This window comes from Aricia agestis, chromosome 1 (assembly GCF_905147365.1).
Source record: "Aricia agestis chromosome 1, ilAriAges1.1, whole genome shotgun sequence".
NCBI classification, from domain to species: domain Eukaryota; kingdom Metazoa; phylum Arthropoda; class Insecta; order Lepidoptera; family Lycaenidae; genus Aricia; species Aricia agestis.
In genome coordinates, this window is record NC_056406.1 from 13,724,325 (window position 1) to 13,796,413 (window position 72,089).

Genomic DNA, 72,089 nt, shown 5'->3' on the forward strand with positions numbered 1-72,089 from the left:
AATACACATCCAAGACCCAGGAACATTGAAAACTTTTTGTTCCGCCTGCGGGACTCGAACCCAGGACCCCCGGGATGAGCGCTGGCCACGCGCAATGCGAATTCATTTTCATCGATATTTTCATGGAAATAAGATATTTTCCCACATCAAAATGTAGCCTATGTCCTTTCTCAGACTCTAGAATAACTGTGTACAAAATTTCATTGCAATCGGTTCAGTAGTTTTGGCGTGAAAGCAAGACAGACAGACAGACAGACAGACAGACAGACAGACAGAGATACTTTCGCATTTATAATATTAGTATGGATAAGCAAGAAGTAATATTTTGGTAGATTTTTCACACAATTATTAACACTTAATACGGTTCCCTTTTTTCTCTCATTAAATATAGCCTATATTCAGCAGAAATAGTGTGGATTAAAAAATATGCATTAATACTTCCATCGTGCATCGGCATCGTGGGTATCGCAGACACAATAGATCTTCAATTGTTATGCTGGCAGCCGGCTGCCGCTATTGGAGATTTATAGTTAAAGAAATTAATTAATTATAATAGTCATTCAAAACTTATTTTAAAAAGTTCTAAAAATATTACTTTCGTAGTCATAACTTTTAAAGCTTTTTTGAAATTAGGATTATAATAATGAAGCACGATAGTCTATATCAAATCAATAAAGCAGCACCCGGCTGTCGCATAACTATTGAAAATCTATTGTGTCTGCGATTCCCACGATCGAGGTAATATTTACGTGGACTCTCCGGGCGAGTCTGTGGCACTGATAATTAAATCTCTCCCCTACCGCACGCACACCCGCGCATCGCGTCTTGACGCCCAGTTCGCAACGTGCAGCAGAAATCGTAATATTTTAATTTCGCCATAACATTAAAACCAAACGTCCAATTTTAATCATTCAAAGACCAAATATTATCTACATTAACTGTACTTAGTGACGAAATAATTTATTTTGATAAAGGTCAATAGCATGATTTAAATAAACGCATTTAAATATAGTCAAAAAAAATGCTAGATTTTTTAATAAAAAAATGGTTATTGTGCCTCACTCAACATAGATAGGTAAAGTGTGTCGCGGACTTTTTTGTAGATATTTAAAAGATCTATAATTACTTAGAACATTTTATGCCTCTATCTTTTATAGTTTAGGCAGCGTACGCAAAATAAGTAACTTTTCTGGTTGATTTTTTAAACCTTGCGTCCGAAAATCCCAAATATCTTACGGAACCTTATATTTTTCCAAAATAAAAATTAGCCTATGTTCAGCAGAAATAATGCAGGATTCCAATGGTAAAAGAATTTTTCAAATCGGTCCAGTAGTTTCGGAGCCTATTCGACTCAAACAAACAAACAAACAAACAAACAAACAAACAAACAAAAAATCAAATCTTTCCTCTTTATAATAGTAGTGTAGATGGCAACAGGTAGGTACTTGAATTGTTCTCAAAGTCCTTAGTTATATGTCTACTTTAATATTTAATTATAATATTAAAATAAAATAAAAAAGCAAGGGGGGCTCCCATACAAAAAACACAAATTTTTGCCTAATTTTACTCTATAATGGTACGGATATAGGTTAAGTTGGGTTTGATAATTTTTTTGTTGTTTTAGTACTAATATCATGTTACTTATCTGATGATTTTATTGATATGTTGTATAATCTAGAATCTAGATTCTAGATATTTCCCGTGCCGCGATAAAATCACGGACAACCGCCAACCGTACACCTTCCTCCAAATTCCAATCCTTCCAATTGTCCTTCTTCATAGTATATTCATATTTATGCTAAATCTCATTAAAATCGGTCCAACCGTCAGTTTAGCAGCCTATTTTCTACAAATAGTAAAGCTTTCCACTTTTAATATTCGTATAGAGTAGGTATCGATTACTTAAACGTATCTTTATTTAAATATACTTATAAGCAAAGATATTGGTGCCTTCTCTACTATGTATTATGTAGAGACACATCCGTGCAAGCTATAAACAAGAATAAAACGTAGAGTTTATAGTTTGCTATCGCAAATTCTTGGACTTTTAATCTCAGTACTAGGTATCGTGTGTTACGACACGATATTACTACATATTAGATTATTTTTTACTTGTGTTTCCCACGGGCATGAAGACTATGAAGTTAGACGCGTAATTAAAGATCGCAGATAAGGAAAGGCCTTGTTAAGGACGAATGCAATGAAGACACTGCTAAGGTATTTGTTGAGTTATTTTTAGATGCTATATATACTTCCGTCATTACAACAACTTTTGCGGCTGTTCTTCATTATGTACAATCCCTCTTCTGTATTAGGTATATCAATAATTTTATAATAGCAGCAAACATAGGCCGAATATAAATATTTCATAATTCTCAGAAAAGTCGCAACTTCTGTCTTTATCACCAATTTTGAGCCAAGAAAACAATAGGTAGGTATGTGACCGCAATTTAAAATGATGATACTCTTTACTACAATAATATGCAAATGAGCCGCGCAATATCGGAGGCTGCATCCGGGCCACGGCAAAGGTAGCGATCGAATTTCTGCGGGGGCGTGCGAATGTCAAGGAACCCTAATGCTACGTCATGCGCACGAGTCGCGAGCGGACGGCGAGCGGGCGGCGCGCGGCCCCGCAGTCGCAGACGACATGGGGGCGCGCGCGCATGCCCGCAGCCTCTCCGCGCTCCTGCTCCTCGCGATCATCGCAAGTGAGTGCAACACGACCTGCCCAAATTTGTCTGTTTGGCTAAATAAAGCTCTAAATTAATTTTAGTTTAAAAAACTTATTTGATATTTAAATTATGCTTATAGATAATTTTACGAAATACGATCTATTTTAAGGTTTTTTGGATTCAAAAACTGTTGAGTCTTCCGTCCTGGCCTTCGAAGGATTGCGGTCTGAATATGTGCGCGTTAAAATTAATCGTTCGCTCGCTCGTTTCAGACGGGGAGGACATCGACTGCCTAAAGGATGGCCTCTACGCCGATTACGACACGGAGTGCCGGGAGTACGTCCGATGCGCTGCGGGAGCGGTGAAGAGGAGGTACACGTGTCCCGCGGGGCGCGCGTTCAGCGAGGTGGCCGGGGCGTGTGTCCCGCAGCGCCGGCAGACGTGCACGAGGCGCGTGTGCGCGGCCGGCGACTCGCTCGCGTACGCCACTCCCGGAACTGCGTGCCGACAGTACTACCGCTGCGACAACGGGACCGTCGTTGACCACGCCTGCCCGCCGGGCCTGTGGTTCGACCTCGAGCGGCAGGCCTGCACCCGCGGAGCGGGGACCTGCTACGAGCCCGTCTGCACCGGCCTGCCCGACGGGGAGTACCCGGACTCGTCGCACGAGTGCCGGCGCCGGCTGCGCTGTCGCGGCGGCGACATCGAGGCCGTGGTAACCTGCGGCGGCGCGTGCTCGATCGGCTGCCCCCCGCCCCGCGCCACCGCCGCTGCGCTGCCCGCCGGCGACGCCGACTTCTGCTCGGACGCGGTATGCTCCTCGCTGTGCCAGCGAAAACCGGACGGGGCCTACGCGGATCGCCAGACGGGGTGCCGGGAGTACTTCGTGTGCGAGGCGGGGCGGGTGGTCAGGCGCGGCGTATGCGAGTTCGGGCTGCTATTCGCAGACAGCGGCTGCGAGCACGCGGCCCGCGCCTCGTGCCCGCCTCCGGCGCGGAGCCCGTGCTTCAACAGGCCGGACGGCCTCCACCGGGACTGGCGGGACTGCTCCTCCTGGATGGAGTGCCGCCGGGAGCGGGTCGTCTCGCGGGGCTCGTGCGTCCGGGGCCAGGTCTTCGACGGGGAGCGGTGCGCGCCCCGCGGCGCCTTCTACTGCCGGGGGCCGGAGTTCGCGGAGTCGTGCGCGGGGATGCCGACAGGCCTGTACCAGGACCTGGAGTCGAACTGCACGCAGTACTATCACTGCGTCGGCGGGCAGCGGACGTCGCTGGCGTGCCCGCGGGGCGAGGTGTACGACGGCGTGCAGTGCGCGCCGGCGCACCAGTACCTGTGTCCGAGCCTGGAGAAGGACTCGTGCTACCGGCGGGCGGACGGGCGCTACCGCACGTCGGACGCGGGCTGCCGCGGCTACTACGTGTGCGCGGGCGGCACGCGCGCGGTGTACGCGTGCCCGGCCGGCAGCGCGTTCGACGGCGACCGCTGCGTGCCCGCGCGCCCGGACGTCTGCCCGCTGGAGGACTACTCCTGTTCCGGCCTCCCCAACGGCTATCACGCCGAGTTGGAGTCCAATTGTCACAGGTACGTTTGTATCTTCGAGATCTAAACTTGAACCGATATCCCTCTCACCAAAATCAGTTGTCACTCCTTTAATCTAAATGGGATTATCAGAACAAAAGTAGTTGAAGGTTTGGTTATGACTGGACCCCACCTTGTAATGACCAAAAACTTAGTTTTTAATTCAATCCAGAGATTTTTCAAAATGACGACAAAACAAAACCAAGTTTCACTGAAGGAAACATTTTCATTTTAAACGATTGGGAATATTACCCAAAGGTCGGTCTATTAGCACATGTAGGAAACTATTTTAATAATAATAATAATATCTATGGACGCTTCACACCACGTCAGTCTGGCCTCGTGCTAAGTACCTGAAAGACTTGTGTTACAAGTACCAGACAACGGAAATATATTTAATACTTTTATACTTACTATACATATATTGAAGATTTTAATTATATCATACACATATTTAATACACATCCAGACCCGGGAACATTGAAAACTTTTTGTTCCGTCGGCGGGATTCGAACCCGCGGCTTGAGCTGCCACACACTCAACCAATTGAGCCACAGAGGTCGTCAGAAGGTTTACTATGTGCTGGTGCTGACGTTTAACATGAAAACATTGCAGTAATATATCCTATTCCTTTCCCACGTCAAAACCGCCATCATCGAAACTCTGCCTTTTATTTTATTTTATTTTATTTTATTTTAAAGAAAAACTTACAGCTAGTACAAAGGTAGAATTCAAATGTAACAATACAAATGCCAATTAAAAAATTTCGCGACTAGGTATTTGTGTAGATTGTACATACATTTGGTTGACGTCAAATTGACGCACTGTGGTGAATATATATAAAAGAATAAAAAAGAAAGACAGCAATAAAAATAATAGCCTATCCTTGGATCTTTTCAGGTACTTCTACTGCTCCGGCGGGGACCGGCTGGCGACGCTGTCGTGCCTCGGGGACAAGATATTCGACGGGCGCGCGTGCGTGGAGCCGACGGAGCACGAGTGCGGCGCGCCGCGGCGGGGCGAGGCGGGCGGGGGGTACTGCGAGCGGGACGGGTTCTTCGCGCAGCGCGGCACCGCCTGCCGGAGCTACTACTTCTGCGTGAGCGGGTCGCGGACGGCGCTGACGTGCCCGGGCGGGCAGCTGTTCAACGGCGCGATCTGCGTGCCGGCCGACCAGTACTCGTGCCCGGGCTGAGCGCCCTCCCGCCCCCCGCCACCCGCCCCCTGACATGCCCGGTCCCGCGCGACACGGCGGAGCCGCGAGAGATACACGGTGTACCTGAATACGCTAAGGCTGAACGCTTCCGAGCCGACGTTGCTCGCCCTGTAAATATGCTCCCCCTAATTTATTGCCTCGGCTAACTTATTGACTTGCTATTGTAGTCCCCGGTCTACCTCGTACTATAATAATAGACTAATTTGTATTCATATTTTTATTGGCATATAAACTTTAAGCAATTTTATAGACATAATCTAGTGAATACGGTGACTATATTTTACAGTGTACTTCGAAAAAACGCAAAAAGCAAGTTCGTGAATAAAAAAATATTTATTTTTATAACGTAATGTTTTATATTGAATATATCTTTGAATCCAAACATACTATAACAAAAGTGTAATGTTTATATTACATAATTACATGCTCCATCGAGCTCCGTCGGCGGGTCGCCGGGTCGGCGGGCCGGCGGGCCGCCCCTCGCGCCCCGCACCGACCCCGACCTACTCCGACACCTCAAACCTCAAACCACCGTACGCTTATAATAACATTACAATAATAATAACTAAAATACGAAAAGCGAAACATTAATACATTTTAATGCTGTTTCATATAAATAATAGTAATCTATCTATGACTCGATAAAATTTTATATAAAAATAATATAAATGGACAAAAAATAGTAAGCAAATACGTAATATTAAAATCTAATTAATAATAAAATTATTTAAACGCTAAACAATTAAATAGACTAACGTTTAGAAGTTTACAAGCGTTTAATTTTAGTATTTGGAGTGACTCAGAGATCAAGATCGCAGACCGAAGATCATACATTACCCTATCAGCTATCTTGATACAATATAATATTTATATTTACGTATAATTTTAATGGCTCAAACCGACACAAAGATTTAAATGTAATAAATATCATTTTACTTAAAGGTATCAATAGTAACTATTTATACCTGTTTGGAGATAAAATTCGATAGGTAATGTTTCCGAAACATTTTTTAAGAAATTATATTTTGAAACAAAACAAGGTCGGAGTCACCTTGTTTGTTGCACTTTTAGATGAGATACGAGCCAAGTATTGCTGTAAGTTATTTAATAATATTGTTTAAATAAAAAGTGATAATTATTAAACATGGACTACTATACACCAATCCGAAAACTATTGTAATTCTATATAATTTATTTTAAATACATATCATAATATTAAGTTGTCTTTTTCAAAATATATCATTATGTTAATACCAATTACTAATTAGTAACATTAATAACAATAAGATTAACAAATAATTTTATAAACACATTTGGACACCAAATACAATAATATAATCAAACGGTTGTTTATGCCCCTTAGATCACTTTAAAATGATTTTATTTCGTTGTAATATACTGAAATGCTAACTATATTCCTTTACTATTGTATACATATTCAAAAAGTAATAACACTAGATCAAAATTTAAGATCACATTTACAGAGTCAAGGGAACGAAACTAACGCCATCTATATTTTCGTGACAAAATGCTAATTGTATTGTTTAATATTTTTCACACAACATCAATATTGAATACGTAATTCACATTCGAAAATACTGCTAGCCATTAAAATGTGACGAGAAAATTGATCTCTCTATAAGTATTATCAAGATTCAGTCTTGTGTTACATAGCTGAATACCAATATGGAAATATAACGATTTACATTACACGACCAGCGACAATGACTAACCTCTAGAACAACTCTTCCGAACACTTCCTAAATAGTCCAAAAGAGATGAGTCGGCCGACCTTCAACAATTTAGACGCTACATCAGAACTGGCCCACACAAAAATTATACTCTACACATTAAGAAACAACAATGTTAAACGAAAATCATAACGATAGATTTCGTTTGGTTTATATTACAATAAACGGCGTACATCAGTACGAAAAGCGCTTACAACCTGATCTTGATCTTATTGTTATCATAATAGAGAAAATTTTCCGACGGTTATTGTTCGCTGGTGCCCGGCTTCGGAGAGGGCGCTAGGAGCATGCTGATATCCCAGACCTGAAAGAAATAATAATATTGAATTAGTTATAGATAAGAAAAAATACATAAAAAAAGGACTTGCACTTTCGGCTGGAAATACTTTCAGTGAATTTCCTAGAAGATACATAATTTAGGCCGGCAGGGATAGGCTTGTTTTCAATTTTTTTTTTCATATTGGTAATGAAAGGCCATCTCAAAAATATAAAAATCGGTGAAAGTCATGACTTTGCTAAAAAATACCTTCCTAAAATGCTCCATACAAAATGACAATGAGCTACGACGTTAAGGCCTTGATAATTTGGCTGTAGCGGTATCGATTTTTCTCAGCAATGACTAAAGCTAAGAAATTAAAGTTCATTGTCAGTATTTATCATGTCTTTGTCTTTAAATTATCCATAGCATAACACGATTGGTCAACTTTTATAACGCACAATGCCTCTCATAGAAAACAAGCAATCTAAAACGTATCCAACAAGTTTTTTACTTTAACGCGGCGCGTCACCTTAAGCTTCGCCAGTTGGTATGCATTGCGGGAGGACTAACTTTGTTGGATAGCTATGTTAAACATTGTGCTTATGGAAGTGGTTTCATTACATTTCGACGACCTCTGTGGCTCAGTGGTGAGCGCGTTGGTAGCTCAAGCCGGGGGTCGCGGGTTCGAATCCCGCCGACGGAACAAAAAGTTTTCAATGTTCCCGGGTCTGGATGTGTATTAAATATGTGTATGATATAATAAAAATCTTAAATATATGTATAGTATAAAAGTATTAAATATATTTCCGTTGTCTGGTACCTGTAACACAAGTCCTTTAGGTACTTAGCACGGGGCCAGACTGACGTGGTGTGAAGCGTCCATAGATATTACAGAAGTTGTTATAAATTGCGTAACTTATCGAATGGTATATCAATATTAAGAAATTTTATTTTTTTAAATTCGACTTGCCTATCCATATTTGAAGGCTCGTAACAAAAAAAAATACAAAAGTTATCAAGCTGAAATTTTGGAAATATTTCTATTTCACCGTTGTATCCTTATTTTATTAAATAAATCTGCAAATATTTGACCTTGGAAACATCCCTATTATAGAAGAAGAGAGTATACGATCGGATTACAGAGACTGTGGCGAAGTTCAATGTCAAACAACATAACATAAAACGTTGTTTATAAGACAGAAGAAATCTTGTTTTCAGCAAGCATCGCTTTTCATCGCCTGTCATTTGTAAAAAAAAACTAATAGTGTCAATAGCTATTAACAAAAGTTGTACCTTTATAACCCTGTCCTTGCCGGCGGTGCACATGCGGCCGGTCGCCTCGTCCACGTACAGCGACGCCACAGCGTGCTTCATATCGTGGAACGACGCCAGAGACTCCCGCCTGAAACATAAGGGGTGTTCCCAGTGTGCCGGAACTTACGATCTGTAGCTCTACCATGAACGCTTAACGGTCTTACCACAAAAGATTAAACATCTGTTGAACAGTTGTTTTGAGACCATTTTGTACAAATTTTTTCTCTAATCAACTGTTCAACGGGTGTTTAAATCTTTTGTAGTAAGACCTATAGTATTTGTCGATACTCGATACCGACTACGTAAACATTTAGTATGGCGATTTTAGTTCCGCAAGTAACCGCTAGAGGAGCTGTAAAATTTGCTATACTAAAAATTTACGGTAGTCGGTATCGAGTATCGATAAATACTATAGCTTTAAACTCATGGTAGAGCTACTGACGTCGGGGTATCCAATCAGATCTTGGCAAATGGTTATTGGCACGGTTATTAGTGAGCTCAGAAAGACACTTTCAAAATCTATGGGCATTTGAAACCCGGAAACTTAAAAAAATATATAAGGGTTCCTTGTAGTTCCTATGCAACCTTAGAATCGAAATAATCGACTACATTGCTGTATGATGTACCCAACACTGTTAAGCCTTACCGTGCCGTACGCGACGAATTTAACGAGTTATGCTCTCTACTACCAATAATAAAAACTAAGTAAACGTAACTCCCATACTTCAACCGTTTTGAATTTGGTTCCTTTTCGCACACTAAAATCAATAACAATAGCAACGAAACACTAACACTCAAATTTACGAAATAAAGCCGTTGACATTAATTGTCACTTCAATATTTACACAAAATTGTGTACCGAATACATACATAAAGTATGCATGCATTCGGGTCACATTTTGTAGACTTGTGGACAAATTTTTTGACAAAGTTACTCTTCCGTACTTTTTATTATTCGTAGACTCTCTATGAATAAATGAGTAATTTAACAAACTCAAAAAAAATGATTTTCAAAGATAATAAATTTAGCAATTTAAATTTTATTTTATTACACGATAAGTCAATGACTTACTTATTGTTGTTATTATTATATCAGCACTTGATATTAGGCTGTAGGCATGCCGAATAGAAAACAGTTTCGTAAGTAATACAGGATCTAATATCATTTGATCATTCCATGAATCGTTACAAGTTGGTTACAAGGAGCGCAGTTAAGGCTAGTTCACATTAGGCCAGTATTTTAGTCTAGTACCGAGTATTTTAGAAGCTAAACGTGTCTGAACACTATTTTTTTAGCATTTTAGTCAAGTAGATTAGTAAGTAATTTACTCGATCCAATCCATTTTATTCTATTTTTTGCGGGCGAGTACCACCTCCCACCACGCGTCCGCGCTACTGGCGCACCGGCTAAGCAAGTCCGACCCTGTCGAATTAGTCGATTTCATTAGTTACCGCAAAAATTATCCAACTTTCGTACATTCTGAAACTTTCGAAGTATTTTTTGGAATCTTCCAATGCTAATTCCTTCAGAAGACAATTAGTAGCTCTCATTTTTGTCGCTTTTATCGATCCATTTTCGTATTCATAGCTTATTTTTATTGATCACACTTTCCTCATCTACCTCTTCTAAAGTCGCCGTCAAGATTAACTTAATCAGATTATTTACTTTATTGCGCTGTAAGATGTTCATCTTGCAAAACACCACACACTTGTGAACTGTACTCGAACGAAGTGCGAACGATTTTCGGACAAAAGCGAGAATTTCAGCTACTAAAATCTCGCTACTTGGCTTAAATACTGGCCTAATGCTAATAAAAAACTAGCCTTTACAGTGAGTCATCATTACTGTCACACCAAGTATGTGATGACGCTAATTGGACAGTAAACTTCAAAAGGTTACATGCGACATTTATTTCGACTAGGTATATTATATTTTTATAGCCTGCTATTTATGCAAATCCTAGTAGAACACTAGTACCCTATTCTAAAATAAGTAACGCCTCCGTGGTCTAGACCACTAGTGGTATAGAACGCGGCTCTTGACTCGGAGGTCGTGGGTTCGCTTCCCGCGTTGGTAACATGTTATTTCCAAGTTTGGTTAGGACGATGCAGGCTGATCACCTGATTGTCTGACCAGGGGCGGATCTACTATATGGCTTTTTGGGCTGCAGCCCAGGGCCCCGCGAATACAGAGGGCCCTCAACCGAACTGAAACTAATTATAGACGATATTTTTTTTTTATTTTTTTTTATTTTTTTATTCTTAACAACTGTTGCTATTTTATATTGCAACAACTTTGCATCTCTACATTTGTATGAATACAATATTTAAATAATTAAAAAAAATACTATCCTAAATTATATTATTACAAACTAATACTAGGTAATACTACACTACACTATTACTTATAACTAATATAGAAACTAATAACTAACACTATAATTTAACAATATTTGAACTCATCCAGGCACGCCTTAACGCAAGACATACTCTACATAGTTATAATATTGCTGCTTTTACTTTTACTGTAATTTCTTTATATAATACAAATTGTACAATTACTAAGTAACACATTACTATACATATTTTATTAAGACAAGGACTGACTGAATATGCCTGCCAATCAACCATCCATTCACCTATTATAGTTATTTACAGTTATAACGCGGGGTTTTAAAAATCGGGTACATCCCTATTGCATCACCAGGATCCATCCCTATAACACCTCCCCTCCCGCGCCTCGAACGCCGCGGACCGCTCCGGCGCCCGCGCGGGGTCCGCTGGCCAGTCAGTGCGATTTTGACAATCAAGCGGCGCGCTGTGAAATTCGCGCCTCTCCGAACACGCGATCCTCCGCGCCTCACTCAAACGGTTATACCAGCGATGTTTATGTTCCCGCTGGCCTCTTGTGATTGCTTATTTTTAATTGTTAACGTAAATGTGCTAATCTTGGTTAATGAATAAACGATTTTCAGTACAGAAGCGTTAAACTGGCGCCCATACTAGTGGCTCGAATCCCGCGGCTCGGACATTTTTACGTACATAATTACGTAAAATCGTGTAGGTAAATACCTAACCCGCTTGTGTGGCAGAAGCACGGACCTCCTACGTGATTATCCGTTCGCGTTTGGTTCGCGTACGATGACGAGAACACGGCAGGACGCGCTCCGGCATCGTCAACAAGATGGCGACGGCACGCCAACCGAGACCGGCGACGAAGACACTACCGGCGAGTTCGGTCGCGCTGAGCAACCTGTGGAAGGAACGAGACAACCGCAGGCACCAGCATACCAACTCCCCGAGCAATTTCTATCTACGCTGGTAGATAGCATCACACGCGCTCAAGCTGAAGCGAACAGAACCCTTATCAGCTCACTGATGACATCCGCCGGAGACTTCAGGGCTTCTACCCCGGTGGCGTCGACGTCATCAGCGTGTGCGCCCGGCGGCAACTTCACGAAGTGCACCGCCAGATTCGACGGGTCATCCCATGACGGCGAAGTATTGGAGGCATTCCTCGACGCCGTCGAGATATTCAAGGACTGCGCAGCCGTCAGCGACGAGCATGCTCTCCGTGGATTACCAATGCTCCTGGAAGGCGACGCAGCGATATGGTGGAGAGGCGTCAAGTCGTCGGTCGCGACGTGGCACGACGCGCTCGCACGACTCCGCGCAATCTACGGCGTCGCTCAACCGGCGTACAAAATATTTAGACAGATTTTCGCGTCCGAACAACAAGATAACGAACGCGCCGAAGTTATGTTGTGTAAAGTGCGCGCTCTATTCGCTAAGTTGCCCTATAAAGTAGACGAAGTTATGCAAGTAGATATGTGTTACGGTTTGTTATGTAATAGACTTAAGAAAAGAGTGCCCCGCGAGTCTGTAAGTAGTTTAGATGAGTTACTGTGTAACACGAGGATCGCGGAGGATAACATGAAGGAATATCAAGTAAGTCCCGATATTATTAAAACACGTAAGTCGTAAACTATACCTACTTCTACTGGCCAGCACCCCGCGCGATCCAATTCGCCTTGCACGAGTATTGTCGCTACGCGTAATAAAAACAGGCCGCGTTGCAGCTATTGTAGAGCTTTCGGTCATATTAGTGATGAGTGTCGTAATCGCGAGAAAACTTCCCAAATAGGTAATAAGGGTAACGACCCCAGTTATAGTTCACCTAAAGTTGTCCGATGTTATGGTTGCGGTAAGACTGGTGTCGTGAGGGCGAAATGTGATGTTTGTAACCCGGGAACGTCGACTTCGATGCCGGCGAAAAAAGAGGGGACGGGGCTCAATAGTGCGACATTTAATTATACCGACTCGAATAGGGATGTTACGTCGAGTCGCGATTTTTGTTATTGTTCCGATAAAGGTAGTGACACACATGTACACTTAGGTAGTACAGTCGCGTGCGAAAATTCATCGCACCCTATGGTGAATATTCGTGTTATGGGTCGTAACGGTGTGGCAATAGTCGACACGGGTGCTACACACTGCATCGCGAGTCCTATGTTGCACCGAATTTTAGTCGACGCGGGAGTACAATTTATCGAATCCCGCCGCGCTGTACGTTTGGCTGACGGGTCTCAGATGTTGCGGGACTTGTTGTCAGCTGAGGTCACAGTCACGATTGAAGGTCATGAGGTAACGAGTGAGTTCCTGGTACTGCCCGGGGACGAGACTAGAACACTATTGGGTGTCGAGTTCTTATCCCGGGCCGGTATGGTACTGGATGTTGCTCGAGGTAAGTGGATGTTCGCGGATGATCCCGAACTTTTGTATGACTTTGTGTATACCTACTCCCTTAGCCCAGCTGACACGGAGCTGTTGCGCGCCGACACCGCGCAGCTCTCGTTGCGCGAAGATGAAGGAACGAAGTTGTCAGTGGAGGAAAGGCGCACTCTCAACGAATTCATCAGTGACAGAACGGCCCAATTTGCGCGCCACGGTCCTGCCACGGAGTTCGCCACCCACCGTATAAAGGTGAGTCCAGACCAGGAGCCCATTGCTAACCCGCCGTACAGGATGTCCCAGAAACGGAAGGAGGCGTTGCAGAGGGAACTAGACAAGTTGTTACGTGACGACGTAATCGAGGAATGCGAGTCTCCTTGGGCCTCGAATGTCGTCCTCGTGGCCAAGAAAGATGGAAGCTTGAGGATGTGTGTGGATTACCGGAGGCTCAACGCGGTAACCGAGCCAGACCGTTATCCACTCCCGCGCATTGAGGACATCCTGCACGCGGCCAAATCCAGTGAATACATGACAACCCTTGACCTGAGGTCAGGGTACCATCAGGTCAGCCTTTGCCCTGAGGATCAGGACAAGTCGGCGTTCACAACACCGCTCGGAACCTTCAGATTCAAACGGATGCCGATGGGCCTACGGAATTCCGGGGCCACTTTTCAAAGGTTGATGGACAGGTTCCGTTCAAACCTGAAGGGAGTAGAACTGCTGTCCTACTTGGATGACCTGGTCCTCCTGTCACCAGGTCCCTTCGAGAGGCACCTGGCGGACCTGAAGGCCGTCTTCGACCGGCTGGCCTTATTTAAGCTACGAGTCAATAGAGACAAGAGTCATTTCGCCCGAGAGTCGGTCAAGTTCCTGGGCCATGTTATCGCACCAGGCGGAATCCAGGTGGATCCGGACAAAACCGCGGCGGTAGATAACATGCTAGTGCCCACAAATGTGAAACACCTCAAGTGTTTTCTGCAAACGTCGAGTTGGTTCCGACGTTTTATACCGAATTACGCAGAGATTGCACGACCCCTCACTAACCTCCTGAAGAAGACGAACGTTTGGCGATGGGACGCCGAGCAACAGGAGGCGTTCGAGCGCATTAAATCTCTCCTCGTATCCGCTCCCATATTGCGTCAGGCAGATGAGGCAAGGCCATTCATTCTCTGCACTGACAGTAGTGGATATCGCCTCGGGGCCGTTCTCATGCAGGGGGAGGGCTCCGATGAGAGGCCGATCGAGTACGCAAGCCGACTTCTCACCAGTGCCGAGAGGAATTACTCGACGACTGAGCGGGAGGCTCTCGCTGTCGTGTGGGCTTTGTGTAAGTTCCGCGGTTATGTGGAAACCGCGAAGGTTATTGTTAGAACGGATCATCAGCCCTTGCGTTGGCTGATGAGTCAGAGGTCACCTAGCGGCCGACTGGCCAGGTGGGCCCTAACTCTGCAAGAGTTCGACCTAAGTATTGAATACACACCCGGACGTTCAAATGTGGTCGCAGACACGCTTTCGCGGCCCGTTTGTTCGCAGGACCAGGTATGCGACATATGTCTCACCGTTGTTGATCTGCCGAAACGGAGCAGTGGTGACGTCCGTGACAATCAACTGATGGACCCAGAGGTTCGCAAGATTATTGAGGACTTGGAGTCCGACGAACCCTCTAGGGGGAGACCATGGTCCGACCGCGGATATACACTTTCCGACGGAATCCTTTATAGGTACAGTTTGGAGTCCGACGACGGAGAAGACGCATGTTTGGTTGTGCCCGAGCACGAACGCAGGCAAGTGATGGCTGACCTCCATGATGCACCTACAGCAGGTCACTTCGGAGTGGAACGCACCTTGAGCCGCGTTCGGTCTCGCTACTATTGGCCTGGCATGCGCACGTTCGTGACTAATTATATTAAAGAATGTGTGCCCTGCCAGAGGTATAAGGCCGACAATCGGAAACCAGCGGGGCTGCTGCAAACCCCTGCCGTATCGAGAAGATTCGAAGTTGTCTCGGTGGACCTATTCGGCCCATTGGTTGAGACCCCAAGAAGAAACAGGTGGATCCTGATCGTGGAGGACGTCTGCTCGCGCTGGGTGGAATTGTTTCCACTCGAGAATGCCACCAGCGTCGAGTGTGCGCAGACGTTAGCCAACGAGGTTTTCCTCAGGTATGGGGTGCCACGCCGCCTCATCAGTGACAACGGCGTGCAATTTGTGAGCGAGGTCATGCAGCAGGTATGTCATGTTTTAGGGATCAGCCAGTCGCTCACGCCATTCTACCATCCGGAGGCCAACCCGATCGAGCGCAAGAACAGGGACCTCAAGGCTCAAATTGCTATTCTTGTGGGCCAGGATCATGACACCTGGGATTTACACCTCGCTGCGGTAAGGTTCGCGATGAATTCCGCCGTTACCAGCAGTACAGGGTACTCGCCGGCGCAATTAACTTTTGGAAGAGAGCTGCGAGCTCCTTATGACTCCGCCACGGACATGAGGGCTATCTTGGAGGTGGATAACTTCGTCCCAGGTATCACTCCCTACTTAAAGAAAATGGCCGCGACCCTGGATGACGCCAGAGACACTCACGAGAGGGCTCAGGCCGTCCAGAAGGATAATGCTGACAAGAAGCGCAGGACGCCTCCAGACTATCAGGTAGGGGATCTTGTCCTTCTGAAGACTCAGGGGCCAAACGATGCAGGGCGCGGACAATCCGCAAAGTTCATACCACGCCGTGACGGCCCATATCAAATCGGTAGTATTACCAGCCCAACAACTTATATGTTGAAGAACGTTCAGACCGGGGGGGACGTGGGTAAATATCACGTTTCGCATCTCACGCCCTTCTCAGGCCAGGTAGAACCTCCCGTCCGGGAGAAACGTAAACGTGGAAGGCCACGTAGATACTTAGATAACTAGCCCAACGGCGAGGCGCCTAGTTAGGCTAGAGGGGGAGGATATAACGCGGGGTTTTAAAAATCGGGTACATCCCTATTGCATCACCAGGATCCATCCCTATAACACCTCCCCTCCCGCGCCTCGAACGCCGCGGACCGCTCCGGCGCCCGCGCGGGGTCCGCTGGCCAGTCAGTGCGATTTTGACAATCAAGCGGCGCGCTGTGAAATTCGCGCCTCTCCGAACACGCGATCCTCCGCGCCTCACTCAAACGGTTATACCAGCGATGTTTATGTTCCCGCTGGCCTCTTGTGATTGCTTATTTTTAATTGTTAACGTAAATGTGCTAATCTTGGTTAATGAATAAACGATTTTCAGTACAGAAGCGTTAAACAGTTTTAATTATGTTTCTAGCGTAATTTAAGAAATCGTTTCTCGTTTTTCCTGAGTTTATAAGCTGTCTTAGATTTGTTTCTTTTACTGCCAGTCCACACAGTATCTCTAGGTCCACCTTTTCTTTGGCATAAAGCGGGCAATCATTCAAAACATGCATGATGGTTTCTTCTGCGTCAGGATCACATCTGCAGCTGGGACTGTTTCTGATTTTGAATCTATGTAGGTAGTGGGCGAGGCCTCCGTGTCCGGTCATAATTTGGCTGAATGTATTGTCTAATTTTATATTTCTTAAGGTTTTATAAGCCTCGTGTATATCAGGAAAGAAAATTTTGGTTATGGCGCCAGTCGAGCTTTGGGTATATTCTAATTGCCACTCTTTAAGTGTGTTTTGTCTGATTAAATATTTGGCCGATTTAACGGGAATTGCGCAGTATCCTGGTAATGTTTCTTTGTTCGTCGCGGATTTTGCAAGATAGTCAGCTCTTTTATTGCCTTCGAGACCTATGTGAGCCTTTATCCAGTAAAATTCAGCATTTTTTCCTTGTGTTTGTACGTCTTTTAGGGTTTTTCTTACGTTAAATGCTACTGGATGCAAATTTTCTGGATCTCTGATGGCTTCGAGAGCAGATTTTGAGTCTGATAGAATGTTTATATGAGTCACTTGTGGCTTTTCTTTTAGAGCTTGCAGGGCCTTCCATACAGCATAAAGTTCCGCTTGGAACACAGAACATTTGTCGCTTAATTTTATCGTCAGACTTTCTTTCTCCTCACCGCTTTCCCACCAAGATAATGCTGCTCCCACTCTTCCCTCTATTTTACTACCGTCTGTGTACACACAAGGACAATTATTTTGTATAGTTTCAAGGTCCTCTGAGTTTGTTATTAAACCAAAATTAATTTCTTCTCTTACAGCTGGGTGCGGAAGATCGAAAAAGTGAGTCAGTTGTTCTACTTCTTCCCCTGGGAATAAATCTGTGGATATTCCATGTTTTATTTTGTATATTTCAGCTACTTCCTTTACTCTCATTGTAAGTGGTAGTATCCCGCTGAGTATAGACGATATTGTCAATAATAAAAATTATCTAGAATAAAAAAAACCGATCATAAGGTTGGCGCATTATCAAAATGCCGTAGACGAACAGTTAATGAATGAGTGCATTCAGTTAAAATCTTACTTACTGCAGTCTAAGACAGAGTCTTACACCTCTTGCAGTGAAATTTTTTGGCTAATTTATGAAAAGAAACTTGTTGATGTTTTCCCAAACTACTATACCATCTTAAAGATTTTTTAACGATCCGATCACTAGCTGTGAAGCAGAGCCATAGAGAAATATAATACACGGGGAGCAGAGCGTTCTTTCTCCCGGATGTCGTATATAGAAAACAAATACAATGTCATCATTAATTATCAGTTCTTTCGATAAATTTTGATTTAACAAAGGACCTACAGTGCATGGCCAAATAAAAGAATTTGCAGTTTGTTTGTTAGTTTGAACGCGCTAATCTCAGGAACTACTGGTCCGATTTGAAAAATTATTTCAATGTTAGATAGCCCATTTATCGAGGAAGGCTATAGGCTATAATTTATCACGCTAGGACTAATAGGAGCGAAGAAATAGAGAAAAGTGTAGAAAAAAACGGGACAAATTATTTGAAATGACTTATTTGAACGCGCTAACCTCAGGAACTACTAGTCCGATTTGAAAAATTCTTTCAGTGTTAGATAGCCTACTTATCGAGAAAGGCTATAGGCTATATTTTATCACGCTAAGACTAATAGGAGCGAAGAAATAGAGGAAAGTGTGGAAAAAACGTGGGAAATTATTTGAAAGACCTTATTTAAACGTACTACAGCAATTTTTATGTTATTTGGCACACATGAAAAATAGACCACGTGAAAGGACATAGATTTCTTTTTCTGCGGAAAAATGTACGGTTTCCGTGACATTCCTAAATTACGCGGGCGAAGCCGCGCGGAACGTCTAGTAGCCCATATAAATAAATTAAATTTTTTTTTCCGGTACTTAACATAATATACCTACATCACTACAGAAAACAGTTTATTGTCAAAATGGCAATTAGTTGAGTAATTAGGTAGGACCCCTAAGCAATATTAGTCCAGGGCCCCACAAATTCAAGATCCGCCCCTGTGTCTGACAAGTAAGATGATCCATGCGTCGGATGGGCATGTAAAAAGTCGGTCCTACGCCTGATCTCGCGCCAGTCGTGTCGGTCGTCTCTCACTGGGTTATGAGTAAAGGAATAGAGAGTGCTCTTGTGTACTGCGCACACACTTGGTCACTATAAAATGACTCCTGCGTAGCTGGCCTGGTTTCAATGAAACCGGCCACCGTCACCGAAACCAGTGTGGGAGCTATTATTATTATTATTCTAAAATAAAGGTTCAGAGATACTTTACTTAACTTCCACTAAAAAGTTCATAAACCATAACTGTCAAAAACAAAGTTTAAAGCTTCTGCATAAATTGTGATTCACACAACCCTTCAACGTGATTATTTTTTTAATACTTCGATGAAATTTTGGTCTTAAAATTTTAAAGGCGTGAATAAAAAATAGGAAATTTGTAAATATCTGGTAATAGACAAAATTCGCAATAAACAAAAATATTGTACGGTAAAGACTATGCCAAAGTATTTTTCAGTACGGAAAACATCTGCGGAAAACATATTATAGGAAAGAAGAAAAAAATAACTTTAGTCTAATTGAAAAAAATTAAAATCTCAGGAACTACTTGAGTTGTAGGAATGAAATAAAGTAAAAAATTTGTGTCTCTTAATGATTAATCTAATAAGCTAGATAGCAAACCCTCGTAATTAATTTAAATAAAATAAATTAGTTTTTAGGGAGTTAAAAAATTAGCAATTTAAAAAGTAATTTTCACAAAAACTAAGTAAAATGCTCACAAGTAGAGTGCTACTCTTGCATTTGAAATATAAGATGCCATCGACTTATTGCAATCATGTCCGATTTTGGGGGTTTCTAAAACACTGTGGAACGACCAAACGCATAGACTTAACTTAAATTTAATAAAGCTTTTGACATAGGCTCCAAACATTTTCTGTCAAAGTCGTCATTCAATAACTATTAATACCTGAAGCGCCCTGTAAACGATCTCTGTTTGACAGACTTGTTTGATGAAATTCACGTTTTCATCGTAGATTGTTTGACAAACTCTTCAAACAAAGCTGTACACTATCAAATTGTTTAACAAACACATAAAACTTGACAAACAATTTGATCGTTTACAGAGCGCTTAAGTAAGTTGTAAAAACTTACGGTTCGTGTCGCAGCGTGTCGTAGCATGTGGTGCAGACGCGCTGAGGGAACTCAAAGCCCATGATTGGCAGCGGCAGGCGGTGCGGCGAGCACGCCCCGCACACCGCCGCGCCGCACCAGCGGCAGTGGTGCTGACGTAGACCTGCAGAGAAGTATTAGTTAGACAACAAATCAGAGACGGCGTACCGTAAGGCGTGGGCGACGTGCGAAAAAAAAAAGGGGCCTCGCACCCTTTGGATTACGAGGATTTTTTAAAGGATTTACGAGTTTCAAATTTTTATAAAAAAAATATACAAAAACACAACAAAGCTCTCTCTTTCGTCATCATTCAGGGGGCCTCGCAAAACATTTATTGCTCACATCAAATTTTGGTCTTGCCCCGCCACTGGCTGTAATGTACAGGGGTTTTTTAGTATAGGGGTGCTTAACTTTACACAATGTAACAAAGAAACTCTAGTTTTACATATTGTTACGTGCTAGGGTTCGAGGATTTGGAGAGAAAGACCTGGTGACTCTCTTGAAGACTTTATTAACACTGCACTAACACTAGGTCACAACACTTAGCACTAAGCCTAAACACTAATCACTAGGTCCAATCACTAAATCACTATCACTGTCCTAGGTCGTAGCCAAGTCGCAGGTTTCACTGGTTCACTCACTATTGATCACTTGTTGTCGCCTCGAAGATCGCTCAGATCGAACTGAATTGCCGGGCCGTCTACCTGCGGCTTTTTACATTGCGAGACGAATTCCAGAAAGTTCCCGATTCACCTAAACAAGTAAACAAGTATGGGAACTTTCTAGGAGGCTCGACCATGTACCACCTAGCGCCATCTAGTTTCGAGTAGGGGATTTATGTGTAGTGTGTCCCCTGATAAGTTTCGCTGGTTTGCCGCTAGATGGCACCACATGTCCGTATACCGTGTCCCGTAACAATATTAACAGTGGCCATACCACATGTCGGTGGTTAGTAAGCTCTATCCGCAGATTTGTGGCAGGGCTTAACCATGGCCTAACCGTTCCAGTGAAGATAAGCTGACAGTCCCCCATTATATAGATAGAACATAATGTAAGCCTGTCACTGTATGCTTTTGCTATTGTCTTTGTAATGGTTGCATTCTTATCAACAGCTGTCCTACTGAGCAGATAAAACTAAGTCAAGGTTACCTAGCTGCTTCTTCTCCATCATAGCGCGAACATTCCATATGAAGGGGGCGCGGCACAGCTGGCAGAGGTCGGCCTCGCGCCACGCCGGCGTCTCGCGCCGCTGCACGCCCATCTCCCACACGCCCAGCGCGCCATCCTCGCCCGCGGACACCAGCCGCGCGCAACCACCCACGTACCACAAACCTGTCACCTTGTTACTGCAATACATAAGATAAGAGAATAAAATATTTTATAACTATGGCTTTTTACTGGAAAACATTAGATGAAGAAGCGGACAAAACATCGTATAAACTATGCTCATATACCATGGCCTCGTCCCCTTGCCTCTGCAACACTTAAGACAGGTAAGTGAAAGAGCAAAAGGTCAAAGTTTTGTTGCTGCAATACATTACTCAGATGCGCCAACAAGAGGACAAAATGTTACATGATTCCATTATTACTGTATACAGTTTGAATGTTTTTATCCAGCCGCAAAAAGTTTACTAAACAGGAGTGTTAAATCAATGTTAAAAACAACAGACTTGAAACTGAATCAAACTTCCATTGGACCTTAAATGTTTTTAGTAACTATGAAGTTGATATATTTATTAATAATAATATATTACACTGGTGCATAATGAAATATAATCAAGCATAATTAAAATGTATACTTTTTCACATAAAACACTATTAGTATACAGTTTTAATCAGTTTTACGAGTTCAAAAGTAGCTAATTGTACAAATTGTTGTTGAGTACAGTATGATAATTTATGCTAATGTCAGTCAATGCTTATCTGTTACCTGTGACCTTGAAGTTCGTATGCTGTGCCCTTTTGACCTCCAATGTCCCAGACAATAATAGTTTGGTCAAATGAACCGCTAAACAACAACTGGGGAAGTGGTGCCCAATTGAGAACACGAACAGACCTAGAATTTATGTCAATTACTTTGTAACTTTACAGGTTATGTTAACATACATTACCTTTTCTTAAGAAAAGGTAATTTTCAAAACAATTTCATATGCACTTTTAAATAAAAAGCCTCAATGACATAATAATCAATACAATTCTCCATAAATGAACATACTTATGAAAAAGTTTAATATTTATTTTTGTTGCAAATAAGGAATTAATTATCTTGTTGCATTTAAAAAATCTTGGGATAAATTAATACCTCGATCGTGGGAATCGCAGACCCAATAGATATTGAATTGTTATGCGTCACCCAGGTGCCGCTAGGGAGTTGATGGGGTAAAAAAGTAGAGTTGCTCACCCTGTGTGTCCCTTCAATGTAGTGACTAGTGTAGCACCATTATTATCTAGCTTTAGCATTGTTATCTGCCCGCTGTAATCTCCAACAAAAGCGTATTTTGACTGCGAGTCAAACCTGATTAAATTGTTGTTTGGAAAAATATTCAATTACAATGTTGTAATTGTCATAATACGAGTATATCTGATGTTAATAATTATTATTTTTAAGAGTGGTTAGGTTCTTAATAACACTTTGTGTTACAATTTTACGATAAAAATTTCTTACAGTGCTATTTACGGTTGTAGCTAGAAATAATAATTTGTCAAAAGGATACTGCAGGGCTGTACACCAAGCTTCAAATGAGTAACCACCAATCCTGCGGCCAGTTTCACTACAATGGTAAGCAAAAAATTTGTCTCTGCTGACCGACAACACCCACTCGCAGCTCAATGAGAACATTACAGCAGTTATCCTTGCTGTGTGGGCTAGGTACTCTCTTGTCTAAAAGCAATGAAGATATTTCAAAAATAATTGACTAATATAATAATAACAAATTTTATTGAATTCCATTTTAGATCGTTATTAAAAATATAATAAATAATATTTACAAAAACCTATATGCGTAACTTACTGGATTTATTCTGTTGCAATCAGCAGCCAGTGTAAATTCAGATATCGTTCCGTTTTCTTGTCCGATGAAGAGTTGGCGAGTTTCAGGTGTGTAGAACATAGATGTACAACCTGATGGCATATATTGGCAAATACTGGGCCAGTACTGGCCCGAGTCTCTCTTCAGCCATACTCTTACTGTTCTAATAAATAAATAATAATTATTATTATCATAAGAATTTAAATTAAAATGGTCAGTTGAAAATTTCTCTCTACAACAAGGGAAGTATAAACAAGAGTCAATAGGATTTTTTTCGATATTTATTAAATAGGACTATTAGAATCGATGAATTGAGGGTAAAATTATGTACATATACGAAAGAAAATGTTCAATTGACATACTTATCGTCGCAAACACTTATAACACCATCCTCCCCAGGAATCACGACAGCAGCGTTTACATCGTCGGTACATCCTTCCAACTTACTAAGTAACGCCGGTTTCTTTGTAGTAGAAAACCTGTCATTAGGTGTCCTGGGTGCAGGCTTTATTTCAGCAGCCATTATTATATTTCAACAGATATTTCTAAGCAAATAAATAAATTCAAGATAAAACCATAAAACTACGAAAAGAAAACGTCATAATATAGATGACATAAGTCTAATTTGACAATTGACGTTTATATTTTGTTTGTGTAGGACAAAGCGCAAATGAAAAACATATAGAATGCCATCATAAAAATTCTATTCTTTTGGAAACCTTATTATAACATTTAAAGGTAAATAAATACGGTAAAGAAATAAGAGAATTTAATGAAGAAAATGAGAATTATTTAATCTAACATATCAAACTACTAGTCATAATAATTTAGAACTTAGAAGTTCCTTTAGTTATCGATTTGGACAGGTATCGATCGATCACGGATCATCGAAGGAACATCACTATTCACTACCATATTATGATTTTACAGAATATAAACTAGATTTTACCATTATGAAGATACAGATGATTTTACCTCCGTAAAGTCAACTCAAAATCACTCTGACATTGGCAACTCACTGAGGCCGCCATAATAAAAGAAGAAGAAGAGTACTGAGTAATTTATGTTCTGTGGCAGGGTTGCCAGATTGGGCGACAAGTAGCCAATTGGGCTATTTTGCGGTCCTCCGCGGCTACAAAAAATTTGGAATGGCGACTTATCGCCTGTTGGGCGACACGGTTTTTTACTTATCGCCTATTGGGCTACTGCCTACTATTGTATTTTCGTGAACGCGGCCATAATATCAACGAACGCAGCGATGCGTTGTCTATGCGCGGCCACTTTCACTCATAATCTGTGGTTCGCCGCGTGGGTGGCTGTTAAATATCATTCTGTTCAGGAGCAGAGAGAGCTCCGGTAGGAGTGTTAGTGTTCTGTGAGAGAGAGGCAGTAGATATCATAGATAATCTATACTAATATTATAAATGCGAAAGTATCTCTGTCTGTCTGTCTGTCTCGCTTTCACGCCAAAACTACCGAACCGATTGTAATGAAATTTTGTATACAGATAGTCTAAAGCCTGAGAAAGGACATAGGCTACTTTTTTACTGGAAAAAAGGGTTGTAAGAGGGTGAAAATAAGAAAATTTGTTCAAATTAAGTTAGTTCCAAAAATTCATACTAGATGGCGCCTTACGTCTCTTACATCGCGCTAACGCTTGCCCAACATCTTTCTATAAGAGGTGGTATCATCGTGAATTTGAGTTTCGATTTTTTTCGATTGTTATTTCTTTTTTACATTATTTAATAAGTCAGTACTTTATATTATATTATATATACAGTGACGTAACCTTAAACCTATCAATGATAAATAGTTTATGGGTAAAGTTGTGTAATTGGAGGGCTAAATAAGCTTTAAAATTTGGCATAATATATTATGAAGTTTAATTAAAAAAAATGAAATATTATGTGCACACTGCACAGCTGTTTTGATATAAGGGGTACCAGGGTTTTTTTTATAAAAGCTTTTGACACCAATTTTGTTGACATCGCGCGCTATAAACTGAAGTCCACGCGGACGAAGTCGCGGGCAACAGCTAGTACATATATATATACTGAGTAGATATGTTGGATCGTAATTTGCTCGACACCATCCAACTTTTTGCAGCAGATGACGATTAATATGCATAAAACATTTTTTATTTGTAAATACATAATTTTAAAATAAATAAGTACTATGAATTATAGATTTTCATTGCTAAATGTCACTTTTATAGTTGGGAAAAAAACCCCAAAAAATAAAAACAACTCGTTACCACTAATGCAAATTTACAAGTATCCAATTAAACCAAGAATCTTATGTTATCTTAATATATATATTTCTTGTGTGCGTGTGTATGTGACTGAACTCCTCCTAAACGACTGGACCAATTTTGATGAAATTTTTTGTGTGTGTTCGTGGAGATTCGAGAATGGTTTAGATTTACAGTTTGGTCTACTGGAAAATGTTTTTTCAATTATTTTTTTATTTATAAGGAGTTGTTGATTTTGGAATGTTTTACATTAGATCCGGCGGACGGCGCTATCATCGCATTCAATATTATTCTATTTCAATTTTAGTTTGTTCTGACAGATGGTGCTACGATTAATTTGAAAAAAATTTTGTTATTCAATTCATGTGCTGATTAAAATATTAAATAAATAACACATAGGCTACAATTTTAAGCGACTTTCAAAATGGGGGAGGTGTTATGTTCGTTTTCTTATATTCAACGATTACTCCGCCGTTTGTTAACCGATTTTCAAAATTTTTCTTTTGGTATATAGGGTATCATCCCAATTTGGTATTATATTCAGAAAAGTGGTGATCTGATGAAGGATCCATAAGTAATCGAGGGAACTCCTCAAAAGTTATAGGGAAACATATGGTGACTTCGGTTTCGTGAGAAGTATTCTAAGCATATGCTACCAACAAGTAAGATTTTGCACCGAGATATACCTGGTATACCGTGGTTCGGAAGGTGCTGAGAGAATTCCTGATTCTTTATAGATACAAGTTTGGGAGTTTCGGCGTTGTTTTAAGAACAGAAAGCATATGCTACTATGCAAATTACATTCTTCATCATCATCATCATCACTACCATATTATACCATTTCATAGTCTTTTAGATCGAGACTCGAGTTTGTCAAGCGATAATTAAAAAAAATCTATATCTACCTAATATTATAAACCTGAAGAGTATGTTTGCTTGAACGCGTCAATCTCAGAAACTACAGGTCCAATTTAAAAACTTATCTCAGTGTTAGATAGATCATTTATCGAGTAAGACTCATCATTTATCGAGAAGGTTATATTATATTATTACTCTAAGACTAATACGACAGAAGAAACTCAGGAAAATGTGGGAAAAACGGGGGAAATATTTTTTATGGGAAAATGTACCAACGGATTCTGTAAAATTTCTAATTTACGCGGGCGAAGCCACGCGGGACATCTAGTATTATATAAGCTTCTTGAATTAAACGAAGCAAGTCTCCTTAAAATATTGATAAAATTACATGTAGGTAAATACATAACTCTAATGTAATAGAACAGTAGCATATAATATTATTCATACGTTTTATTGACATTACGTTTAATTACCGTGTTCCTTTTTTATTGGGCTACTTTGGGCTATCTTTTTATCGCGAAGTGGCGATTTGATCGGTCTTTGATCTGGCAACCCTGTTCTGTGGGATTTTACAAGGTCAATGCTCACGTCAAAAGAGATAAATTTATTTCCATTCTGCATAATTTTCAACTTGATTCATCCAGTTTGTAATAGGGAGAGAAACCTGGAGTGGACTGCTTGTAATTGTAAAGATAGATCAAGATTTTTAAAAGTGCCATGGCTCACGCTCTGAAGAAATTATCTGCTCAAGTAATCAAAAACAACAATCTCGAGTCTATAATCAGCAATGCAGCTGTGAGAACTAATAGGTAAATTACCGGCTTTTTAGTTTGGTTATATAAGTTTTGCCTTACCATATTTTTAATTTTGCCGGCTGTAACAGTATTTTCATATTAAATGTAAGAAATAAAAAATAACACATCAACATGTATTGAAATAAATCTATCTTTCAAGTATTTGTAGTATAAATACTCAACTTTTAGCACTTGGTGGGGAAATGTGCAAATGGGTCCACCAGATGTAATTCTGGGCATTACTGAAGCATACAAAAAGGACTCTCATCCACAAAAAGTCAACCTTGGAGTTGGTGCCTACAGAGATGATGAAGGCAAACCATTTGTGTTGCCATCCGTAAGAAAGGTAATTATCATCACTACATATTATAAAACAAAGTTGCTTTTTTTCCCTCATGGCCCTTTGTTTCCTTTAATCTTTAAAACTACGCAATGGATTGTGATGCGGTTTTCTTTAATAGATAGAGTGATTAAAGAGGAAGGTTTATAAGTATAAAAACATTCATTAAATAGTGGAGAAATACTGATATTTTTGGGGTTTCTAATGTGATGTAAATAATTACATTTTTTTTCCGCTTACATTGCAAACACAGGCTGAACCCTACAAGATTTATGAAAATAAAATTTATTCAAATAATAACTAATTTTCGAAGCGATTTTAACCAATACTGCAATAATCCTTATTCAATTAAATACTTAAAATACATTATTGATTTAATATAGATCTATATGGCCCTTTACAGCATATGATTTGAATAAATATTTTTGAAGATATTATAGATTTTGAAATATCATTAAAAACTGTCGATTTTAATCATTTCTTAGTAATATATTTTATACCCATGCAAAGCTGGGGCGGGTCGCTAGTTAAATATTATATTATATTCACTGATAATTAAAAAAAGGATATTACAGTGTAAACTCTATTTAGCTTGTCTACCATACAATGGTACACTCTACATAGCATCACACCCACTCTCAATAACGTCAGCATTACAACAATTGAAAAATAAAAAGTACCTTTTAAATTACTAAAATTAGTAAAAACTGCACAGCTGTGTACGTTTTTTTGTCGCATTGTTATCCTAGCCCGCAATAAATTCGACTTTTGGCATCATGCACACAGAACTTTCTAAGAAATTAGTCCTTTTGTTTACGAATTGAGATTGATTGCCTATGTAGGTTTTTCTAGAATTTAGTCCCTTACTAATAATAAGGAATCATGGATTATTAATAGCTATTCATTATCATAATATTCTCAGTTTAAATAGTTACATAAACTTTCAAACTGTAAATACGGTTAGTAAAAGAAAATCACTGTATAATGACGAAAAAGTATTGATTTTTCTTCTCTCCATTTAACAACAACTCCATATAACGTCATAAAATGCATGGTCCCTTCAGTGTCGTTATATAGAGTTTACATTGTATATTTTTCTAAAAATTTTTTTAACAGGCTGAAGAAATTCTTCACAAAAAAGGTCTGAACCATGAATATGCCCCTATCAGTGGTGAGGCATCTTACACAGATGCTGTAGCTAAACTTGCTTTTGGAGAAGACAGTCCAGTTATTAAAGAAAAAACCAACTGCACAGTACAAGTAAGTTAATAATAATTGTCTCTACAAAAAATAATATGTTGATGTCTATTGTCTATATTACATACAGTAATTTATATTATAGATACAGTATGTATTTTAATCTCACATTGTAAAAGGTAAACAAACTGCAACAATGTATTTGTGTCCAGAAATAAAATTTTCATTGCTAATCAATTTGCAACTTTATCACCAAGCCAGATAGCCCACTTTAAATTTACTTTTATCTTTAAACAACAACCATTAAATATGTGCTTGTTCAAAGTTATAAATAACTACATATATTAAATGTTTGAAGAAAAACAACTCTAGATAAATAGCCAAAGCATTATAATATTTCTTGAACGATAAAATATTCTATAAAATATTAAATTAATTATTAAAATTGTGTGTTCTAATAATAGACTGAAACTATGGCAATAACTTTTGAGGCACTAATAAAACATATTATTGACTCTTATTAATAAAATAATTTAATTTAAAATGAATAAATTAATATCAATGTTTTCCAGACTCTCTCTGGTACTGGTGCCTTGCGTCTTGGTCTTGAGTTTATCACCAAGCATTATGCCAAAAACAAGGAGGTATGGTTCCCTGCTCCCACCTGGGGAAACCACCCACAAATTTGCAATATGCTTAACCTGCCACATAAGAAATACCGCTACTTTGACTCCAAGACCAACGGATTTGACTTAGAAGGCGCCCTTGAGGACATCTGTGTAAGTATTTTTATTTCATGTTATTTAATACTTTTTCATTAAATTCTTTGTATAATATTCAGGGCGTTTGCTACGTTGAGTGTTTGCCCGGCGCGGCTGCCAGTCAGTGTGCTCGCCATAGTAATCGTGCGACTGTGCGCTGCTCTATGGGTGACATGAAACAAGGACGCCTCGCGGGTAGCCGCGCCGGGCGCACGCTTAACGCAGCGAACGCCCTAAAGTAGACCTATAACAAAATTGATGAGTCGATAATGGATATGTATTGCAGCTATTTTTAAATCTACTTCCAAAAACAAGATGGCAATTCCATTAGAAAGGTATGCTTATAAAATATTAGTTTAACTTTAGATGCCTAATACAATATTTCATGTATCCATACAATATATTAGCATTGTTGAATGGTATCTATTAGTTTCGCTACTGGCTTAGCTTTTTGATATCTTTGTTGATACATAATAATTATTATTGTTCATATTATACCATGAGCAATTTTATGTAGATTGTAATTTGTAGCAAAATAAGACATATTTTAGTAACTTCAAAATGTTGAATAACATAGGCGGAACATGTTAAAATCTAGCTCTGAGCTAATCACAGATGCATCAAAATGTCATTGATAAAATGTGTGTGTAAACTACGTGCTATTTCGTATTCACATAGACGATAACGCGGCCACGACCTCCACGCGTGATCTAATAGATTAGAGTCGCTGGGACGGCATTATGTAATGAACAACAACAGTTACGTTAAGGACCTATACAACAAATAACAATTATCAATTATTATCAATATGTTATGTGGTAAACAGGGGAATATAAAACTTATCAAATATTATTATTTGTTCATTTTTTATCTTTTTTTATGGTCATGTTTCTCCATGTTTCCATTGACATTTAAGACGCTGATAACTGCGAATGACCTTGAGGATTCGCATTACTCGCATCACTCGCATGCGAGAGAGAGAGAGAGAGAGAGAGAGAGCGAGATGTGAAATGTTCACTGGGTAGGATATATTTTCGTTTTGTTAGATGAAAAAATAAATATTATGGGAAATCTAGATTTCAAAACCGAAAATTAAATCTTACAAGCTTTGTATTTTTGTAAAAGGTAGCAAATAAACAAATTTTTAAAGCATAGCTTGTATATTATTTTAGTTTGAACTGTTTAAAGTTCCTGAAAGATGTGACTTTGGTATTTTTTTTTCATCCAGTAGGAGTACATTATTTTATTTAAGTATATAAAATAAAAAAGCTTTTCCTAATCAAAAATAACAAAATATTTTTTTTGTGCCAATCAATGAAATACACATGTCTAGAAAACTGCACAAAGATGTCGAATTGGCAGCTGTCTTCGCCTTAACTGGATAACTGAATTACGATAATGCTCAATGAAGGTTTATATTGTTGATAAAAATTGCAGTAATAAAGTTAGTATATTTTAACGATAACACTATAGTGTTGTCGTCTTATCGTTTTCAGTATGGTTCTAATACATAGCAACAATCTATCAATAGATAACAGGTTAATGATCAGCGTCACCATAAAAAATGAATATAGGTACGCCGTACGCCAAGAATCTGTTAATAAAATTAAGAAAATTTATTGTATGAAAAACATTTTCTTCTCTGTGTGGCCATGAGCATCACCAGTGGGATCAAAATACCATTCAATTACTGAAGGTGTAGTATGGTGGGCAGCCAACAGGCAGATTTGTTAATGCCTTAATTTTTCTTACAGAAAATTCCAGAGGGCTCAATTGTTATGCTCCACGCTTGCGCGCATAACCCTACTGGAGTCGACCCTAAACCCGAAGACTGGGCTAAACTGTCTCAGGTTAGTTTAATATTATATTTAATTATATTATGACAATTATTACACATTGTCCACAACTTTGTTGCTCCGGAATCCGTTAATCACGCAGACACATGGGCGTACCCAGGTTCTAGGCCTCAAATTACCCAGATTCTGGGCCAGGGGGGGCAAACCAGATTTTTTATAGCTTATATTAAGCTAGGTGTTTATAAAGAATAAAAAATTAATAATTTTTAGTTGTAAAAATATTGTATTGCAAACAAATGGCAAAAAATCGTTTTATTATTTTTAATTTTTACAGATGAAAGTACTAGATAATACACTTAGTAGGGACGTCAACATGATCCAGGGGGTAGCAGCTGCCCCTCCTGCCCCCCCCCCCCCCCCCCCCCTCGGTACGCCCATGCGCAGACACCCGACAATTTCCTCTACAGAAACTTCCCTTAACTTTCGCGAGATATCCATTCCAATTAACATCAATAAAACATATTGCAATTTGCAAAATGTGAAGGGTATTTTGCACTACTTATTCTTTTTTCTCCCAACAGGTGATCAGAGAGAAGAAACTTTACCCGTTCTTCGACATGGCGTACCAGGGATTCGCCACCGGCAACGTAGACAACGACGCTTTCGCCGTCCGCCTGTTCGTCAAGGACGGCCACCAGGTCACGCTCGCGCAGAGCTTCGCCAAGAATATGGGTATGAAGGCTCTTCTAGTTGTATTGAAATAGAGGGACAGTATATAATACAGTCAACCTGAACTATGTTGAGCTACGATTTACAAATTACGGCCCAATTTCACCAACGTCTGTTAGTGTTAACAGCTTGTTAAAATGTCATGTCTTCTTTATCATTCATATGAAAAACGAAAGAGGTAACATGATACTAATTCGAGCATTAACTTAACAGTCGTTGGTAAAATTAGATCTTAATCTAATTAAAAAAACAAGGGGTGACAGGCATTTACCAGATAGCATTCTTAACCTAGCATTATTACATTTTCTGAGGTACAAATTACATGATAAGATTAATTAACAAGTTACAAAGACGAAATCAGTTTCTGCGGAAGGGTCCCGCAGGAAATGACAGTGCGGCATATAATAATTAATACTGGTACTTCCATACGAATATATTAGATAACACAGAAATTGTAGAACAGAAACTGGATTTTTGATAAGCTCAGCGATGTGACCTCTAATCTTATGTGTACAGATAGCGGATCTTCGTCATCATAAGCCGTTTTGTTTTGTTTCGATAATGCGATAATAGAAACATACTTTGATAAATAAAATCGGCCAAGTGCGAGTCGGACTCGCGCACGAAGGGTTCCGTACCTTTATGAATGTGTTTTTTGTATGGCAGCCCCCCTTAATTATTTATTTTAATTTTATTTTTTAATATTAAAGTACACATATAATTGAGGATTTTGTGAAAATTTCAAGTGTCTATATGTTGCCAAAAAAAAGATCAAAAAATAACTTTTGTTGTATGGGAGCCCGTCGTAAATATTACCTTTATTTTGTTTTTAGTATTTGTTGCTATAGCGGCACCAGAAATACATAATCTGTGAAAATTTCAGAAGTCTAGCCTGGAGACAGACAGATAGACCGACAGACATCGAAGTCTCAGTAATAGGGTCCCGTTTTTACCCTTTGGGTACGGAACCCTAAAAAATACGGAATGTTTTTCCGGTTTCCATGACCCACTAAAAATCCAAAATGAATACATAGTTTTCCTAATTTTTGCAAAGCAAAAACAGATTTACGACGAGTACCTAAGCTGCGTTCGTGTGCAACACTTATCACGCGAACTATAGTTACAAGAGTCAAGACAAATGCAGCTACTGCACGGTCTCTATTCATGCACTGATTGCCGCAAGTGTAAGAGATTTCGAAGTTGTAAAGTATAGCCAATACAGTATACCTACTTCTTAGAATAATAAATAGTTATTTTCCAAGTTGTAAAGTGTAGCCAATACAGTACCGACCTTTAAGAATAATAAAGCAGACTTGTAAATTTCTTCTTCAGGTCTGTACGGTGAGCGCGCCGGCGCCCTGACGTTCCTGTGCGGCGACGCGGACCACGCCGCCAAAGTGATGTCGCAGGTGAAGATCATGGTGCGCACCATGTACTCCAACCCCCCGCTGTACGGCGCGCGGCTCGTGCAGGAGATACTGCTCAACCCTGAACTGAAGCAGCAGTGGTGAGTATTACAATCCATACTGCTCACACTGTATTTAAAATATTTAAGAATAAAATTGACCTCTTATAAAGACACAGATTATTACAGATTCATCGGAAAACCTCTTGGTAACTCCATAGTTCGTAGTGATATGCTTCATATTCAGTTTACATCGAGTATGCACAATACGATATCGCCCTTAGAGCCAGTCCACACGGCGCGTCGACGCAGCGCTGCCGTTGTGTTGTTTAATGCAGTTTTACATACAAATAACCAAGGTCCGTCCGTCCGTCACGTCCGTCCGTCACGTCCGTCATGTGTGCGCTGCGTCGTCGCAACGCACATGACGGACAGCAGTCCCCGCTCACAAGAGGGGGTGTTGACGCCGTCGCTGCCGTTTGACGCATAGTGTGGCCGGCTATGCGTCAAACGGCAGCGCTGCGCTGACTGGCTGTTAGACTAGGAACATCTGACACTTCATAGTCAATCGCGGTTTATATAGAAAATGTAAAAAAAATTAACAATCAATTCAGACCGCTACTGTCTTGATTCCCTAGTACACCTTAGTATTATAAATTAAATGACGCGTGACGCCCCTAACTCCGTTGCGCCAAAATTCGTTCATTGCGCGGGAACCGTACATTTTTTTCGGAATAAAAAGTATCCTAGGTCCCTTCCCGGGACTCAAAGTATCTCTATACCAATTTCCAGCAAAATCGGTTCAGCGGTTTGGGCTAGGTAACAGACGGACACTTTCGCATTTATAACATTAGTAAGTATGGATACGAAAGTCTGTTATCAGTTATCACTTTCCGCTTAAAACGCCCAATCGATGTTGACCCAAACTTGGAATAGAAAAACTCCCAGAAAAGGTCAAAGGACAACTTTTTTTACGCGGAAAAACTAATATCGGCGCAACGAAGTTGTGGGCTTAGAGTTGTCTAGAGTAAATTGTAACAAAATATTCCGCTAGTTTCAATAAATAACAATTATTTCAATAAGTACGATTTTTTTCCTTTTTAGGGTTCCGTACCCAAAGGGTAAAAATGGGACCATATTACTGAGACTTCGATGTCTGTCCAGCTGTCTGTCTGTCTGTCTCCAGGCTGTATCTCAAGAACCGCTATAGCTAGACTTGTAAAATTTTCACAGATTCTGTATTTCTGTTGCCGCTATAACAACAAATACTAAAAATAAAATAAAATAAATATTTATGGGAGGCTCCCATACAACAAACGTGATTTTTTTTTGTCATTTTTGCCCGTAATCAATCAGACAACAGGTAAACACTTAAAATACTCACAAAATCATTTTATATATATATCCTAAAAAATATATTTGTACTTTAATAATTAATAATGAAATTATAATAAATCTTGTTACCATTGGAGGTTCTAACCAACCATTGATCGCTTCAGGTTGGTGGACGTGAAGTCTATGGCTGACCGCATCATCTCTATGCGCACGCAGCTGCGCGCCGGCATAGAGGGCGCCGGCAACAAGCACCCCTGGCAACACATCACCGACCAGATCGGCATGTTCTGCTTCACTGGTCTCAAGCCCGATCAGGTATTATACCGATTTTGTCTAAGGTAAATTTTGTACTTTGACTTGAACCGACTAATTTGTTTATGGAACTATGTTCCCAACAGATTTTTTTACAACTTTTGCATTTATAGGGTAAATTTTTGAGTACTTACATTGACCGCGCGTAACATAATACCGCTCGGCAAAACTGGAATGAGAAAGTTCAATTTTCAATGATTAGGTCTCTTTGGTGGAGTGAGGAGTGTGTGGGGCCGTGCGCTAGCATGGGTCACGCTAATGTTAGATCGAAAGTCATGATCAGAGGGTGGTTATTGACATATTATTTTGGCAGCTATTGTACGTTTTAGCTAGATATTATACACAATTATATAGATATTGTACAAGATTCGCGGAGAGATTTTATGTTTGTGCGTGGCCTATAATTGTTTGCCACGCACAAACTTGAAATAGCTCGGCGAATCTGCGCAGGTGTCAATAATCACCACTCGAGTTTTTACCACTCTAAATTTTCAACAATGATACCAAAATGTTTCAGGTGGAGAGGCTGACGAAGGAGTTCCACATTTACCTGACGAAAGACGGGCGCATCTCCGTCGCCGGCATCTCCTCCAAGAACGTCAACTACATCGCCGAGGCCATGCACAAGGTGACCTGCTAAACGACATATCCAACTGCCTTAGATTTTAAGCCGCTATCTTCTACGACATTCATTTTATAGCTACAGTATTTCTTCTGTTTTATTACTTTATTTATTTTCGAATACTTTTCAAAGCATTTACTTGTAGCAAGTTAAACTTGTGAAAGTTAGTTAACAGATTAACCTATATTGTAATGTTGTTCTTGTATTTAAAATACATTTATCTTTCTCAAAATCGAAAGTATTTTTAATCCGATCCCCCCCGAATGAAAAGACAAATATTTAAAAACTGTTTATTGTTAATAAGAAGGTAAAATAAACTCGCTGAAAACACGGAAATCATATTTAACAGAAGTGATTTCAAAACGTAACTAATTCTAGGCGCATATGTACAGCAACTGAGAAATTAAAATTCACAAACATTCGTTCATCCGCGCGTAACAATACAACAGAGATAAATAATATTAAAAATATATACAGAGGATTTATTTACCTGCACGAGGGCCATTCCCCCCCAAAATGTATTGTACGAATAAGAATATTTGAGCTACTTTTGTTGGTCTTTTAGCAGATTTTTACATAGTATAAAATTGTGCAGGTATATAAATTGACGTTTTAAAAGTTAAACCAATCACAAAACGTAGGAGCATTCAACCAATGGACCGTTCACTGAAAGTCAAAATAGTGTTTGTATAATTAATAGGCAATCTTACAATTATTTAGAATGATTTGCAATAATTATAAAATTAGCTTCTACATAATTACAATTTATAACATTAATTTTTTAAGTTAAAAATATGCACACTGTACTATCAAATAGTATACATACATTAAGGGGCTGTTTCACCACTTACTGATAAGTGCCGGATAGGTAATCCACATCTTATCTGACAGATAGAGTATAGTCTCTAGAGAGTATACTCTGTCAGATAAGGTGAAACAGGCCCTTCAACTTGTATATTACAAAATATATATATTTTTGTATAGAAATTATTTAATAAAAATATAAACAATATAATAGAATACTTCATTAAACTATGTATTATGCTAATCATGGCACTATTTCTTTAAGATAATTATAGATGTGGGTGAAAAATGTACCATCCAACTTTAATGGAATAAGTAATATGCAATTTCATCAAGTTTTATATGGGTGTAGCAATATATTATTTTTATTTTATTTAAGACATATGAGCTACGTGAACTTTCTACTAACTCGATTTATTTCTATAAAGAAATTCAGTATTAATCACAACACCTTTTTACTCCCAGGATATGATAAAGTGAATACTACATTACTATTTTAAGGTGCGGCATGTATACAGTAGAATTTGTAATTACACTACAACATGGGCGTAGCCAGGATTCTATATAGGGGGGGTTCCGTGATTTTTAAGATAATATGAGTGTCTCACAATAGTATTGAAGGTGAGGTAAAAATTAAAAACAAAATATGAGCGAGCGAACTGGGATTGAATGCCTCCCCTCTCACCACGCAACTCTCTCCGCTCCACGTTTAGGTATGAAACTCATGCATTAGCGATCGGTCGCTCTTGTAGGGGGGGGGGGGGGGGGGAGCAAATTGCAATTTTCTATAAAACTTGCCGAAATAAATTAAAGAACCCCATTGTGCTTCTACGACTTTTAAATTTTCAATGGAAACAGGACGAACGGACGACTGACCATAATTGCTGCATCCATTAACCCGTGTAAAATAGGAATCACGCGGGAACCATGTATTTATACTGATAAAAAGTAGTCCTTAGTACCTTTTAATCGATTGAATGACTAGCGCATTTATTAAATGGCACCATTCAATTACATTGTGTTATTTAATGAAACTCGGCCGAATGCTGATTGAACCATCGTCTTTTAATGTCCAACTGGTAAGCGATTTGCAACATAGCCTTTTGAAGAGAGCGAAATCAGTCCGGTAATTGAATATATTTCATTTTTTTCCCGCTGCGGCGCTAGTAGTCGCCAAAACAAATAGGGGGTCAAACAGCTCGCACAGCTGTGTTGATATTTTTTCGATTAAATTTACTCATAGGGTTCCGTAGTATTGCTAGTTTTTAATAATAATTTTTGAATGGTCAATGAATGCACTTTTATAACGTGCTTAAACTAACAACATCAGTTACGTTCTAAGGATTTTGAACGAAAAATTCCTTTGTACTTCTACGAATACATTTTTTTAGTTGATCGATTTACTCAATAACTTATGAAGTATTCGTAGCCGTGATAGTTTTCTAATTAAATTCAGCATATTTCCTACTCCCGTGATTTTTTTCACATTTCTAGAAGCAACTTTTTAGCTGGTAGAAGGTGGGGACACTGGACTCAGACGATTTTTCCACTTTAAAACTTCATATTTCACGAATGGATCTCTAAATCGGAAAATGAGCTATGAATACTCGTAATATTTAAAAAAAAACCTATCCAACGACACCCCACATACGCCCCATACACGCGAAAAAAATATCACCAAAAGTATATATTTCTTTAAGATTTTATATACCACTAGCGGCCCGCCCCGGCTTCGCACGGGTGGACATTGATTTTTAAATATTTTTTTTTCAATCTTTATTTCTTACTCAATCTTTATGTTAAGCAGAACATAAAAATGGTTTACACTAAACGAAATGAATTAATGAAGCACTATAATATTATCCCATCAATGAAGCGGCACCTGGCTGTCGCATAACTATTATATTATAAATCTATTGTGTCTGCGATTCCAATGATTGAGGTAATAATAATTAATATTTACGTGGACTCTCCGGGCGAGCACACCCGCGCGGCGCGCCTTGACGACGCCCAATTCGCAACGTGCAGCAGAAATCGTAATATTTTATTTTCGCCATAACAATTAAACCAAACGTCCAATTTTAATCATTCAAAGACCAAATATTATCTACATTAACTGTACTTAGTAATTAAATAATTTATTTTGATAAGAATTAATGCCATGAGTAAAATAAAGGCATTTAAATGTAGTCCAAAAACATTTCAAGATTTTTTTAATAAAAAAAATGGTTATTGTGCCTCACTCAACATAGATAGGTATAGTATGTCGCGGACTTTTTTATAGATATTTAAAAGATCTACAATTACTTAGAACATTTTATGGTTCTATCTTTTATAGTTTAGGCAGCGTAACAAAAGTAACATTTCTGGTAGATTTTTTACACCTTGCGTCCGAAAATCCCAAATATCTTACGGAACCCAATCCAAAATAAAATTTAGCCTATGTTCAGCAGAATTAATGTAGGATTCCAATGGTATAAGAATCTTTCAAATCGGTCCAGTAGTTTCGGAGCCTATTCAAGACAAACAAACAATCAAATCTTTCCTCTTTATAATAGTAGAGTAGATTTGTCGGCACTCGGCATCATTAACATGTGCATTTATGCCAAATTACAGCTTTGTAGGCCTTATAGTCTCTGAGCGAAACCACGGACAGACCGCCGGATAATCGGATATCGCCGGATATCGACCGGATAAATATCACGTTCTCACAGAAAACCCGCGTGAAACAGCGCTTGCGCTGTGTTTCGCCGAGTGAGTGAGTTTACCGGAGGCCCAATCCCCTATCCCTTCCCTTCCCTACCCTCCCCTATTACCCTATTCCCTCTTAAAAGGCCGGCAACGCACATGCAGCTCTTCTGATGCTGCGAGTGTCCATGGGCGACGGAAGTTGCTTTCCATCAGGTGACCCGTTTGCTCGTTTGCCCCCTTATTTCATAAAAAAAAAAAAGACAGACGGACGGACTGACCGAAACTATAAGGGTTCCTTATTGACTACGGAATCCTAAAAAAAACTTGAGAGGTGTCAAGGGACAGCCGAATGGAAGTTATTTCTTAATATGTTCAAAAAATATATTTAAAAAAAATGTTGAGGTCAAATCAAGGTTTCAAAATATCGTTCTGTAGCCTTCAGATTTACGCCGAACGCGCGATAAAGAACTTAGTTCCAAAATATAACTTCTCATTAAACGACCGCGACTTCATTAAGTCAAGAGTCAAGACGATAAAAGTTACAAGTCATACTAATGGTGCGAATGATGAACCAGATAACGGCGACAATAAAAGTATAGATTTTTTGACAAAGGCTGTTTCTACGCCGACGAGCAATGAACCGTGAAAACCAAGAGAGCGAGATGCAACATATCGCGTCGCCGTTTGACGTGACGACAGCCGACGAAATCTGTCAGCCGCTATCTGACGGTTCGACGAAAACGTCACCAGTAATTTCAACCTCTGTATCGTAGTCGGTCATCCGATCGTAATTCAACTGTACACTGCACAGTTTCACCATTCTAATGGGACGTTTACATTCTGCCACTGCCGCTGCTCCTCGCGTTGCCGGCAATATTGCCCTGAATACTTCTGCGGCAGTATAACGACGCGAGTGAGCGTTTGTACTCGTACACTCGTCGTCACGTCCTCTACGTACTTGCCGCGTCGCGTCGGGCAGCGGTAGCGGCATGACGAGTAGCAACGTGACTATTTACATTCTCGCGCTGCTCACTTCCCTGTCCGACAGGGCTGAATGTAAACAGCCCAGTAACATGATGACATAATGATTTTACATAATATCATATTTAGTATTTATAGTACTGAAGAAAGAAAATAATATTTCAAAAAGATTTAGTTGTCATTTTTGGATTATACCTATTAAGTAAATAAATAAAAAAATATTAAGTATATTTTAGTGGTTAATTTCTTTAAGTGCACAATTTCTTATTTACGTACGTAGCGGATATTTTAAAATAATAAACAAATAGTAAACAGATATATGGGCTACTTTTGTTATCGCGATATGATAAATAATATTAATTATTATATATATTATACTTAAATACAATAGGGGTGTAGACAGTAAACGAAATATAATAAAAATTATTGTTTTTTTTTAGTTTGTATAGAATTACCGAAAATGTCACATTTTATAATATTAACTTTTAATATTTTTTATTTTATCTATTCAATAAAAAGTAAATATTTAATCCGTAATATCACGTGATCGCAAACAGCCATCACGAGTGTGACGTCACGATCTCAAAAAACATTGTGTGTGACAGTGACATTTCGAATTTCGATGTCCCCAAACTCCCCATACAAAGATTTTTGCTGTTTGGAGGACCGTGACGTCATAGCGACGCCATGATGAACTTTAGCGTTTAAGCGGGAAATTTAAAACGAAATTTAATAAGTGGTTTATTAAATTTAAATAAGAGTGTATTTTTTTATATATATTTTTAGGTGTAACAAATGTACATTTGTAAAATAAATATATTTCCTAAAAATTGTCCACAATATTTTGTACATAAACAAAGTCTTAGTAATAGAGTCCCGTTGCAACCCTTTGAGTACGGAACCCTAAAAACATGTATCCATACTAATATTATAAATGCGAAAGTGTCTTGTCTGTCTGTCTATCTGTTACCTCTTCACGCCTAAACCGCTTAACCGATTTTGCTGAAATTTGGCATGGAGATACTTTAAGTCCCTGGAAAGGACAATAGAATACTTTTTGTCCCTAAAAATGTACGGTTCCCGCGCGATAAACGAGTTTTGGCGCAATGGAGTTGCGGGCGTCATTTAGTTTAAAATAGGTGGTTAAACAAACCATGAATTAAATACTAAAATAAACCTATTATGCACCATGACTATTAAACTCTACTTTTATAATCATCAGAACTTAATAAGAGTATGGGGATGGGGAATATACATAGAAATTAGAGCTTTTTCTCGGCTTCGCTGCTGCACAAAATCATAAAGTGCGTTCCCAAACTCTAACTCCTTACTAATAAATAAAAAACTCACATCGGATATCATATTATTCACTGTTGCTGCTGACTGTCAAGCACTGACCTCTATCTTAAATAATACGCTGGACTAGCTTTGCCGTACACGGTACAAATGAATTGAATAGAAGCGATAAAGCTATTATTCAAACAGAAATAGAAAGGAATACACATATTTAAAAATAAAGCTTTAATTTCATCATAGAATATTTTTTGCTACAACGCATCGTTTTTTAGTTATTGGCGAAAAACAAAAAATTGAGACCTTTGTCCCCCCCCCGCTCCGACTCACCTCATAGTCTGTAAAACAAATAGCGTTTGTATTATTAAATTTAATTTTTTTATTGTAATGGTCGACATTATCTGAATCTGGAAATATTTAATCGATAATGGAAAAGACAGTTGTACATCACTAGTATTAGTTCCAAGTACACTCACTAGTCACTACTGTTCAGCGCCAATATGGCGACTTTCAAATAGGATTATTTTATTGATAGCGATCGCCGGTCTAGCGTATTATTAGAGGTCAGTGCTGGTAGGTCAAGAAATCTTCAACATATACAAACACTATCTACGAGTATTGAGTCCAAGTGAAGTCCACTGAGTAAATGTTATACAGTGGTGGGATGTGTTTGTGCGAATAATCCTAGTTTTACCAACACTACTCTGGTCTATTCGTGTTAAGTTTGCAGTGCATTAGCCAATGTAAAATGGACCAAAAAACCAAAAATGGTAAATTTCCTAATAGGGAATATTACGCAAAGGTCGAAGCAGAGGGCGCTACTAGTACAGTAAATAATCCGACTAAAATCCGACATGTTGCACACGCCATATCAGAATGTTTACAGAAACGTTGTCGAATGGCGAACAAAACCTTTGTTTTATTGTCTGTGCTGGTGCTGCCTCTAGCGTGAACATTGCAGTAATGATATAATCTATTGTGGTAAGTTAATGGACATTGACGTGGGACATTCCGAGTTTCAAATCTATGTGTAATTCAATGTGTGGACTGTAGACGTTCATTCTGCTGTCACTGTAAACTTCACAGGAATGGACTACCTACATAGTATGTTGTTGTTGTTACGACCACCACAAAGTGTTTTAGCCAAGCTGTCATCTTTTTATAATATGCTAGGTGTAAAGTACTTGCACGTATTATTTCAATATGAAAATGTCTATTTGTTTTAGTTTTTACCAACAGTAATAATAAATAATAATGTTATAATATTAATCTTTAAGAAATAATAATATATGCTAATTTACATACATGCCAGGCTTAGGGCATGTTTCACCACTTCCTGATAAGTGCCGGATAGGCTATCCACCACTTAACTTGACAGAGTATGGAGAATCTGTCAAAAAAGTTCAAGGATAGCCTATCCGGCACTTTATCAGGAAGTGGTGAAATAGGCCATACAAAGGAGTCTAGACTGTCTTCAAAAATAATACATTTTGATTGGTTGATTGCTTTAATTTTTTTTGTGATTGGTCTCATCTCATATGACCCAACTAGTAGATAGTGTGTTGTGATTATTTTTTGCAGTTTACCGTATTTACTACATTATTGTATTGTAGATAAACCAGCTAAAACAAATTCAATTTGTTTAAATTTTCACTGTCTCACACACATATTCTGTCCTTATGTATAGTATATACATAATAATAATATAAATTATATTCTAAATTGTAAATTTTGTATTAAATACAAAAACAACTCTGAAAATATTACAATTACCAATAAAAACTAAATACCTAAGTCCTACACTTTAAAATTTGATAGGTACCTACCCACCTTTTCAGTCCAACTATAATACCAGTAAAATTGACATAATTAAATAAAGTGTGAATGTCAACATAATATACAAAAATACCTGCGCCATACTATGTCGAGTTTTTTTTGGCTAGTCTTTGCACCAATCTTACATAGGGTGACATGCACCAAAACTATTTAAACGTAACAAATAGTGTATCGTTTATAAATTATTACAAAAAAAAAACAATTTTGCTATTGTAGTATGTTTCTTAGATAGTAAAATCTTAAATTCCCATTGGTATTTTTCATACTCGATAGGCTAGTCATTTTTGTAATAAACCCTTCTCACAGGTGGATTTCTTGTAATTTTTTCTAATAATACTTTTGATTGGCTAACGCAAACAAGTTAGTTAGCGAATCAAAAGCATTATTCGGAAAATACTACAGACAAAATCACCATAAAACACCGGACTCTGTGTGTACCAAAACTCATAAGAAAAGCAGGAACAAATACATTAATTCTCTTTAGATTTTAGAGCAGGGCTTGAAACCGGTTCAACATTAACCGGTATTTTAAGGGTTAAACCAATTTTGTCATACGGTTTCGTTCTGGAGCGGAACCAAATAGGAATGATACTTGGAACCTAAATAAACCGGTTTATAGTAAGATCGACAGCGAGTCGCGACTTGATCGAAGTAGGTATCTATTTGCTGTGTACGTCGCTCGCGCTCGCAATGCTCAGTCTGTTCAGTGTGAATAGTATGGTCGACCATTACGCACGTTCTATGAACATGGGCCTCAAATCATTTCCGGGATTGAAAATTATAACCGGTTAATAAAAATACCCATATTAAAAAATCCGGTTTAGAGGATGACGGAAGATTTTTCAAAAAGTTCCGTGGGTAAATTCGTCAAACCGGTTCAAAAAAATACCGGTTTCCAAGCCCTGCTTCAGAGTATTTAGTAATTCTGATTATAAATATTTTATGTTCCAGAGGTGATAAATCATTTTTGTGTCTATCCATTACTTGGGACCTTAAAAGTGCTAAGCGGCATGCCTCCTGCACTGCTGCGTTGCTCACTGCCTATGGTTAGATTGTTATCTTTCATCTAACTGCAGTTTCAACTTTATTATTTAAGCTGCTCCTAAAGTCCTTATAGTACACATAAGTTTGTCAGGCTTTTAGACATGCAATGTTCCATAATATTTTATTTTATTAAACAAATTTAAAAATTGGACACATTGTTATCAGGGTGTTAAGCCCCACAATGATTTTTAATTGATATAATTGTGTTGAATCATTTTATTGTCATATTATGTGTTCAGAGGCAACATTAGTTAAAACCAACAAGTACAAAAAAATAAGTAATTATTACTCAGATACAATTTAGCCTCTTTATAAAAATGACAACTTAGTAAGCTGTATCCTCAGACCATACAAGAGAGTACAGACGAGTCTCACGAGTCGCAAACCATATATTGAGGTCTCTCAAACTACCCCTCGCCATACGCCACTACATACAGTATCACATTTACGTTACTGTGTCATACTGACACTTGGGCATGTAGTGTGCAGCTTCACTTTTTATTTAGCCTGAGGCTTTATCAAAATATGTGTTATGTGCAATAGAAATATGTATTAAAAATACAATGATAATAACTTTGCTTGCACTTTCATTGTCATGTCAACACTTCACATTATATGTCCGACTTTGTCCATTATACGTAAGAATTTAACTAAGTTATTGCTCAAGATTTACTCAAGGACAAGCTTTCACTTACAATATGCGAGTCTGTCGAGTTAGCGGAATCCTCCCCGAGTAATCGACTTAACTGATCGTCCAATGCGTCGGGCGTCTGTCGGATGTCACGTTTGCCGTCGCTGGCGAATTCGTCGTCCCCTGCCATCAGACCTTCCTCCAAATACGAAAATGAATCCAAGTTGATGTCGGAGGTCGTTATGGCCGTGCTGTAGACGTCGATTCGCTTCTGTTGAGATTTCGCCTCTGCTACTTTCTCCGACAGTTTCGCTTTAGCTTTCGAGAGCGCCTCCGATTCGGTTTTATCGATTCTTAGTTCCGTACCCTTGAATTTCTCGGAGGATTTCGTTCTCAGAGCGAAGGACGAGTCGTTGCTGGACGACCCGTCATCCTGTAGCTGGCTGAGCAGCGTCCTGGTCGCCAGTGACAACGAACTGGAGCTATATCGTTCGCTGTCGACGCCTAAAAGAATATGACAAAAATTAATTTTTGTTTCCAATAAACATAGGCACAAAACTAGCGTATATAGCGTAACTTACCAGTCGGCGTCGCGCTTTGTATTCTGTCCTGAGGCGAATGCGAGTGTTTAGTTTTAATTTTATGTCCGTCCATAATGAACTCGCTCTCGCTGTCGCTGGACATGCCGAGGTCTAGATTCAAGGAGTTCAGTTTTTCAATAGGATCTTTACTTTTGGTCGGTACAGCTGCCGCTAATTCCATGTCCCAATCGGCAATACTAGAATCATCTTTAATACCTATGTTTTCTTTATTAAAATTAGATTTATTTACATCGTCTTTGTCGATTAAGGATATGTTCCCACCTTCGATAGACCTCATGTCTCCTATGATCTGAGCCGAATCTAAGCTGGTCGCGTTACAAGCGTCATCGTTTATTTGACTTTCAAAGAGAACTGGAGTATCCTGAGTGATTTGCAGGTCGGTAGGTTTTCTATTTTGATCCGTTTTTGGAACATTTGTGCTACGACTGTCCAGTATTTCGGACATGGTCGTGGTGCGACCCGTCTGTTCATTATTCAGTTCTAAAACGATTACGTTGCCCGTTTTGCCCTGCTCCGCTTTGTCAGGCTTGTTAGCCTGTAATAATTGGTTTACATTTTTTCCCATTATAATTTTTGACATATCATTACCGTTTTTAGTGAACGACACAGCTTTACCGATCGTGGATCCCTTTGTAATAACGATAACGTTTCCTTTTGTCACCGGTCGTACGATGGGATTCGTGATTTTAGGTGTGGTAGCAGGAGTCAACCCTTTCACGGGTACGATATCGGCTAAATTTGCTGTCTTTATGGGCTCCACGTTAATATTTTTTGTATTAGAAGGTAAAGTGCTAATGACTGTAGGTTTAGGCGCAGTGTTAGATTTCGAAACGGCGGCAGGCTGGGAGGAGGCCATCGATACTAATTTCATGGTAGTCGGCATGCCTTTAAAGTGGAATAGAGGAATTTGCCCTTCTTTACCACCCTTGGCGGGAACGACGACCATCTTTTGACCCGATTTCGGGTTGACGACAAAAGTTTTTGCGGAAACTTTTAAATCTGTAGCAGGAATACCTTTCGGAGTTAACGCATCCGACGTTTTATTTGTTATGGAGCTGTTCAGTGAGAGATCTTTAGAGGGTGTAGTCATCGGTGATGACGTAACTACCATTTTTGCGCCAGCAAACCTATTTTCGCCGGAAGGTTTCGACACAACTATCATTTTATCTCTGGATATTAGAGGGGTATTCGACGATCGCGGTCTAGAAACTGAGCTTACAACTTTAGTGGTGACCAGTTTTGCCGCAGTGTTAACTCTCTGTGCAGAACTCGGGGCGACCATCACTTGACGATTGGATATCACCTTTAGCCCTTCGGTTGGCTTTTGAATAATTTTGAAATCTTGTATTTGTATTTTCTTCTCTTCTGGTATTTCGTTACGTTTCTTGACAAGGAGCTGACAATGTTTTCCACCTATGTTTTGCTTCAACGGTGCTGTGTCTTGTGTAGGGGAATAAGACGTTGAATCATCTTCGTGGGTTGTTTCTAAGGGTTCAGTATGTGCTGTCGAGTGCTGGGGCGTTTTTGATATGTCAGATGCTACATGAGTGGTTGGTATTATTTTAGACTTAGTTTCGTCTATGTATTCAGATTTCATTTTCCCGAGAACAGTTTGTGAGAAAGTACTCTGGAAAGTACTGGGGGACTTTGAGTACTCGGGCTGCAATTGGCCGGGGTTCAACTGTTGACTCTGAGGAGATCTAGGTATTGTCTCTTGAGATTTTTTTTGCATTTTAGCATGGGAAAGGTTTCTCTGCTTGTATGCACGTGGTTTATGATGAACAGAACGATGGCTCTGTGATTTAGTTGTAGACACTTTACTTACTTGGTTGTAAGAATGCTTGGAATGACCAGATGATTTACCTGCAATAATATTATAATACAAAATAAATGAATGATATGTTTAAATCTACAGTAAAAATAAACAAAGATATATTTCTGACCAAAATATAATTATTTCTTACCTGTTGATTGAGAAAATCTGGAGTACACTTGTGACAAGTTCAAATGTTTTTGGTTTGAATTTGCAGGTATATTCCTCACATTTTTCACTGGTGTGGTGGAGTCTTCAGAAATGGAGTTACTTTCTGGTATTTTCCTTTTTCTACATATTAGTTCTGTTTCCCATACCTTAAATAATATGGTGATTTAACATCGTTAATATAATATTTATTAACAGAGGGTGAATTTTGATTCCGATAAGTGAAATTCCGAAACTGTGTGTGGGGCAGTAATTTTTTGTTCCGCCTTCTGAATATCCATTAAGTTTAATAGCTCCTACCTGTTGTAACTGATAAAATTTTCAATAGCCTTGTAATAAACCGTAAATACAAAACCCCAAATGTTATGCGTTTTTTGAAATATCCCATAATTATGTAAACTAGAGATCGCTCAATTAGGACTACTACCTATATTTTGTAAAAAAACATTGAGTTTATCATATTTTTTTCAACTCTTGTCTCTGGGACTCAGCTGATCTCAGACTGGCCGTGTAAGCATTGTCTAATAGTATCTAAGATTCAATAAAAAAAACAAACTATAATCCATTTTCAATTTGTCACCTTGTTGTCAACAGACTTCAACCATAAATAAAAGAGTATAATTCGTATGTATAGACTTGTCACTCAAAAATCTGTCATTTTTCCTAGTGTGTGTGTTGTAGTGTGTGTAATGTTTTATTTGTTAAAAAAATGTATGATAAAAGCATAATTACAAAATAATATTAGCTCGATGCACTCCTTCGCCATTTATTCTATAAAATGCATAATGCAATATAAAATGCAAAGTTTCATTCACCTATGTTTCCCCATTATTCGTCAAAAGGGATACAAAGTTTTTGGCTCACATATTAATATATAGATTTGTATATTAGCAAAACTTTAGGTTTTTTTTCTTAATCAGTTATTTAAAACTACTCATAATCTGAAACTATTCATAAAATTTTACTTTTGATGCAGTGTTGGTTGCAACTATTGCCCAACTTGAAAAGCAGTGCACTGTGCACGGCCCAAGCCCACTTGAAAATTTTTTCCTAGTAAACTATTATTCACAGTGATGAAATTTAAGTTCTACAAACGCAAAACTTACTTTACTACTCTGATCTTCTGTTGCAACGGGAGGATAAAGGGTTTCGTCCATTGGCTCACTTTGTTGATTTTCACAAAAATCTTCAGATGTCTCAATTTCATCCTCACTCAGTTTAGGAACAAAATTTTCCGTTTCAACCTTCTTTTTAATGTCAATATTTTCACTTGCGCTAGATTCAGCAGCTTTATCGGCTACCTCAGTATACATAGTCTGAGCAATACCCCGAGGTAAAAGGGGTACTAATCTTCGACCTTCACTTATCCATCCTAATCCTGTGTTTGGCCCTGCTAACCTTAAAAAAATATGGTTCATAAGATTAATTAAAAAACACTACATTTTTAAAAGTAAACACTTCAAACTAAATCAAAAAATTTCCTTAGTTTTTTTATGATAATTAACACAAAACAAAAAGGATATTACATGAATAATTTTATTGACTAAAATATCAAATGTTGAATATGTAATTACAACTTACAAATAATATGTACTTTACTAATACACTGTAACTCATATAATTTACTTACTACATTTTATAACCTCAAAAAGGGTAAACAAAGATATTTCAATATAATGAAAACCTGTTCCATCATAGCTTTGTAGTCGAGCAACATTTAATGCCTATGATTCTTGATGGAAAATTTAAGTTAATGTGCAATTCTTTAAAAGTATATTCAGAATGCATACTTTGAATAGCATTAGATTCTGTAGTTTAAAGTAAATTAACTGCATTTTTTTACACAACATAATAAATTGAAAACAATTATAAGTGATGAGAGTGATTTAATTACTTTCTTGGTTATGTGTTATGCTATGTCAAAATTATTAATTTAAGCTTGAGCATTTTTAGGGTATTTACAAAATAAATATGATAAAAAACATAATAAGTTGATTGCACATACTCTTAAGTAAAAGCATTACTGTATAATTTTTGCACTTATTTATAATTTCAAGTCCTCATACAATTACAATATTACAAGTCCATTAAAAGATAAATAAAATTAACCAAGCTAGTACTTTGATTCTCTATGTGATTTATATAAAGCATTTCAGTTTCAAAATTGAAATTCTAATAATTCTAAGGTATTTATAAACTTACTGATCAGCTATTGTAGCCAAAAGCTCATCGTTAGATACGCGACGCGCTTCAGCAGTGTGTCGATCACGGCTTATATGTAACACGGCGCGTAGTTCCTCGAGTAACTTTTTTCTGTTGTCTTCCAATGCTCCTTGAGCCCTAAACACACTCATCATATTCGAGTAGGCTTCAAGTTCTATAATCAAAAGTATAGGTTACAAATGACGACTACAAATGCATACTAAAATCGCAAATAACCATTGTAAATCACATAAGCTCCTTGGATGTAAACCATAGGAGGGAAAACGAATGCCATTTATAAAACTAAATTTATACCGAGTCTTCGCAGCGTTTGACGACATTCGTCTCGCGTCATGTTGAGAAGGATGGGCCACATTTTCAATTTGTAGTATTTTAGGCTACAATAACACTATTTAATTATTTATTTTTAGCCATATTTTAATAAAATACTACACAATCAAATACACACTGTTTACTTCAAACGACAATTCGTTCATTTTGACAATTAACTAGGGATGCCAATGGCTTGAGTTTTTGTCTATGCTATAAAAATTTATGAAAATGTATATTTTATTTTTACAGTTTGTAAATATGCTTTATTTTTTTCGTAACAATAAAGTTCAGTACTTTTTGTTTATATACGGACGTGTTTTTTTTATATAACAATGTACTTTCTCCCCACATTCCATATTTTGATGTTATGTCGGCTGTACACTCTCGCCAAGAGCTCTCGGGCGAGAGTCTCGTGTGAGAGCCCCTTGCCCGAGTGCGATCATGTACATTCTCGCTAATAGTTCAATCGCAGAATATGAACTCAAAGAAGATGGACCATTATTTTTCTCTATGAGATGGACGAAAACACTTCTCTTGCAGCTGCCGTAGCTCTCTGTGCTATGCTATTATAAATAATTAGTAATTACCAAATATTTACACAATAAAAAAAAATGGCATAATCGTCGATCAATGATCATTGATCACCATTCACCATGTGATGCATCGAAAGATATCATTGTGATCCAAAGATGATCCAATGAATTTAGGTTATTTAAATTTGATTTGATTTAATATAATATAAGTAGTTAGTTTAATTTAGTTTAATATTATTTTCATTTTTTTTATTATCTTTATACTTTAATAGCAAGATGTAATAGCCTCTAATTAAAAGTGCAATAACCGTGATTCAATATTTAATCCATGTTTATATTATGTATGTATGATTGTAACTTTTGTTGGCTGTTCATAGCAAATAAATAAATAAATAAAAATCTATAATCATTATGGAGTGTAGATGAATCCATCTACCCTCCATAATAATCATATTTAATTTCTTTCTCACAGATAATGACGTTTATTATTGTTATTTTTCTGTTCTGCACTGTCTAGCGGTGCGACTAGTAGTGAAAAACGCGAGAGTCTATAGTAATGCGCTCGCTTTCCTCGCGAGACCCTTTGTCTTGGGCGCAAAATACACCTGCACAAATTTAGCACCCCATCAAAGGATTTTTGAAATCAAAATTACCTTAATCGATAGGTCTACGTTAGGTCTGTATAGGTCCACCATAATTTTCGTTAGGTCCCCTATAGCTTTTTAATAAATATTTTTTTAAATTTTGCAAAAAAAAAAATGGTATCTTAGCACCACATCTCAACCGAAACTGATTAATTTTTATATTTTTGCATTCTTTATCGTTAGGTCTGTATAGGTCCACAATAATTTTTGTTAGGTCGCCCATAGTTTTTTAATAAATATTTTTTTTATTTTGCAAAAAAAAAAATACAGAATAATATAGTGCTAAGAAAAAAACAATAGATTTATGTTGTTAAAAGTAGTCAAAAAGGTCATTTTTCCGAAAACATTTTCACTTTTTATTTACCTAAGCGCTTATTCCACTTGTCCTATTTAGGAAGTTCTAGCTAGGATCCTAAATGATTTAGTCAAGTGGAATAACATTTAGAAAGCAAGGATCCTTGCTAGGATCCTAAATCGGACAAAAATGTGGCTCCTGAATGACTAAATCAATCTTCAAAGTATGTGCGGCCTACGGCCTGCCACACTTGTCAGTTGTCGTAGATTTGAACGTCAAATGGAGTGGAGTAATAACTTAACTATCGAATTTCTTGAGCAACTTCAAGCAAAACCCTCAAAAATTTTATTTTATAAAAAATTAAATGCATTCAAATCATAAAGTTAATATATCTAGCGGAATAGAGCTACAATCTCGAGCTGTCAAACGAAACCGAAATTGGTTTCATCTGTGTGTAAAAATATGTGTACGTATACACTTACATAAGCATGATTGAACATAATTTCTATGAGATTAAATTGTCAACGTGCGGCACGTGCCGAATGGACGTCAAAAAAAGAGTGCTGCTGTCATGTATCACACGTCTCTATTCAACACGCAGTGTTACTAATAGTCTCTCTTGCTCAGGCCTTTGTTATCTATTCCGCTAGGTATATTAACTTTATGATTAAAATAAAATAGATTGACAGCGTCACAAAATCATCATCCAATATGTCAGCCATCTTTTGCAAACTGTGCCGTAAAACCACTGACCTCCATTATACAAGTACGCTGGACTGATGATACCCAGATATATTTTGTGCCTATTTGAAGCGGAATCAGCTCCCCCAATATTTGGGAAGAGAACTAAATCTGACGTAACTTGCAAATGGCCGCTCAATCGCTATTGGTTGTAGAAACCACAGATAGAGTGCGTTTCATCATAGACATAATATATACTTCATCGAATAGTTCCTTTGCCGTCATGTTGGCATTACTGTCTGTCAATAACGTAAACACGGCAGACATGCTCTGCGAGTATTCATAAATTGTACTGTGATTTCGTGAGAAAATCATGCCGAAAACATTAAAGAGTGGTAAAAGAATGATGGTGTTAAGAGTGAAAGTATTTTGTGAACATGAAAAACGTAACGGGGGCCCAATAAATGTAAATAACTCAGGTTGCCGCCTTTTCAGCTTAGTAAAATAGGGTTACAGTTTAATCACCCTAAAATACAGTAAAACTTATGAATACTCGCAGAGCGTGTCTACCGTGTTTACGTTATTAACAGACGAATGCCAACATGATGGCAAAGGAACTACTTAATTAAACGCACTTCTAGTGACGAAAACTACATACATGCGTCATGCGAACGAAGTCGCGGGTAAAAGCTAGTACTTATTATTATCAGGGCCAGCGAAGCGAGCCCTAGTATATCCCACAACCATTTTGTGGTACACTTTACGGAAAAACTATAACGCCTATTGATTTGTGCTTTAACATAGTAATTTTTATTTACTTGTAAATGTGTTATCATCATTCAGTCAAGGTGTAACGACGCTAGCCCTCACAAAGCTTGGCTTTTAGCTAGTAAATGCGAAAGTGACTTTGTTTGTTTGTTACGCCTTCACGCTTAAAGTACTAAGCGGATCATCATGAAACTTTCATACGTACACGTTGTCTGGGGTATGGCGAAAGACGTAGGGTACCTTTCATCCTGGCAAAAAGAACGGTCCCCGAGGGATAGACGTTAACGCAGGATAAGCCGCGGGCGAAAGTTAGAATTATATGAAATTAGGGAATTATTAAAAGTATTTTGTTATAACATATTATTATCTCCCCTAATTTAAGGTAGCACAGTAAAGACAGAGTAGACAGAATTATAGAGTATGCCGACTTAGAACTGATGTTGAAATTTTTTAATTTGACGTATTATGAAAATCGTCGCTACTCGCTAGGGTTGTTAAATTGTTACCTACGAATTTAAAACTATGATATATTCGCTGGACGTGTTCCTCTTTGGTCGTATTGTTGTTTGTGTTTTGGCACATGCGATTAAAATTGACAGAATCCAATTTTGAAATCTTTATTTTAAATATTTAAAAATAAATTATATCAGCCAGCGCGAGGCACATTCCGTTCATAATCCTAGTGAAACCCGACGAATTTGACAGATATTGAAACCTGTCCGTTTCTTTGCAGATGAACTACTGGTAGTTATGTCCATAGACATAATATATACTGTCGTAAAGACCACCTGACAACTCGAAAATGCGTGACCATTTTTGATCTGTCAATGTGTGCGTGTGCTAGTGATGTATATTTTACTATCGATAGTATAGTATTTTGCTATCGATAGTTTAGTCCGTTCGAGTTATTTTACCTGAGTTTCTATAAGAAATAAATAATATGCAACTTTGATAGATTTGTATTTCAAATTAGGTATCATCAATTTTAATCGGCAAAAAAAGGTGACGATTGAAAAGTAGATACACATTTTCTTTTGGAATGATTTTTCAATCGTCGGATATGTTATGACATGAGGTTCTTATAGGGGTAAATAATTTACACTTAACACATTATAAAGTTACTTATTTATTACTCAGGTAAAATATATCTGGTAAATCAGTCCTTACATTGAAAGTAAACGTTGAAAGTGAACAACACACATAGTATATTATATTTTATTCTTAAATTAAATACATATTATAAAATATCATAATATTTTATTACAATTATTTTGAACCAACTTCCAAACAGGAGGAGTCTAGACGTTCGCCTGTGGATATATTTTTATGTATGTTCAACGATTACTCCGCCGTTTATGAACCGATTTTCAAATTTTTTCTTTTGCTGTACATTGTATTGTTCCGAGTAGGTATCATGTTCACAAAAGTGGTGGTCTGGTGATGGAAACAATGAGAAATCGAAGTGACTCCTTGATATTCAAATGGGAACATATGGTCCCAGAAAACGTTCAAAATCTTTCGATTAATAAATTTAAAAAAGTAGTCAAAGAACGTTTTGTGCCAAAGCCAAAATGATTTCATAATTGATGGCACATCTTGGGAGTAGAATGCTGAATGACTGCTTGCAAGGCTACTTCTACATGACTTACAATTATTATGTATCTATCTATGTTTACATTGTATAATTTTAGTTACAGCATTGTAAATTTTGTTTTAAAAGAATTTTTTTTCTCACTTTTTTTGGTAAAAAGTGGGCGTGCGAGTTTCTTACGCTGGTTCTTCTCGTCGGCTTAGTTACCGAACCGGTGGTAGGCACCATGTATTCTGAAAATATATTTTATTTTAGATTTGTTCAGAAATAAAGCAATTTTGATTTTTTAAAACACTAACTGTAAGTATAGAAAACGTTAAGGACAGCTAAAATGAGTAAAATTATTATTTTTAAACAAAAAATTAAAACCGACTTCCAAGGCAATGACAATAGTTAAATGAACTAAAAAGTATTAAATAATTCTTATTCTGTACTCAGTATTAATTCTGTTCTCAATCTTCATTATTTTGCAATGGTTGTGTCTATTGTGGTAGAGATAATGAGGCAACACTAATTTGCATTAGTGCCAACATGACGGCAAAGGAACTGTTGATGAAACCATTGAGATATAATACTATTGGCCTTATATTTTGACAGTTGATAATGTTACTCTTTCTTACTAACGATGCAGTAAGTTGAGTGAAAGAGAAATCTCATATCGGTGTACAAACGTCAAAAACCTGTAATGTTATGTCCTACCGAGCAAAGCATGTATATATTATGTCTATGGAGCAAAGAGAATGTCATAAACTACGTAACAAGAGGTCGGACTTAGAAGAAAAAAAATTATCATTTATTATTTTTTTAAATTGAAACTAAAGTTAAAATTTTTCAGTGCAAAACCTTCCACTCTAAACATACCAAAAATTAAAAAAAAAAAAGAAATGAGCTGAAATAAATGTTTTATTTCAATAAAAATTATTGTACATAGCTAAATAAACACAAAACAATAAAACAGATTTAATCCACAATGTTTAGGCAACAAATCCGTCCGCTGCTTACGCTCCGATTCCGATCCAGTGGACGCGCATCTTTATACATACACACATAAGTATTATTACTTTGTTATGTTACACCCTGTACATACGACAGCTGAAATATATCGCGTGGGCTCAGGCTAGCTGTATACCACCTCACTTGATCAGAGGATTTTCCCTTAGTGGCCGCACCTCTCATAATCCCATACCTTCCTTCTCCTCCTCCTTAAATCTTCTTAACAACCATTTCCTGCAGACTAAAACGTTGCAAACTAGTACAAGGACCTAAAAATCTGAAATTAATGAAAAGTTTTTCATTTACTACATTTCCATACATAAATTATTATAGTTCATAACCTTAACGTGCAATTAATTACTACAATAAATCAATAGACACATTTCAACATTTCCGAAATTAACTGCATACATACTAATACATTATAATATTTTCCATTAATTAATAATCTATCTTTTTCATATTATTATAGTTTAAGTTGTAAATTATTATACAAATATGCAAATAATCACTATGACATACTTTGTATTAGAACACAGTATGACATAGTTATGTTTTGCTTCAATTTACGGTTATATTTACATTTTACAATGGCTTACCTTTTGTTTTTCAATAATTAATCCACTTATTTACAATTTTTGAAAGAGTTGCTACAAAATAATTTTCACTAGGTAACTGAAAATCGAACTTTGAGTTTTAAACTTCTTCTTCGTCTTTTTTATCAACCAATCACAGTCGACCTTGCTTAAAAATTGCACAGATTATCCAACTTAATTTAGTTGCTACTTTTAAATTTGGAACCCAATTTTTTTTGTTCGAAAGTTTCACCCACCTGCTACCGAGTAGAACATAACAAAGGAGTAAGTCTGCATATTTCATGTTTTAAAAGTGCTAATAAAAGTGTTTAGCGAACGTTAAATGCAATATCTTGTTGGGTTTTGTGGTTCCGCTAAATAATAAACCATAAAAACAGCCAAGGAATGCCTCAAACTCGTGGATTTAACATAACATACGTAAGTTTTCAACAACGTTTTTTGGGCTTATCAATCGGTATTTTTTGTAAGTTAAAAAGAAAATTTATAAGTTTAATAATCGCTTAATCATGCTGTTTATGCCATTAGTGATAAAAATGTCACATCAAGTAATAATTTGGCTACAAATATGGCATAGATTTTTTCGTGTGCTTTAGGGATGCACCTTGCTTGAAGTATTAATTTATATCGATAAAAATATTGTCATGGACTAAATGTTTTTTTTCAGAAAATGCTTCAAAATAGACGAGGAACAAATATTTAGACGCAAGTTTCATGCAAGTTTTTAATCCTTACTCCCTTATGAAGGGATCACAATATTGGGATTATCATTTCAAACGTAAGTTTGAAACAATGATTTTATTGAAATAAAAAAGTTCTAACGGAGAGTAAAATGATCAACAGCTCTTACACCTCCCCCCTGTAAGTACTCAAATCGTTACTTGGATTTATTTTTTGAAATTTTATCCTGGCATTATTTTTTTTAATAAATACTAGACACAATAGATATTCAGTTGTTGTGCGGCACCTGGGTTCCGCTTGGGGCTTGATGGGTTGAGTATGGAAAACTTACATAAAGCATATTGCCCCGTATACGATATATATATAATAATATTATGTATATATTTTATAGTATTAAGTACATTTAATGTCACTAAACCAACTATTTTTTTAGGTTTTTGGAATGCTTCTAAAGAAAAGTTTAATATGATGGTGATGACGGAGAGACCTATAATGAAGATAATATTATTTTTAAGTTTAGATTATAACCGAGTAATCTGGTGGTGAGATGGAGTGAGGAGGGATGGTTTAAGTGAGGAAAATCCCCATATCACTACCACCCTCAGGAGACCCCCCCGTTAAAGAGACAGCGGGGCTAAAATGGCCACATTTAGCAATTCCTCTCAATCAATTCAGCAAATGAATTGTCAAAACTGTCAAACTGACAATTGTCAAATCAGTACAAAAATACAGAAATGAATTGCAAGCAGAGTTGCATTTGCGATTTTAGAAAAATGAATCATATTATGATTCATATCATGATTCTTCAAAGCGACCATTTTAGCCCCGCTGTTGTCAACTGTTTTCAGTATAATTCTCGAGGCATGCTAAGGTTAGTTAAAGTTTATATTTTTATAATATGGATTTAAGTATTCAATACTCGTATGTACTCGCAGTCATTAATTGTGGATCAACCCACATTTTTTAAGTTATGGATGCCATTTTAAATGATCTAAAGAACATGACTGCATTCATATCGCAATACGTAATTTTTTGTAGCATGATACACAAATGCAGTCATTAAACAGAGTTCAATAATTATAAAGCAGACAACCTTCCCCGTAATCCATATATAAAAATTGCTAATCTCTTCTTAAATCTTGACATGTCCAAATTTTGTAATGTGCAGTAAATGGAATAAATACTTTTTGAATATTGATACTAATAAACAAATTATTTTAGGTTAAAGAAATGCTCCTAGAGAAGAGGTCAATGAATTGGGAACCTTTATATAAGGAACTTAATATTATATTTACTTCAAAAGCTGCGACTAAGAACATATTCAATAAAACCTTATGTTTGAATATTTTTCATTTTCATTTAATTTTTAATATGTGTGTACTGTGTAATAATTATACAATGTGTCCTAACACCGGTGTCCGATCCTCACATGTTATGATGTATGGCATATTTTATTGACTGAAAGATCGGACACTGGTATTGGGACAGTGGACACATTATATTATTATGTGTCCCGTCACGAGTATTAACGTCTTTATTTCTTCGATAATACCTAATAATTGTTATTTTACAAAATTGTTGTTTAATAGTAATTAAGTATAATAAATTATTTTTGTTCTTCTGTTGTTTTCTTATAAAAACTGTTGATTTTATTGATATTACACTCCGGACAAGCCTTCGTGGCTTATGGAGTATACATATTATGTATATTTTTAACAATTTGTGTAATTATATACTTAAATATTTCATTTATATAAAAGTATTTTCATTTTTCATATACTTTTGAACATGCGGGTCGAATTGATAACCCTGGTTTGATGTCCTAAAAATCTATAACGTGATAAAAATCTATACCAAAAAATTATGGTCGACTATTGGTCGATAGCTGTAGTCTAATTATATATTTTTATCGATATACAAGCAGATATACGCCCATCCCTACACGCACACTATGGCAATTGCACACAAGCATAAAATGGCCACGCGCTGGCGAGCTAAGAATCCATCTACCTATATCCTTAATCTATGGATGAAACGCACTATAATAGCACAATAGACATAACGACCAGTAGTTCGACTACAAAGAGACGGACAGGTTTCAATATCTGTCAAATTCGTCGGGTTTCACTAGGATTATGAACGGAATGTGCCTCGCGCTGGCTGATCTAATTTATTTTTAAATATTTAAAATAAAGATTTCAAAATTAGATTCTGTCAATTTTAATCGCATGTGCCAAAACATAAACAACAATACGACCAAAGAGGAACACGTCCAGCGAATATGTCATAGTTTTAAATTCGTAGGTGACAAGTTAACAACCCTAGCGACGATTTTCATCATAATACGTCAAATTTAAAAAATTCAACATCAGTTCTATCTAAGTCGACATACTCTATCATTCTGTCTACTCTGATAATAGTATACCTCAATGGTAGAAACTAGTATTAGTTCCAAGTACTCCTACTACTGCTATCAGCGCCAATATGGCGACTTTCAAACATCATTTTTACGTCAAATTTAGTTCTCTTCCCGAATATTGGGGGAGTTGCATAGACATAATATATACTGTCGTTATATTATATTATGTCTATGGGGAGTTGATTCCGCTTCAAATAGGCACAAAAAATAGCTGTCATTTCAAAGGGTACCTATCATTAGTCCAGCGTACTTGGATAATGGAGGTCAGTGCGTAAAACCAATGACTTAATGCGGGCTCTACACTCGCGGCTCGAATTGCGGCCGCGATTCACGGATGCTACGCGCCGTGAACAAAATGCGAACAAATACGAAGCCGCGAAGCGCGGACGGGAAGCCGCGAAACCCTCCACACTCGCTATTTGCGGCCTTCGCGGGCTTTCGCGCCGCGAGTGGTGAGCCCACTTAAGAAACAGCGTAAAACATTTGAAAACAAGTCTGGCGGCATATATTTTGTGCTCTGTTTGCGCACGTCAAAGTTTTCAAAAAGTTTCAAAACTCAAACCATATTATAAGTCTATGGCTCAAACTTTGAAGCACATACAGTCTGTCAGGAAAGTGAAGAAATTAAAAAGTGGCAACATCGTAGTGTCATCCCTTTCAAATCAATATTAGAAAAAAGGGATGACACTACGATGTTGCCACTTTTTGATTTCTTCTTTCTTTCTTTTTGATTACTTTCTTGACAAGACTGTACGTCTGACGCGGGCCGGCTTTAGACTATTAAAGTCTGTACGAATCCAAATAATATCGCACCTGTCGGCGGGAGGCTTAAATCTGCGTATGCCACAGCCACAGTATTAAAAAAGATAAAAACATGTCATCCAAATTCTAGAATTTCTTGAATATTTCCTTTTGTTGATTATTTCGAAGCACTTTATGATACAGGACAGAAAGTCAATTAGTTCATGATATCGATTAACTATAGTTCAAGTGATGAGATTCCGTAAACACACGTAAAAAGCTATGCAATTTTTATAGCCAAATTATTAACTGATGTGACATTTTAAGCAATTATGCCTTATATAGCACGAATAAGGGATTAATAAACTTATAAATTATCTTCTTAGCTTACAAAAATACCGATTGAAAAGCCCAAAAAAACGTTGTTCAAAACTTACGTACCTATTTAATGTTAAATCCACGTGTTTGAGGTATTCTTTGGCCATTCTTATGGTTTATTATTTAGCGGAACCACAAAACTCAACAATATCTAGCATTAAATGTTCACTAAAAACCTTTATTAACACTTTTATTACAAGAAATATTCCGACCGACTCCTTTGTTATGTCCTAGTAAGTAGGACATAACATTACACGCTTTTGATGCTTATACACCGATATAAGGCTCTCTCCAGTCTATAGTACCTCAATGATAGTACCACAATGGATGATTTAGAAGTCAAAGTCAAGAAGCTGTCAAAGTCAACGAAACCAATTCTTTCTTTTTCTTATTATGGCACTTCGGCTATATAACCATGGCCATTGGCCAGTGTCGAGTATATTATGGCGGGAAAACAATATTCTAGTACGGTATAGCATTTTCAGCTCAGTTTTTCTCATAGACATAATATATACCTAAAGACCAACAAAGAGTGCGAGAGAGAAGAAAATCCTTTATGGAATTATAACAAGATGAAAAGAGAGAGGCAGTCTAATGAAAATTGTAACAACTTTTATTTGACAGGTCGTCAAAAGTCGTCAATCGTTTTTATGCCCTTTCGATAATTGCAATTTATTATTTAAATCGTATGTTATTTTCAACAAATATTATTATATATAACAATAATAACTTGTGCTGTGAGTGATTGCAGTGTAAATCATAGGAATAATCCTGAAAAATATACATTTCACCCGTAATTAATCTTCATGTCCTAATTGCTACGATGTGTTTATTTTTGCTATATTCTGGTCTTTAGTTCTCTATTTCAAATAAAATACTGTGAATCTTCCCTTTTACTTTCATATTTTGCGTAACTAAAGGTACTATTGTTCCTATATTACACAAATTTTGAAGAAAAATTTTTCATAAAAATTTCTTACATATACGCTAGTGCTTGAATCAAATTTATCGATATGCTTATCGATATTTTACAATAACATAAATCTAAAATAAAAATCATTTACCTTTATATTTATCACCTTAAGCCCGGCCGCACATTATCCGAAATTTCTGATCAGAAAAATTCGGACGCCCGGCGGAACGCACTCTGTTCATACATTTTGTTGTAGACCCATCATACTAAAAGAATTTCTGACGTGTCAAAATGTATGAGCGGGGCGGGGCGTCCGAATTTTTGTTATCAGAAATTCGGATAATGAGCGGCCAGACTAAAAAGGATATATTATCTTATTTTAGCTAATATAGTATAGTATAATATAGCAAATATACTAGCTAATATAATATAACTACTATAATATAGAGTGACTCTAAAAGTAGAAGAAGGTTTATATTTATATATCATAATAATTTGTTTTACAGATTCCCTCAAGATCCTCTAATAAGAGGAAAATGGCTGAAATTAATTGGGCGTGTTGGTTGGAATCCCAAGAAAAATTCAACAATATGTAGCAAACATTTCATTGAAAATTTTTAAAGAAAAATTAGAATAAATACTATTTTGGTTAAAGGAGCTATCCCAACTTTATTTGTGCCAGTAAGTTTGACATATTGTTGCACTTGTTACTGAAGCAATTATTAAAAATAAGCAATTATAAGCAATTAATGCTTTTTAGTTCATTTAAGATTATACTTATATGAACTAAAAAGTATTAAATAATCCTTATTCTGTACTCAATCTTCATAATTTTGAAGTCGGTACCAGTCCTAAGTATATAAGTTGCTGTTATACCTATTCTGTCAGAGAACTGGCGATTAGGTTAGCTGGTACCGATTGCAAAATAATGAAGATTGAGAACAGAATTAATACTGAGTACAGAATAAGAATTATTTAATACTTTTTAGTTCATTTAAGTATAATATTACTATTGTCATTGCCTTGGAAGTCGGTTTTAATTTTTTGTTTAAAAATAATAATTTTACTCATTTTAGCTGTCCTTAACGTTTTCTATACTTACGGTTGGTGTTATAAAAAATCAAAATCAAAATTGCTTTATTTCTGAACAAATCTAAAATAAAATATATTTTCAGAATACATGGTGCCTACCACCGGTTCGGTAACTAAGCCGACGAGAAGAACCGGCGTAAGAAACTCGCACGCCCACTTTTTACCAAAAAAAGTGAGAAAAAAAATAATCTTATAAAACAAAATTTACAATGCTGTAACTAAAAATTATACAATGTAAACATAGATAGATACATAATAATTGTAAGTCATGTAGAAGTAGCCTTGCAAGCAGTCATTCAGCATTCTACTCCCAAGATGTGCCATCAATTATGAAATCATTTTGGCTTTGACACAAAACGTTCTTTGACTACTTTTTTAAATTTATTAATCGAAAGATTTTGAACGTTTTCTGGGACCATATGTTCCCATTTGCTTTAAGATATTAAAAAGAAAGGAGGAACTTATTTCTGCTTACGACAATCGTTTTATTTATTCGAGTCTATTTTTTACAACACAATAATAACAGTTGCTAGGATACATAAGAATAATAGACAATAGTTCAAAACTATATATGCGACCTTCTTAACATTCCCTCTCCTCTGAAGCAACTGTTCGTTATCTGTATATTCCAGCTAGCTTGCACAGCTCCGAAAGCCTCGGCTTGAATAGCGGCTTTGTCAAAAAGTCTGCTAGTTGATCATTTGTATCAACCTTCTCAACTCTTATGTCCTTTTCTAGGACACACTGCCTTATGAAAAAATGTCTCAGCTTTATGTGCTTTGTGCGCTGGTGCGTTTCATAAGGTGGATCATAAGCCAATCTTATGGCGGATTCGTTATCTATGTACAATGGCGTGCTCTCTACCAGAGTGTTAGCCTGCATAAATTTGACGATCCGTCTAATCCAAATAATCTCTCTGGCGGCTTCGCTAGCTGCTATTATTTCTGCCTCTGTAGACGATATAGCGACAGTAGTCTGACGTTTACTTTGCCATCCTATAGCACCATTGGCGTTGAGGCAAATCATGCCGCTGGTGGAGCGTCCAGTCGATTGATCACCACCGTGATCAGCATCACTGTAGCATTCTATGCCTTGGCCCGCAGTGGAAGACTTGTACGTGATACCGTACTCTATGGTGCCTTTAACATAGCGTAGGATTCGCTTTACTCTCGCTACGTCTTCTGGTGTTGGGCTATCTAGCTTGCGTGACACTATTCCAACCGCATAGGCAATATCTGGTCTAGTGCCAACCATCAAGTATGAGAGTGCTCCAACTACTTGTCTATATGGAAAGTCATGATAATCATTTTGATCTTTTGAAGCTGGCACGCTGTCTTTTACGATCGGGGTTACTGCGGCTTTGCAATCCTGCATTCCAAACCGTTGTAAAAGCTTCTTTGCGTAACTTTTCTGATCAATTTTTATTGAGCCATCTGATTTCCGGTTTATTTCTAAACCTAAGAAATAGGAACCGTTACTCGTCGTGATTTTAAATCTTTGCCGCATTTCGTTCAGAAACACCTCAGTTTCTATTGAACTCGCTGAAGCTATTAATCCATCATCAACGTATAACGCTATCAGTAGCTTTCTCTTTCCCTCTCCTCTTTTAAACAAGCAGGGGTCGCTCTGACTCTGTTTGAAACCAAGTTTGAGGATGTGTTCAGTAATGGTGGAGTTCCAGCATCGCGGAGCTTGTTTAAGTCCATAAAGACTCCTTTTAAGCTTGCAAACCTTACCATCATTGTTTGAGTATCCTTCAGGAGGCTTCATATAAATCTCCTCTTTTAATGTGCCATACAGAAAGGCGGTTGAGACATCAAACTGGGATAGAGACAGGTTTTCTTGTGCAGCTACACTTAGTAGTGCTCTTATGGTGCTTGTTTTTGCAACAGGGCTGAAGGTTTCATAATAATCCAAACCTTTTTTCTGTGAAAAACCTCTAATTACAAGTCGGGCTTTATATTTATCAATCGACCCATCTGGATTCGTCTTGATCTTAAAAATCCACTTGCTTGAGATTGCTTTTCTGCCTTTAGGTAAATCTACCATCTCCCATGTCTCATTTTCTTTCAGAGAATTAATCTCATTATCCATTGCCTTTTTCCACTCATTTGAATCCTTACATGTTATTGCTTCCTTAAATGTGTTCGGCTCTATCAGTTGTTCATCGTTAATTGAATTCATACAAACGGTGCAGACAAAGTCTTGATATTTAGCCGGTGGCTTAAGATTTGATCGCTCTCTTAGCATCATCCTACCTTCAGCTTCAACCTCAGATGCAGTCAGTGGGGTGTCTGCCCTTGACTCACTTGCATCGTTGACTTCATAGTCTGCTTCGATGTCATCGTGAACATCTTCATCAAAGGATTGTTCCGTCTCAGGAAATGTCTGTTCTGCCATAGCCATGTCATCTTCAAAAGCAGCTCCATTCTCTGCACGCGATGGTTCAGTAGCACGCTCTACTTGCTGAGAGGGCGGTGCTATACCTTCATCGTGGCTTGTCAATGGCTGCTGGTTTTCTATGACGGCCGGTCTAAAACTTTCAATTTCACGAGGTATGACGAAGTCAAATGTGGTGTCAGGTCTTTTATCAGCAGTACTGTTCGGTGTGGCTATGGGCTCGTCAGATTCTTCTGGATGACCGATTAGAGGATTCTCATCAAAAATCACATCTCTCGAACGAATCAATTTGAAGGTGCTGCTGTCCCATATACGGTAGCCATCATCAGCATCATAGCCGATAAGTATACCCTTCTGTGCCTTCTTGTCTAACTTCTTTCGTCTTTGTTTCGGAACATGTGGATAACAGTGGGATCCTATTATTCTTAAGTGGTGTATTCTGGGCTTCTTCTGGTGCCATAGCTCATACGGTGATCTATCACCTACAGTGGTAGGACCTGTCCTGTTTAAAATGTACACCGCTGCAGATACCATTTCAGCCCATAATGCAGGAGGAATTTCAGCATGTGCGTACATTAGACTTCGTGCCATTTCCACAACTGTCCTGTTGTCCCTTTCAGTTGGGTTCTGTTGTGGCGTATAGGGCATAGTTAATCGTTGTACAATTCCTTCCTTCTTGAGAGTAGCTTGTACTTTCGCGTTGACAAACTCTCCGCCATTGTCGCTCAGTAGTTCTTTAATAACAACTCCAGATGCTTTGACTTCAGCGAGCATGAGCAGCAACTTTGCGTGTACTTCAGCTTTCTGTTTCATAAAATATACAAATCTGTACTTAGTATATGCATCTTTGAAGAGGACGAAGTATCGTAAGTTTGTGATAGAATATGGGAAGGGCCCGCATACGTCTGCATATACCAGTTCTCCGGGGTTTGTCGCTTTATCTCTGGTCCCAAACTTTAGACGGTGGGATTTTCCATAGATGCATCCTTCACAGAGTTCTTTAGTTGCTGGTACTTTTATGGCAAATTCCTTCTCTATCACTTTCTTAACGTGACTCTTATTTTGATGTCCAAATCTTTCGTGATATAGCTGTAACAGATTAGAGGTTGTGGACACATGATTAACTCGTACAGTTGGTTGTAGACATCTTAAATTTAGTTTATATAGTCCTCCAAACTTGCTGCGAGTACCAATCAGTTTCAGCTGTCCATCAATCTTTATTGTGCATTTTTGTGTGGTAGACTCAAAAACGCTTTTGTCCGAAATATCATGGGTGGCGAGGACTGAGAATAAATTCTTGCTAATGCCGGGTACGTACCATACATTTTTTAGTAATATTGATACTGGTTTACCGTTTATATCAGCCTCTGCGAGAATATTTCCGATGCCCAGGGCTTCAATACATTGGCCATTCGCGCCAGTCACTGTATGACGGCTCTCGAAATATTTAAAGGTCAGGAAGAAGTCACTCCAATTGGTCACGTGACTGGTCGCCCCATTATCAACGTACCAATTTAAATCCTTCTTATCACCAAAATCTGGCTGTATTGACATTGCCTCTGCGGTCTTGGATTCCTTGGGAGGTTTTGGAGGTTTTCCATCCTGGATCCACCGCTTGCAAGTTTTTACCCTGTGACCCTTATCCTTGCAGTAGTTGCATTTGAGATCTTTGAAATTATTCTTTTTCTTATCACCCCTCTTGGTTTTCGCGTACAATGCTTCTGCAGATGTGTCGTCAGTAACTTGCGTGTCTGTCTGACGCAACACTCTCTCATGTGCGCATAGCTGACTTGTCAGATTCTCGACTGAGCGTTCCTTCTTTGAAATCAATAGCCAACTGGCCCTAAATCCAAGATATTCAGGAGGTAATGTGTCTAATATTTTACATACAAGGAGAATTTCTGGTAATTTTGCCTCGTTCTGTAGTTCTAAACACAATTCACTCCAGATGTTCTTTAAAATTGACACATGTGTAATTATGTCATGATCTGGGTCCTTTTTGTAGCTGAAGAATTTCAGGCATAGGTCGTATGTCTTGTCTACACACGTACCTCCATAGATGCGCTCAAGTTCATCCCACATGTCTTTAGCAGCATCAAATCGCAGAAACTTTTGCAAAACATCATCGGACATGTTTGTCGTTAGCAAAATTAAAATGGCGCTGTTCAAATTTTCAAAACTTTGAAGTTCATTTTCATATCTAGCCTTTTCATCGCTAGTTGCCGTAAGCGCCAAGGATGGTCTTATTTTCTTACCTTCGAGGATATCTAAGCCACCCGGCATTGCTTTGAGGACAATGAAAATTTTGAACCTCCATGTTTTGTAATTCTTGGAATCTAATTTTCCAATTTGAATCTTGCTCGCATTCAATGCTTGTTCCATTATTATTTCACGTTCTGCTACCACTTTAAGATATTAGAAAGAAAGGAGGAACTTATTTCTGCTTACGACAATCGTTTTATTTATTCGAGTCTATTTTTTACAACACAATAATAACAGTTGCTAGGATACATAAGAATAATAGACAATAGTTCAAAACTATATATGCGACCTTCTTAACAATTTGAATATCAAGGAGTCACTTCGATTTCTCATTGTTTCCATCACCAGACCACCACTTTTGTGAACATGATACCTACTCGGAACAATACAATGTACAGCAAAAGAAAAAATTTGAAAATCGGTTCATAAACGGCGGAGTAATCGTTGAACATACATAAAAATATATCCACAGGCGAACGTCTAGACTCCTCCTGTTTGGAAGTCGGTTCAAAATAGTTGTAATAAAATATTATGATATTTTATAATATGTATTTAATTTAAGAATAAAATATAATATACTATGTGTGTTGTTTACTTTCAACGTTTACTTTCAATGTAAGGACTGATTTACCCATAGACATACGACAGTATATATTATGTCTATGGTTTTTCTATATCGTCAGGTCCAAAGTCTAGGCAAAATCTTAAGTAAAAGTCAGTACAGTCAAGAAGTCAAGTCGGTTGATTTAGTAAAGTGGTAGACGCTTTACTGAAACTTTAACGGGTTTTTGGAGGGAACACAAAATAGCACGTTTCTGCATATTGCATCACTTTCCTACACTTGTGCACGATAACGAATATCTGTTAATTATTCTACCCAGATAACACAATTTTAGGAAAATAATACAAAAACACAACATCACTCTTTCACATTCCCGGCAAAACTCTGAAACCAACTTTGCAACCACGGAATATATAACACTACAAGAAAGGGCATATGGGCGTGGCCCGCGTGCCATAGTTATGTCCAGCTGGACATAACTTAACTCGCATGCAAAATGAAATTCGTGAGTACGGATTTAAACCTTACATTAGTTGACGTAAGGTGTAAAATTGCGTACAACTTCAAGTCTTAGAGTCTGGCCAACGAAAGCTGAACCAAGCATTTATTTTGACTGGCAACACTATTCTGCCAGTCGATTGCACGATTTCATGATCTTGATACTTGGTCATAATTATTATTTTATACTCTTATGATCTTTTAATTTTTCATACTATGATTATGATCTTTTAATTTTTCATACTACTTGGTCATAATTATTATTTTATACTCTTATGATCTTTTAATTTTTCATATAAGACATGTTATTTATTTTAATAAATGGTATTTTTATTGAAAATCTTCACGAAGATTCGGATGAGAAACAGGAAAGTTTCCACCATACCATTGTGACCTAATTACCCATCGAATATTCTACTCTCTCGTTAATACTAATTAGACGAAAACACAAATAAAACACAATTATTTTACGTGCACTTTTTCCACTATATTCATTTATTATTTTTACAAATTTTAGCTAAAAACACGACCGGTTTCGAAACAATTCTACTAGGCTTAGTTAGCAATATATTTTCTAAGTCAGTATAGGCTATATGTTAGACTTTTCTTTTATAGGTGCATAATTTTTTGCACATTGGAGTACTTAATATATTTATATATATATAATATCTAGCATCAGCAGAAAATCATCTAAATCTTTTTTTCCTACTACATTATGTGATACCATATAATTTTTAAATTTGCCGCGGTTCGCTTGGTTTACCTTTTGTTGGCTAGACTCTATCATATTTAGCTGTCAAGCGTCATCTAGCGTTGAATAACTGAACTCGGTAGTCAGAGCCGGTATTGCTAAATTTAAATTCTTCTTTATTTCGAAAGGGTTAGGGTTGATTTTACGACATTGTATTTAAAAAAGAAATCTCTTTGTGATTGGTTATTTCTTTTGTGTGCGTAAAATGTTACTGTGTAAGTTTGGCGACAGCAGTTTCAATGAAACTTACTTGCTATGACCCTTCCTTTAGTGTTATATATTCCGTGTTTGCAACTTTTAAGTTTCAGCCCATTTTCAGCCATTCACAAAGGAGCCATTAATAAAAAAGAAGAAGTAGGGTAGGCCATTTTTAAAGAAGAAGAAGAAGAAGTCTCAACGAACTTTTGTTTTGAATTTTGAGATCTGTAAATGATGTGATTTTGACTTTTGATGCTTGTTTGTTTTCAAAAATAACTAGATAAAAATAAATTTTAATAAGTTTATCAATGCTGGTTTTGATATAAACCCAAAATGACGGACGTTGGAGAAATAATTGATTACATAAAGTCATTGAAGAAAGGGTTTGATAAAGATTTATTTCAAAGTAAAATTGACGAGCTCGGTTATCTTGCGGACAGTCGAGATATAAGTTATGAAGAATTTCACACATTGTTCAAAATATGGCTCAATTTAAATATACGTAAGTATTTGTGTGTTTTAGTATGTCAAAATGTTTCTAATGTACAACCAGGGCTCGGAAACCTGGTTAATCTTCGCGATCCTGTTCGGTAGAAACGCCATACATTTCCAAAAGAATGTTTTCATTTCGATTCTGCTCTGAACGGACCGAAATTATTCCTGGTTTTGTAAAATGAAACTCAAAATACCGGTTAGAAACGTTCAGCTCAAAAATGTTTACATTACATTTACACACACCACGACCCTCACACATTGTCCATACATAAACAAGTTATGGCCTTTAGATGATTGGCTATTAGATATTGCACTAGAAAGGGATTGAAGATATCACTGCACTAGTTACTTTCCGCCAGGAATTAACCAGGTTAATTTCAGAAGCAATACCGCTCGCATCTCGTTTTCACTCCAAGCGCAACTTATCCAAAAACCTGGATAAAAAGCGTTTTAACCTGGTTAAAAAATACTAGTTCTGAGCCCTGTGTACAACACGGTATATTCAAATTTCTTCGTTTTAAAATTTGAATGTTAGTAATGGTAATTATTTTTTAGCTATTACGAAATGGGTAAATTTAGGAACTTGTTTGGTGCCACAACAAAAAATATCTCAAGTGACAATAGATTATTCCTTTAGATGGATTCTTGCAAACTATAGAAAACAAGACTATGTTTCTCGATTGGGCTTTCTACTGGACTGGCTTACTGGTATGTTCTTTATTGTATAGTTTTAATTTGTGTAGATACTATTTAATTATTCAAATAACACATTTCATTCATTGTTTTAAACATGTTTTCATTCAAAATATAGTTAACAGTATGATTTGTTGTTTTAAAAAAGTTTGTTATTTAATTCATTTTTCAAAATTTTGAATGTCTCATTGTTGCTTTTCAGCTGCCATGGACTGTAATGCTATCGATATAAACAGATTGGATTCTGGATATGAGCTATTTTATGTAATGTTGACTTATGAATCATTGGTAAGAAATTTAATATTTCAGAAAAATAATAATTAAAGATATGAACACGATAACTAACAGTAAAAAAGCCGTTTTCTTGCATAAATGGAGGCTTTAGTTTGAGAGGAGTGTGAGTTTGACTCCCGCACTAAGGGTTCCATATTATTATAGAGCAAAAATAGGCTAAAATTGGGCTTTTTGTATGGGAACCCCACTTAATTATTTATTTTATTTTAATTTCATTGTTAATTATAAAAATATAAGTACAATTAAGTTTTTTGTGAACATTTCAAGTGCCTACCTATTGCCATTATTGATATCAAGCAAAAAAAAAAAAACAGGGTTGTATGGGAGCCCCCTTAAAAATAATTTTATTTTGTTTTTAGTATTTGTTGTTATAGCGGCAACATAAACACACTATCTATGAAAATTGAGATACAGCCTGAAGACAGACAGATTGACAAACATCGAAGTCAGTAATAGGGTCCGGGTCCCGTTTTTACCCTTTGGGTATGGAACCGTAAAAAATTAGTAAATGTCCGTATGTTTTAAAATGTTACTTATCATGTTCTTGCACTCACTTCTTTGATTTTTTTTCCTCTTCTAATCTGCAATCAGTATTTAACTATAAGCAGGTGAGATGTACTACGCATCGCAGGTAGAGTGCTTCTACCACTGTAGATAGCATTAATCATGATTTACTTTATAGTTCTTTTATTTAAAAGATGTCCTTCCTTTTCAGGCGCTTGTTATAATTACGGCTGACGAGGCCAGAAGCTAAAGTATTTGGGTGGACCTCCAGCCTTTTTTTTGTATTTTTCTGTGGACCTCAGTATCTCTTCTTTTATGGTGGGTATGCCTAGATTTTTATGAACCTCCGTGTTTGTGATGAGCCATGGGGATTTTGAAATAGTTTTTAGTATGATGTTTTGCGTTCTTTGTAGGATTGAGATGTTAGAGCTACTCGCACACCCCCATAGTTGAATTCCGTACATCCATACAGGTTTCAGGATTGTTTTATATATCAGTGTTTTGTTTTCCAGTAAGAGTCTACTGTTTCTGCCTAAAGCCCAGTTTAGTTGTTTATATTTGATTCTTAACTCCTCTCTCTTGCTGGTGATGTGTTTATTCCAGGTGAGGCGTCCAAAAGCGTCCAAGTGTAATCCCAGATACTTAACACTATTTTTGTGAGCTAGTATGCAGTTTTCTAGGGAGACAGGCGGACAATCTTCCCTTCGCAGAGTTAAAGGTACGTGCACAGATTTTGTGGTTGGCTTTTATTCTCCACTTTTGAAGTCATTTAGTGATGAAGTTTAGACCAAGTTGCAGCTGCTCAGATGCGGTCACTGGGTTTGTGTTGGTCGCTAGAATAGCTGTGTCGTCAGCGTAGGTGGCAGTCTCTACCTCTTCTAATGTTGGAAGGTCTGATGTGTATAAATTATACAGGATTGGCCCCAGCACTGAGCCCTGTGGCACACCTGCCAGTATTTCATAGAAATCAGAGGTGGAATCAGCTTCTCTCACTTGAAAACACAGGTCTGTTAAATAAGATTTTAGTAGCAGAAAGTAGCCATGTGGTAGATACTGTAAGCCTTTGTGCCAGACCTTGTCGAATGCCTGTTGAATGTCTAGGAATGCTGAGGAAACATATTCCTTGTTTTCTAACGCCTTTCTTATTATTTGAGCAACCCGGTG

General features: G+C 37.6%; 5 protein-coding genes across 5 annotated transcripts in view; 3 read left to right on the forward strand and 2 right to left on the reverse strand.

The window, feature by feature from the left end:
- The first annotated feature begins 2,404 nt into the window (after window positions 1–2,404).
- Window positions 2,405–5,893, forward strand: LOC121729475 (peritrophin-48-like). The gene is made up of 3 exons (XM_042118000.1): window positions 2,405–2,711; window positions 2,948–4,253; window positions 5,151–5,893. Exons 1-3 carry the CDS (start codon window positions 2,579–2,581, stop codon window positions 5,443–5,445), a joined length of 1,734 nt encoding a protein of 577 aa, XP_041973934.1. The 5' UTR covers window positions 2,405–2,578; the 3' UTR covers window positions 5,446–5,893.
- An 887-nt stretch (window positions 5,894–6,780) lies between these two features.
- Window positions 6,781–23,749, reverse strand: LOC121726295 (WD repeat and FYVE domain-containing protein 2). Its single transcript, XM_042113589.1, has 9 exons — window positions 23,511–23,749; window positions 23,131–23,311; window positions 22,834–23,000; window positions 22,521–22,634; window positions 22,050–22,175; window positions 21,269–21,465; window positions 20,102–20,243; window positions 8,770–8,878; window positions 6,781–7,521 (listed from the first exon to the last, which is right to left on the reverse strand). Exons 1-9 carry the CDS (start codon window positions 23,669–23,671, stop codon window positions 7,462–7,464), a joined length of 1,257 nt encoding a protein of 418 aa, XP_041969523.1. The 5' UTR covers window positions 23,672–23,749; the 3' UTR covers window positions 6,781–7,461.
- Window positions 23,750–26,857: 3,108 nt separating this feature from the next.
- On the forward strand, window positions 26,858–35,773 carry LOC121739131 (aspartate aminotransferase, mitochondrial). The gene is made up of 9 exons (XM_042131503.1): window positions 26,858–27,066; window positions 27,241–27,397; window positions 28,508–28,651; window positions 29,161–29,367; window positions 31,104–31,199; window positions 31,727–31,877; window positions 33,207–33,381; window positions 34,779–34,929; window positions 35,444–35,773. Exons 1-9 carry the CDS (start codon window positions 26,975–26,977, stop codon window positions 35,564–35,566), a joined length of 1,296 nt encoding a protein of 431 aa, XP_041987437.1. The 5' UTR covers window positions 26,858–26,974; the 3' UTR covers window positions 35,567–35,773.
- A 7,487-nt stretch (window positions 35,774–43,260) lies between these two features.
- On the reverse strand, window positions 43,261–50,094 carry LOC121739039 (BRCA2-interacting transcriptional repressor EMSY). The gene is made up of 6 exons (XM_042131388.1): window positions 49,929–50,094; window positions 49,614–49,788; window positions 48,518–48,809; window positions 47,395–47,560; window positions 45,410–47,293; window positions 43,261–45,332 (listed from the first exon to the last, which is right to left on the reverse strand). Exons 1-6 carry the CDS (start codon window positions 49,987–49,989, stop codon window positions 44,860–44,862), a joined length of 3,051 nt encoding a protein of 1,016 aa, XP_041987322.1. The 5' UTR covers window positions 49,990–50,094; the 3' UTR covers window positions 43,261–44,859.
- Window positions 50,095–69,201: 19,107 nt separating this feature from the next.
- Window positions 69,202–72,089, forward strand: part of LOC121728362 (centromere protein I-like) — an 8,365-nt gene continuing 5,477 nt past the window's right edge. Inside the window, exons 1-3 of the mRNA XM_042116527.1 lie at window positions 69,202–69,441; window positions 69,990–70,142; window positions 70,330–70,415. Coding sequence (XP_041972461.1) covers window positions 69,273–69,441; window positions 69,990–70,142; window positions 70,330–70,415 — 408 coding nt within the window. The 5' untranslated portion in view covers window positions 69,202–69,272. The remainder of the gene's footprint in view (window positions 69,442–69,989; window positions 70,143–70,329; window positions 70,416–72,089) is intronic.

Excerpts from the sequence above, each read along its gene's own strand:
- LOC121729475 (XM_042118000.1), top strand. The coding sequence starts at position 2,579 with ATGCTACGTCATGCGCACGAGTCGCGAGCGGACGGCGAGCGGGCGGCG. Across the intron at positions 2,712-2,947 it reads GCTCCTCGCGATCATCGCAA|ACGGGGAGGACATCGACTGC; the intron begins GTGAGTGCAACA and ends CGCTCGTTTCAG. Across the intron at positions 4,254-5,150 it reads TTGGAGTCCAATTGTCACAG|GTACTTCTACTGCTCCGGCG; the intron begins GTACGTTTGTAT and ends GGATCTTTTCAG.
- LOC121726295 (XM_042113589.1), bottom strand. The coding sequence starts at position 23,671 with ATGGCTGCTGAAATAAAGCCTGCACCCAGGACACCTAATGACAGGTTT. Across the intron at positions 20,244-21,268 it reads GATGGAGAAGAAGCAGCTAG|GTCTACGTCAGCACCACTGC; the intron begins GTAACCTTGACT and ends ACTTCTCTGCAG. Across the intron at positions 7,522-8,769 it reads GCAAGGACAGGGTTATAAAG|GTCTGGGATATCAGCATGCT; the intron begins GTACAACTTTTG and ends TATTTCTTTCAG.
- LOC121739131 (XM_042131503.1), top strand. The coding sequence starts at position 26,975 with ATGGCTCACGCTCTGAAGAAATTATCTGCTCAAGTAATCAAAAACAAC. Across the intron at positions 29,368-31,103 it reads GCGCCCTTGAGGACATCTGT|AAAATTCCAGAGGGCTCAAT; the intron begins GTAAGTATTTTT and ends TTTTTCTTACAG. Across the intron at positions 34,930-35,443 it reads CTGGTCTCAAGCCCGATCAG|GTGGAGAGGCTGACGAAGGA; the intron begins GTATTATACCGA and ends AAAATGTTTCAG.
- LOC121739039 (XM_042131388.1), bottom strand. The coding sequence starts at position 49,989 with ATGTGGCCCATCCTTCTCAACATGACGCGAGACGAATGTCGTCAAACG. Across the intron at positions 47,561-48,517 it reads CAGAAGATCAGAGTAGTAAA|GTATGGGAAACAGAACTAAT; the intron begins GTAAGTTTTGCG and ends ATATTATTTAAG. Across the intron at positions 47,294-47,394 it reads CAGATTTTCTCAATCAACAG|GTAAATCATCTGGTCATTCC; the intron begins GTAAGAAATAAT and ends ATATTATTGCAG.